The sequence below is a fragment of the Anarrhichthys ocellatus genome, unplaced genomic scaffold (genome assembly GCF_004355925.1).
Source record: "Anarrhichthys ocellatus isolate YVR2014 unplaced genomic scaffold, GSC_Weel_1.0 scaffold64, whole genome shotgun sequence".
Classification (NCBI taxonomy): domain Eukaryota; kingdom Metazoa; phylum Chordata; class Actinopteri; order Perciformes; family Anarhichadidae; genus Anarrhichthys; species Anarrhichthys ocellatus.
The window spans coordinates 259,225-331,313 of NW_022280094.1; positions in this window are offsets into that span (position 1 = coordinate 259,225).

The following is a 72,089-nucleotide window of genomic DNA, read 5'->3' on the forward strand; positions in this document are numbered from 1 at the left end:
CACATGTGCTGTAATGTGCTTGTGTGCTACGTAATGTATATAATAGTACAGCACAAAGATATTCATTTTAGGAAGTGCAGAAAAGTAATCTCCAGACCTCATATGGTGCGTGCCTTCTGTTCATCTCAGCAGTGAACATTACAGCCATACTCACAGGCCTCATATGTTTCCATCATGCTGGAAAGAAACCTCTCACTCAACACAAATAACACATAACCGGGCGTAATGTAGACACAGGGATGCAGGGGACGTTAACATGATGTTGAAAGACATGTCTCCACACATTCATCCAGGCTGCTTACACTAAGAAGAACTTATTTATGTACAGAAGAGTTCGCGTGTGTGAGCCTAGGGGGATGAAGGGCAGCACCATGGGACGCTTCCTGCTGCTCAGTTTAACAAGGTGGCACTGGAGCCAAAAAATGTCATGCATCCATAAAAGCATTTTCCCCACAGTTGGCCATTAGAGAAAGTGTGTAGAAGGTCCCTGCAACATCAGACAGGTCCAAAAATACCTTTCATACTTGCTACCTTGTTGTAATTGAATTTCTTTGAATAAATGTTTTACAAAAAGGTGCTCTCTATTCTCATACTTATTTAATGTTCAGTAGTAGAGAGCGGTGATTTACAAGATTCCAGGTTGTCAGCTAGCTCAGCGTGTTAGTTGTGCCCCTTCTTTCCTAAATCAAGTCAAATGGCATAATGTAATAAGGCCCCGCCACATAACGTCACATTACGTATTATAACCTACAGTATAACCTATAATAAAATCCTTAATAATGTCCTGCAATAATCTTTTTTTTTTTTTAATAAAATAAATCCATTTAACAATGATTATGACTTTAAATGACCATATCATTTGTATGAAGAGACAGAGATAAATAGAGCCGATTGGTGTGAGGAGAATAAAAAAATAAAGGTAAAGGAGATTAGACAGGAAATGAAACTGGGGAAAACAAAAAAAGGGAGAAAAGAGTGAGGACAGACAGGAAAATAGAGGAGAGACATGGACCGAAGAGAGAAAGGACGATAACAGGAGAGAGAGAAGTTAGAAAGAGGGAAGGGAAGAGGACTGGAGAGTGTTCACAGCAGAAGGAGGTTGTTCTCACATGCATTACATCTTTTTTCATTATTTTCAAAAAAGGTGTAGGGTGTGAGGAGAGGCACGGTGTAGGGTGTATGAAGTGCTGTGTATTGTTATGAGGAGGATGGATATTGCAAGGAGAGGCAATGAGGAATGAGAGCAGATGATGGATGTTTGTGTTGTTTTGAGAAGGACGAGAGGATGTGGAGTGTGTGTGAGGATGAGTTTTTGTGTGTACCAAATTCAGTTTTAAACATTTAGAGTGAGGACATTTTCGGAAAGTTGGCCAGTCCTGACTTTGGGACTTTAAAGCCCTGTTTGAGGGTTCGGACTTAGTTTGAATTACTCTAGGGTTAGAGTAGTGTTGGCGGTGCAAAACCTAAAAAAAAGAGAGAATCGAACTTGTTCAGAAAAAAAAAACGTTGCTTCATGGCTGCGTCATATTCCCAACATAATATTCTCCTTTGTTTTGTTTGAAAGTACTCGTGACCAAAATATACTAAAGGTCTTTCGGGTTGTGATGGTTAAGGTCAGTGTAGAGAGATAGGGAATGCGTTATATCAATGAGGGTCCTTACAAAGATAGAAGTATAAGCTTGTGTGTGAGAAAGTTGAACATGAGGAGAAAAGTGAGTGTGTGTGGTGTGTTCCTGGTGGGCGACACTCTTGCATGTTGATGGAGAGAGTCTGTTGTTAAATGTATGTAAATGTAACCCCACTTGTGTGTGTGTGTGTGTGTGTAGGTTTGTGTTGGTGTGTGACTCATCTCAAGTACCACAACAGCATCTTTGCAAGTTTTACCTTTCAAACTACAAATATGTATACTCCATTTTTTGCTGACCATATTTAAATGCAGTTCCAGAGTTTTTAAGTTTTTTTTTCTTTTTTTTTTACATTCCAGGCAATAATTACATTCCATTCATTGTTGGAAAGTATAAACATCAATTAACAGACTATTGAAACTACCTGGGGTTGTGTCATTGTAAATGGGCTGTACTGGTATGGTGCTTGGAAAAAGCAGCTACAAGTCTCCACGACTTCCTGCGCCCCCGCTGGACTCTCTGGTTGCAGCCACCTGGCTGCGGCGTCCCTCAGCTGCTGAGCGAACGTGAAGGGCCGGTCCTCAGGTCCCAGTCTGGCCTCACGAAACCTCCGCCGGTGGTCCTCCGGAGACAGGCCAAGGCGATCGGTGACCACTTTACGCACGTCCGCGTAGCCGTGCCGCGCTGGCGGTGTGCCTCCCCAGTGAGGAGAGGCAGAAGCCGGACCCCCCACTCTGCCGCGGGCCATCCGCACGCCTCCGCAGTCGCTTCAAATGTGTCCAGAAATGACTGCACATCGTCGGCGGCACTCATCTTGTGAAGGACCACCCCGGCCAACGGAGAGGGGGGCGTCACTGGCGGGGCTGCCGCTGCCCGGGCTGCGAGCTGCTCCAGGGTGCGGGCCTGCCGGTCCGCCTGGGCCTGGAGCGGCCCTAGGACCTGCCGGTTCGTCTCGGCCTGGTCCCGCTGCATGGCCGCGATCCCTCCCAGCATCTGGCCCAGCACCATAATCGGCTGTGTCGGTGCCTCCGGTGCTGCTGCGTCCATCTCTTTGTGCTCCGCCCCACGTTGGGCTCCACTGTAACAGGTTCCTTGCTACCCGGTGGGTCTTGTGAGCACAATGACGCCAGCACACAGTTGAGTGACGGTTTCAAATGTTCTTTATTGTCATATAATCTGACTGGGCTTGGCCATGTGCTCTCCTGCCTTGCCTCCGAGCACACGCCGCGGGAGTTTGCAGTGATCTCCCGTCCTGCTGTACCACTGTCGCTCGTCCAGAGCTGTTCCTCTCGCCTCCGTCCCTACTGGTGATTAAATACAGCCGAGAGTGAGACAATCAGGATCCGTTTCAGCTGCGCCTAATTAAGTCTCTTCCCGGCACCGTTCCCTGAACCACTCCCACAGTCAGTCCCCTCCACAGCTGAGCCCACCCACGCCCGCCACCACAAAGTCGTACTCCTTTTGCAAGTTAAATCTTTGTTTTGAAAGTTCAGGGGATGGTGTTGTTGAGTTTTGTAAATCTAGGTCCCTGATTGATTTGGTGAGTTGATCCTGTTTCTCTCTACGCAATTTTTTTTGCAACGATGAAAAGGCTATGATTTCACCCCTAATGACCGCTTTAAGGGTCTCCCACAGAAGAGAAGGGGATACGCCGTCTATTTGGTTGTTCATAATAAACTCATCAATGACTCTGTTTATCAACTCACAAAATGTCTTATCCCCAAGCAGAAGAGAGTTAAACCTCCATACAGGACGGGGTTTCTGTAAGAGATTAAATGATAGATCTAGAATTACTGGTGCATGGTCAGACTCTACTATTGCAGAGTATTCTGTATTAGCCACTAAAGGAAGGAGGGTTTTATCAATACAAAAAATAATCTATTCGAGAGTAGGACTGGTGGGTATGTGAGTAGAAAGAAAAAGTCTCATCGGTGGGGTTCCGAAACTTTTGAAGGTGGTTTTAAAGTAGGGTTTGATCTGTCCAGACTGGGATTGATTAAGCAGTTTAGATCTCCTCCAAATATTAAATTATAAAAATTTAGGGTAGGAAGACTGGAGATAATTTTATTTATGAAGTCTTCATCATCCCAGTTAGGAGCATATACATTAACAAGTATCACTGGTGTGTGGAAGAGTGAACCTGAAATTATAATATAACGGCCATTTGGGTCTGAGATGATGTCTGCTGCAGTGAATTGTACTTTTTTATGAAGAAGGATAGCCACGCCCCTTGATTTACTATTAAAGTTAGAGTGGAAGATTTGACCAACCCAGGGTTTTCGTAATCTAACTTGGTTTGCTGTTGATAAATGCGTCTCTTGTAGGAAAATTATTTCGGCCTTGAGTTTTTTCAGGTGAGCAAAGACCCTAGCTCTTTTAATGGGGCCATTTAGTCCTTTGACATTCCAGCTAACAATTCTGGTAGTACCTCCTCCTGTCATTATTACATTTGACATGGGTCTACTTTGTGCTTAAGGTTAAAGGTTAGTGTTGACATGGGGGCAGTGCGCTTGCTGTACGACTTTGAACTATATAATACACTAAAAACTACAACATATTGAACATAAAACACCATTCCTATGCTGGACTCCCTAACAGGGGCTAGCTGCAGGACTCCCTTAACTTGAACTTCCAGTAAGCCTTCCTTAATTTCTCCTAACTGGGAGATTCTCCCAACACATTAAATTAGTGTGAAAGACCAACTTTGTGACATCACAGTAAATAATAATAAAGTATAATTACCCACAACAAGTACATGATGAAACGTATCAGACCGTAAGCTTGTATTACACGGGGTGGTGTGTATTTTAGAAAGCACAAGAGAGAAGTGGCTCTCACCTTAACAATAATAGTAACGGGGATAACAATAACCATATCACCAACCGGTGAGAAACTGAAAAAAAAAAATAAAGTAAAAATAGTCTACATATCAGGAGGAGAGCCACGTACATATAACCACCCCCGTGTACCTGTTTATATGACCGTGATCATGACTTCGTTAGCCGGCTATCCGTCGGTTGTAGAAGGCTTTTGCTTCTTCTGGGGTGTCGAAGTAGACGGTTTCTCCTTCAAAGGTGACGCGCAGACGGGCTGGGTGTAGCAGTCCGAAGTGGAACCCTTTTCTATACAGTTCTTGCTTAATGTCATTGAATGCCCCTCTCTTCTTGGCAAGGGAAGCGCTCATGTCCTGGTACACTCTCAAAGTCACATTGCGGAACTTTAATTCGTGTTTCATGGCCCATCTTAACATTTTGTCCTAATCACAGTAGTTGTGAAAGCACACAACAAAAGACCTGGACTTGGTGGAGCCTCGGTCTGGTACCGGTCCGGTGCGATGTGCGCGGTCAATCAGCGGAGGTGAAGTAAACAACTCCGGTCCCGTCGTCTCCATCAGCAGGTCCGCTAGAAACTGCTTCGGTTCCCTGCCAGTTTCGCTGCCCTCTGGTACGTTCACGATGCGGAGGTTGGATCTTCGGGACCTGTTTTCCAGGTCCTCCACACGGTCGTAGAGAAGTTTATTCTGTGACTGCATGGATTTAATGGTCGCTTCGGCCGAAGTGAGCCGCTCAAAGTTTTTGCCCACTATTGTTTCCGTTTCGATGAGACGTTTGTTAAATGAAATCACATCCCCTCGCAGCGCGTCCATGGAAACATGTAGTGACTGAGATGAAGTCTGTATCAGCGCCGTCATGTCGTCTTTCATACCGGTACGGTGGTTTTCCAGCAGGGAGGACAGCTGCTGCATCGTGACGGGCTCCCCCACGTTCTCGGGGGCTGAGTGGGTTTCCTCACCTGGGGATGGGCTCGCAGCCATTTTAGCTCGCGCTAACTTTCCAGCTAGCAAAGTAGTAGCACGAGTTGCCTGGGTTTGTGAGCCTTGTTGTTTGTTATGTTTCGATGTCATTTTTCCATCCAGTTGTCTTCCTAGCAGGTTTGGAAACTTGCCGTATGGTTAAAAAGTGTAACAAAAAGAAGGTCGTAAAGGTCAAATATAAAAAGTAGTCGGGAGCTTCTCCGCACGAGACTGCTCGCTACATGCTCTAACCGGAAGTTCATTGTGGAGGCATTTCTCAGTCAAAAGTGAAACAACACAGAAATGATCTTGCCTGGTGGCCTTGCCATGCCCACCCCATTAACTCCAATTGAGCTGGCACTAATGTCTGGCACCGATTCAAAACGAGAACGCTGTCAGGATGACTTAATGACCCTTCCTACTTTTATAGGTTTTATAGGTTGTATGCAGTGTACCCAAGGGTGTACAAACATATAAGAACATCTATGATTCCTAATTTATGGATCTACTATCTTAGAAAAGTACAAGTCCCACTGAATGTAAAACATACGAGTGCTCAGATCTGTGGTATGCCTGAGAGAAGAAGTATGATTTTAGATCCAAACACTGTAATGGAGTAATACAAAGTAACTGTATATCCTCCATGAGTGTCACAACTACTGCTGCAGCTCAAATTCGCAGGACAAAAAAACTGACTTCCTGCTGTTTTTAGGACACCGGCCAGTAGCTAACAATTACACCTCTCGCAGTATCTTTGCCTCACATCTCTGCCTCTACATGACCTGGTCAACTGTCCCATACACCCCCCTGGGAATGACATATGCTAAAGCCCGCTAAATCACTAGAATATTAAGTTGAGGGTTGCTGTGGCCTTTTATGGCTTTTGTAAACTGATCATCTTTCTCCCCCTCTCTTTTGCTCTTTCTGCTCCTCTGACCATATTTGCCTTATTATTTTCTCTTTCTCTCTAATAGCCATATTTGCTTGTATTCACCACTTTTCTTGTCAGGTTCTCAGCAAAATCTGAGTTTTATAGAAGTGCTGCTTCAACAAAGCTTATTATATTTAAAGTTTATTATTGGGTTAACTCAAAGCGCTTTGCTTCAGCTTCGTCATTGTTACAAAAAAATGTATTACTTTTTAAACTACTTATTGTATGTCACTGCAGCTTATAAATCCAATTTCTGCCCTTTGAAAGTGCATTTGTCTCCCACTCTGGTGACTTGCATTTTTAAAACTCAAACATTCAAAGTGGTGCAGCTTCAAATTATTGCCTTTAAATTCTGGCCACACATGCTTGGTTTCTGTTGTAGCATGTATTTTGCCAGACTAATAATCTTTTTAACCAGAATAAAGATCCCCCCTGATCAGTCCACTTTAGCATTATTTATTTAGAAGTCTTATTAGATAAATATCTCTTTCACTAAACCTATGAGGAAATGTATAAAAGTTCAGACAGTCACACATCAAGACCCCCTGTTCACACAAACCTCCAAACCCCTAAGGACCCCTAAGGGCCTCTGGCTCAGGCCTCTGATGGAAATGACTACCAAAAACAAAAAGAGAATATCTCTGCAACTGAAAGGTCCATTTGAAAAGAATCTTGATAGTATAAGAAACGTAACACTGTGAAATTTCTGCTAATGTGAAAGCATTCGTATATATGCTATCTAATGTATCAGGCAAATGCATGTTTTGATACAAAGAAAAACATAACACATTGGTCTATGCGGACGACTCTGGACATTTTCAATCTCAATGCCTGTAGAATAAGTGTAGTAGCACGATTCATTCACCAGATGGAGACAGAGACTCTGTTTTCACACGCAAAGATGTGAATGGAGATGTGTGGAATTGACCCCAAAACAGTCCAGAGACATTGCCATAAGCAGCATTGATATGCCATTAAACACAACTTTTGATCACAAAACAGAAAAGGTAAAACGTGATTTATAGTTTTGACTGTATAAAGTGATTTTTCTTTGGTGGTTCTGTGAGTTTTGGTCGTAGATTGATATGGTTTACGCCGTCTCAGCTTTCATATTGCACATGCACTCAGCGTGTTTTTGCTGCGGGCTCATGTTGGTGTTGGAGTTGAGTTACGTTGAGGTAAAAATGGTTATCATGAGCTTTTAGCTCAATTTCTATCAGTTACTGGGTGTGTAGGATTGGAATATTTCTACATAATTAACATTTCCTTATCTATTGTTTGTTGCGATGTGCGCAACTGCCCCCAGTGTTGAGGCCCAACAAAAATAATCTACGATATTATATTAAAGATAAAAAAAACCCATGTCCTCACACCTAAATGACAGAATAAGTCATTAAAGTGGTTATGGTTGTGAAATGTACGGCTTGAGTTTTTCACTTTTGCAGTTGGTAGTTGTCGAGGGAGACAAGCAAGGGGTGGAGGGTGATGGCCTGTTAAACCTCTGTTCAATCTCCTCTAGTGTGTTAATATGGCTTAATTGACAATAAATTCATAACTGAACGAGTATGCAACGTTTTCTGGCAGAAACACAACATGACCGGCAGTCCTCTGCAAGCTGTTGAGTCGGAAATATAAATAATTTTTCTACCATGACATCAACAGACAAAATAAACCAAAATACAGGTGCAGCTATGCTGTGACATCATATACTGCGACATCATATCTACTGAGATTTAGAATGAGTTTCTAAATCTTTACTACTGCTGCATTCAGAGCACTGTGCGACACAGCCAATCAGCAGCCTGTTTGATAAAGAGATGTCTTATAGGTCTAAGTCCTGAGGACAGAAGAAGATCACCAGAGACTGTACGGGGCCATGACATTCAAATGTTATCTCCTCGGAAAGTGACCAGCCGGTGTGTCGGTGACATTATTGATTTATTTAAAGAGCCATTTCACAGAGGCAGGCGGAGGGCCAAAGTTATAGAATGATAACAGAGAGCGCCAGATAGAGAGAGATTGTTTTTCGTTTGTGTTATTGATGAACTAATCATGCTGCCTGGCCCAATCAGAGCATCATTTCAAAGCCTGTTTGTTCTTGCCTGTTGGAAATCAATAGCACACTCGGATCTTCTGTCTCTCTCTCCCTCTCTCGCTCTCTCTCTCATCTATAACAGTGATAATCTAATAATGACTGAGCTTCACCCAGTGAATTATTATCTGTGTTGAATTGTCCTTCCTTCTCTTTACTTCTGTATATGCGTGTTTTTTCACTTGTGGGTTATTTGTCATCTCGATCCCTCTTTTATTTTTTACTCTGCTGCAGATTCAGCTTTTAGCCACACTAGGGGCGGCGGTGTCTGCTTGTCTAGCACTTTGGTCCATTACCTCAATAACTATTGGATGGATTGCCGTAAAATTCTGTACAGATATTAATTTCCCCAGAGTATTAATCCCAATGACTTTGGTGAGCCCCTGACTTTTCCTCCAGTGCCACCGGCAGGTTGGATAGGAGAAACTTGAGGACGAGTGAATAAGTTGAAGTAAGATTCATTGTGTTTACCTGCACTTAAGTGATCTATTTTTGGTGAGCAGTGAATATATCTTATTCTTTGCCTGAATTAGGGTGCTGCTCATTGGGTCATTTCTTAATCCTACATCCGTTTTTAGAGCGGAAGTGCAATTACTTTGCTTAGAGTCACCAGCTTTATCATCCTTTACTTGCTGACCTTTGTCTACACGCTGCCAGCTTATTATGCTGATGCTTAAACCCCAAATGCTTAGAATTTAGCCTGAGAAGACCTTGTAAAGATCACCAATAAACGTAATGTGTGAATGACATAACCAACCTCCGGTTCTGCTGAGTGAAGCTGATGCGGAATTATCTTAAAACTTGCATTCTCTCTACTCACCAGCAGGGGGACACTGGTTGCAAAAATAAGTCTGGTTGTATAGAAGTCTATGAGAAAATGACCCTACTTCTCTCTTGATTTATTCCCTCAGTAAACATTGTAAACATGAGTTTATGGTCTCAATCTCTAGTTTCAAGTCTTCTTCAATACAGCATGATGTTCATTTAGTAAACTATGGTCCATTTAGAATCAAACAGACCAGTGGTCCCCAACCACCGGGCCGCAGACCGGTACCGGGCCATGGGTCATTTGGTACTGGGCCGCACAGAAAGAATAAATATTATATTATTTCCTTTTTATTGATTATCAGAGTCTAAAAGATGTTTTATTTTGAAAAATGACCGGATTCTCTCTCAATTTCATCCGCCTGTGGCTCTTGAAACATAAGACGCTTGACTCGGTCACGTGATACGTTACCTCAAAAATGAAGCCCACAAGTTAGTGAAAATGAGTAAATAACTTTTGGAGAGCGTCTTTGCAAAGGGAAAAGGCCACTAAGGAGACAGAAGAAGAGCTACAACTTCCAAGAAAAATAAAGCTTCATTTAGCAGACAATATCAGGAGTCTGATTAAATATCAGGAGTAATTCTGACGCGCCAAACCCGCTCTGCAGAATATGTGGCGACAGAGGAAGATCAGCTGCTGGAGATTGTAAATGACGGTGGCCTTAAAAGTATGTTTGAGACAACAACTCTGCTGGTGTTTGGATTAAAATCAAGGCTGAATATCCTGAGATCGCCACTAAAGCACTGAAAACCCTGCTTCCATTTCACACATCCTCTTTGTGAAGCAGGATGTTCTGCAGTGACAGCAATCAAAACAATATTACGGAGTAGACTGGACATAAGGAACAGACTTCGGGTGTCATTGTCTCCCATTACCCCCAGATGGGACCATCTCGTTGCAGAGAAACAAGCTCAGGGCTCCCACTGATTCAGCGTTATTGTGAGTTGTATTTATTTATGCATTTTATATTTGTTTTCATGCCGATCGTATCCTTTTATTTCGTCGTGTTTTTCCGCCACACCTTGAAGGCCGGTCCGTGAAAATATTGTCTTACATGAAACCGGTCCGTGATGCAAAAAAGGTTGGGGACCTCTGAAATAGACCATAAAGCTGAGTATGCATTAGGGCGGGCTTACTGTGATTGACAGGTCGCTGCTGCTACCAGAGCCATAAACAGTGCTCTCCGTCACTCCTCCGCATTCCAAATACTGTAACTTTTGTTCATTGGGTACAAAAACATGTCGACGGCCGTATTCCAAGATGGTGATGGTGAAATCGCTGAACTCAAGGCTTCAAACTGGCAGTCCACAGACCAATGGGTGATGTCACGGTGACTACGTCCACTTCTTATATCCATGTTTATTGATATAACGGACTATCAAAGTAAATGAACGTCCCTCAACCGACTGTGTGTGCGTGTTCAAAGGGGTGGGGGGGTCTGATGTTCATCAGCTCACAGTTGGAAGAGAAGAGGAGAAATGGCTACAGGTCCAGGTGGGAAAAAAAAAGAACCAATCTTTTTGTAAAGAAGGAAGGATAGGCTGAGAAGTGAGCCTCTGTATTATGATTTATATTATGAAGTAGGCTGCAGTTCTCATCACCATGATTGTAGTTGCAGTTTGATCTTACTTTACATAACATTTGTTAACGTTACAGTGCGACTTCAAAATGAAATGGTGAACGACTCATTTTGCTCTTGGTGAAAACTCTTCAAGAGTGCAAGAGGTTAAAGTCACAGAGGAGAGAAAGACAGATACACAGATGATGGCGAACGAAAGGAGAGAGAGAGAGAGAGAGAGAAAACACGCACACACACACACACACACTACACTATGTACTGTATCTGAAAACTGAGTGAAAGAAAACTATTTCAATACTTCAATAAACTAATGTTAACAAGGTGGAGGAATTACTCAGATCTCTACTAATATTACAGTTTAAAATACAATACATTCAAAATATTACTCCAGCAAAAGTATTATCATCTAAATATATATTTAAAGAACCAAAAGTAAAATCACTCATTATGCAGATTAATAGATATATTATTGGAATATAACTATTGATTGATAATGTGTTCATCCCTTTTCATCATCCTTTATTGCAATAGTTGATTATATGTTGTATTATGAATCTGAATCTTTAAAGATAGCTGAAGCTGTCAGATAAATATAGCGCAGTAAAAAGTACAACGTTTCCTTCTGAGATGTAGTGGGGTAGAAAGTATAAAGTAGCATCAAATAGAAATACTCAAGAACAAGTACTTCAGCATTGTACAGTTGAGTAAATGTACTTAGTTGCATTCCACCACTGCCAACTTAAAGTACATTTAATAACTTTTTATTTTCAACTACAGTCAATGTAATGTAACAATAACAACCAAATTTGATGAGCTGAGAGTGAGAACTCATGCAAACGCTGCCTTATTCATCTGCTCATGGTGTATAAGAGGTTAATTAACGTGGTTTCATTCAAAATTTGAATAATGTAACTGTAAATTGGAGATGATGCTGAGACAAATTGAAGACTGGATTATGAATTTAGCAAAGCAGGCAACTGTCCTGGGTTCCCTAGACCTCCAGTGGCCCCAAAAGCCTTCATGTTCACAGTTAGAGGCAGCATTGGGCCAACAGCACCGGTTCATCTGGCCATGACTGAGCCCTCGTTTCTCCACAGATTATGTATTCCTAATTGGTGTGAAGCATTGTAAACTCTTGTGATTGGCTAAAAATATATCCCCTAATTAGCATCAGCCTAGTCTTGTCCTCTGCTATTGACGAACACATCATCAATCACACGCACACACAGTGCTACTTTGTTTTAATTAGCCTTTCTTTATTAAATCAAATAATTCAATAAACACTAAGGGTTCTTGTTTGCTCTGGGAGAAGGAAAGCAACAAAAAAAAGAGCAAAAGCTGCTGCCTTAAAAAACAGAGCTCCATCCATCATTACGGGAGTGCCGCCTTAACATTGTGAAGCATCCATCAGCCTATCAGCAGCCGTCTAATGAGCATCAGGCCACTTCATCAGCTTCAACGCAATCTGCCCTCTCATTCATCTCAGAGCAGGAGGCCTGTCTGTTTACGTCAGCTCTGATAAACACCACACACACACACACACACTTTGACGTTGGTGGACACACTCGTACTTGCACACATTGAAACCCGAACTGACACAGAGTTAATCATGAACACGTATCTCACGTAGCCTCATCAGTTGATGGAATCGGTGAGAACGTCCTGGGGGGATGATTTATATATTCATTAAGAGAATAAAAACTAGCATTGACGGAAGCTTTGCTACAATTACTAATAGATATCACCATGAAACTTCCACAGTTGATTACTTGCATGAAGGCAATTCTCTTTTTGTCTTACAATTTTTCTGAAATATGTTTAAATATGCAAATGAGGCATTGTCTTTGTTAAATATGTACATGTAATGCATACATTTCAGGAACAGAAATCTGAGCATTGGATAAAGTCAGGTTCAAAAATCTTCTCGTTTCATCTTGTTGACATATTAGAGTGGAAGGTATTACAGAGGGAGTTTGGTATTTCTCTTTTTATCACTCCATAAATCAGAAAATGCTGTCAACAGACATACAAATACAGATCTGCCCTGTTTCTTAGGATTAAATGTTGTATAAATCATGCTATGAATGATGTATGAACAAACCCCTCTGTAAAAAACCTTCAGAATACAGAGAGGAATGATATGAATAAGAGATACTGAAGTGGAGCATTCTGGATCCGAGTCTGAGAATGTTTTGTAAAACTACATACATTTTGAAGAGACTGCAGGTGACTAGGGTAAAATACTTTAACTAATAGATATCACCATGTAATCATGCAAACGAGGCATTATCTGATGCTAACTTTGTGTGAATTTGGGAGAAATCTACAGACACAGGAAGATACAGCAAAACAAACACCTGAATGTGAAGTCTGGATGTTTTCTTTCCGCTAGTCTGAAAGAAGACATATTGTGCAAGCTAAATCTCCCAAACTCTGACCAGTGCATGAAAGAAACATGGTTTTGCTCACTGCTTGACAGTTCCGCTCTCCATTGCTTCCATGCCTGCTGCTGCCTCTCGCTGTTGCTGATCAAATCACATTCCAAAAGCCCCACCTCCACCCCGGCACCCATCTGCAGGCTCTGACTGCAGATGGGGGGGGGGGGGGGGTATTACTGTCAGTCCCAGAGCTCTGCTGCAATGAACTTGGTGTTAGCACCAATTACAGTTACGCACAGTACGTGTGTATAATCTCTGTTGCTAACATGTAGCATGTCCCGTGAGCAGTATGGGTCTGGCTCTAGTTCCGGCCCCGACGATTCAACAGCATTAGTGTGTGCTCATTATCGCTCTTGTCACGGGGGAGGTGAGATGGTAGAGCGATGAGAAGTCGTTGAAACCAACGGAAAGATTACTCCTCCCTCTGTTTCTCAACCCTTTCCACTTTCAGTCCCACACATTCTGTTATTGACTCGCTCTCTCTCACTTCCCCAATTATCCACCAGCCGTCTCTGAGGATCTTCCCCCGACGCTACAGATGAGGAATTACCCCTGTTGCCAAGTTGCCTGCTAAATGTCACCTGGCATCTATTGTGCTCGGCCGTCCATTTACACGAAGACACACACACTTAACAGGACCGTCGGGCTCCTATGGTAACTATAGGATTTGATGTTTGGTGCAGGATCATGAAGTATGAGCATGAGGTTACGGCCCCGTTTAGAAAACGGGGCACCACACTTCCTTTATGTTTCCAGAACAAAACATGTTTTCGATATGCTGCGTTTAAATTATTATTGTTACTAGGCAACCACTGAACACAAACCATGAACGGTAGGCTACCTAATAGTAAATAGAAGGCTACAGTCTGAATGGATGGATACAACAAAACCTCAAGTGGCACACTAATTTGCCTCCTGCGGTTTTCTGTTCAGATCAGAGTAACTGTGGTTGGTAAAGTCATCCAGCTCTGGGTATCAAGCTAAAGTCACCACAATGAGAAAAATAAACACGAGTAATCTTTTCTGCTCGAGTTGAATTTTTTCAACTCAAGGTGTTCAGGGCACTTAACAAATTGCGAGGCGGACAGAGCGGTGAAACGTGAGGCCCTCAGCAACGCAAAAGCTGTTACATCCCATGGAAACACAACTCAATTGCACAACCCAGACAGCAAGACAGGGTTAGAAAAGCACAGTCTTTACTAGCAGATGTTCGGTACACAGGCTAGCAGTGAGTTTAGGCAAATGAATCCGGCAGGGATTAGGCAAAAAACGAGGCCGGGAACAAACAGGCAGAGCGCACAAACACCAGGAACATGAAGCACTAGGAAATCGCTGGAACCCCTAGACATGTAGGTAGAAAGGGTTCAAATACACCTCGTAGGTGATTAGACACAGGTGGATGCAATCAGGGGCGGGGCAGACCATCACAGTGGTGGGAAAACACACACAGGCAGGAAGTGAAGTGCCCTGAAACTAGAGGAAAAGTAGTAACACAAAATAAAACAGGAAACACTGAAATGACAACAATAAAGAAACTTAACTGGGGAACAGGAGGAGACATGATGAGACAGATGCTAAAGCAAGAAGTGAAACAAACACGGGACACAGGAGGCTGGGAACTCCAGAATAAAACAGGAAAGAAACTGAAGCTAAACTAGTATCATGATAAAAGCAGAAGCAAATGCTTCACTCTCATTGAAAGCACTGCCTATTTTAGTTTTTGAATTGATTTCTAACATTGTAGACAGATATTTCGTAAAAAGCGGCATTAATCAATACTGTTGTATTAACAATCAGCTAAGTCTAGTGTAAAAGTGGTCAATGGTAGTCTGGGCCAGAAGCAGACGTGGTAAACAACCAATACCTAGGGGTAGCTTAAGGGCATCATCCCATTTATTTTCCATTTACGGCTGCTGTATGCACTATTTTTCAAGCCATTTGAGATAATGGAATGCCTCCAGATCTGTACATCCTTTGAGAAAAACACGATACTTGACAAGGAAGTAGTATATGTAGAACCTATATCCTATTGTGGATCTAATTGTTCTTCAACTGTCTTCATCATTCTGAAACCATACCTCAACAAATGTTGAGCATGACTTGAGTGGGAACTTGGCTTAAAGAAAATCGAAATATGACCTTTTGTTGTTTCACTTTTAAAACTTGTATTCAATTTGTTTGTTTAAGGTGTATTTGTATGTGACCAAGGATATAGCATGAGTCAGTGTCACAGCATTTATTAATGAATGAATACATATCAAACAACACAAAACACATGACACAATATAACCATCCACATGCAAGAAATACCACTCTTAAACGTTCATACTGGAGGAATTTCATTTTTTTTCTTTGGCCTTTGAATCACCCCCGCTCCACCGAGTTCGAGTCGACGGATTCGTCCGGCAATGTGACATAGAACAGCTACTTTTTAAGTGGTGTCACACGGCGTGTCTATTCAATGTTGCCCGACATCGTAGGCTGGTTCTGTCTAGTTTTACCTGTCTCTCTTAATTCGCTCCGCACCACTCTTAAAACACCGGAACAAAGTATGTTGCCATGGCAACACATCACCTTTTGCATTAAAATGACGTTACGTTCTGGTAGAAGCATGGACGGTAAATGGACTGTACTTGTATATCACCTTTCTAGTCTTCCCGGCCACTCAATGCTTTTACACTACATGTCATCATGCACCCATTCACACCCATACATTGATGACAGGGGCTACCATGCAAGGTGCCACCTGCCCATCAGGACTATCTCACATTCATACAGCCTATGGGAGCAATTTGGGGTTAAGTGTCTTGCCTAAGGACACATTGACATAGACGAGCGAGGTGTAGATCGAACCGCTGACGACCCGCTCTACAACTGAGCCACAGTAAAAACATTGGTCTCTAGTGGAGCTCAGTTTTACAGATCTGACAATTGAAATGGTATGAGTGTTAGTCGATTACCGCATCAGTGCTCTCTACGCCGTCTCCATGGTAGATTTGAGGTTCAAAAAGTCCAACTTCTCTACCTAGTCTCTGCCCTAGTGAACCAAAATACACCGACAGCAACCCTGCAGATGCTTTTTGACAAAGATAAATGAACAGAGTGTCTCTCCTCCCGTAAGGTAAAGAAACAAGCCGACAGACCTAAATACAGTCTGTCTGAACTGGAGTCACTTGTGTTTAATTTATCCAGCAACCCCCAGCAACACGTACTGATGCAATCAAGTCCAAGCGCAGAAGAATGATGATGTGTTTAAAGGCTGTGGGTTTTTTACAAGAGCTCCGGAGTTTCAGTACTAGCATTCGGGGAGACAAGGATGCTGGGTGAGTGCACCTAGAAGGAAGATTCAGTTTGACATCAGACCACTGACTTACTCAAATCCAGTGTGTTATTTAAAAAGCATTGCGGAGACTTGACTGGGCTTCAGCAGCTTACTGAGACAAAAATCAAGGGATAATAATGTGGGGGTCATTTTAAATCGTCTTTAAAGCGAGACAGGTTGGCATGTTGTGGATTTAGTCCGACTGGTTTCTGGACTGCTTCGTGCTGGTAATGCTGGGGGATTAGTTGTGGACTCAAAATCCACAATTGTAGCTGGTGTGAGGCTTTGACGTAGTCCTTGTGATGATGACCCCCATACGAGCATTTGTCCGATCCGAACACCCAGATGAAGACACAAATTGTACTTCCCCCAACAGTCTGGACTTGGAAGTGAAATGAGTCAGTATTGACCTTGGACTATAGAAGGCTTGTTAAACAGCGGCAGTGTCCCACCTGCGCTGTTTGTGTTTTGGTAAAATGATAGGCAGCACCTCACGCTCCTAATTCACTGTGACTGGACCAGCGAGTCATTTACAGAAAACACTTTGAGTAAATTGAGATTTTTTTTGTTGTTGTTTGTTATTAAATAGAATCACCTCAAACAAACCAATTTTGTCTGCTTAAAAACATAATGTAATGTTGCTTTCTTCCTGTCCCTGTTGTGACTAATAGTGTTTCGCCTTCAAACAACCAATTAATGTGAAGAAAAGCTGATAACGCGGGAGACCGAGGAGGCTGAGAGGCTCGTGGTGTTACCGCTACTAATGAGCCACGACACAGTGCAGTTACATCTGTGTGTGTGTTGCAACAGTTGACCTATCCCGTTTAAAGCCAAAGCAAAGGGACTCCAGGCCACACACACATACACACACACACACACACACACACAATTGGCACAGGTTGGCAGCAGTACACAGAGGGTTGAGGATCAGTGTTTGATCCACACTGACCTTTAGTTTGGATCCAAGTCGCCTGCTAATCCCTCCATATCCCTCTCCTCCTCTCCTCCATCCATCAGCACCCTGCTTCTTTTCTCTCTCATTTGAATCTTAATTTATGGTTTGAGTAAAGAAAACAGTCTTCATTTCTGAGCTCAGGGTAAACTTTAGAGACGACTCCGATAATGAGTCGACCCCGTTTTCCAACACCTGTTTTGGAAAAAGAAAATTTGCAATTTGCATTTGCAATAAAACACACTTTTCAGACTAGACCAGGTGGAAAAGTTTCCTTGAGATACTATTTGTCCAAGAATAAGAATGTCCTTGAAGCCAAACATGAAACATGTCCAACAAAGCATAATGTATGTCCCACATTTGTATGTTTAGAGTTGTGCTTCACACTTTGTGCTTAACACGAGGACAGCCAGCATTCTACCACCCTCTACAGCCGCTATACTCTCTGCGGTCTGCCAGACTGTCAGTGATAATGTCATTGTTCGGGTTAACAAGCACATCAACAACACATTTGTTTCATAAAGTTACTAGAAATGATGGTAAATAAACAAAATATTGCAGATCATAGATCAGGATCGGTACTTGTTTATGTTCTGTGCCAATTTACAATGTTTATATACATTTTATAATGCGTATTGATTTATTTACTGCTGCTGCACATTCCCTTTCCAAACTAACCAATTTGCTTTAAGATGATAAAATACAACTACACTATGACTTAAAGTCAACTTAATGTAGGCCTCTTCTCTCGGGCAAGACACTAATATTGCTCCAGAAGGTTGAGCCATCAGCGTATGAATGGGTGTATTAATGAATTAGAGTAGTTCTGATGGGCAGATGGCACCTTGCATGGTAGCCCCTGCCATCAGTGTGTAGAGTGGTGTGAATTGGTGAATGACATGTAGTGTTACAGCAGTTTTAAAGTGCTTTTAACCAAAGTATGTTGTATAGAACATACAAATCCATAACGATTAAGCCAACACCGGGTGGTTGTTTTTTTGCGATTAAACAAGATTAATTTCTTGTTGAAAATAGTTATAATTGTTATTAGCCACTCTCTAGCAATCCCATGATACCTTGGGTTGAGTCTGTCGACCAATCAGAGGCATGTTACTGACAACCATGACTTCAAAAGCATTGGAATAACATGAGATAAAAAAAATGACCATATATGGTTATAATGTATAACAAGGCAACTCTGGCAGTCAAATAATGAACTTACATTATCAACAGAATGTGAAGAGATTTCAGTGTTGACGTTGAGTCAAATACGTCTCTGTGTCGTGTTGCAGAGATATCTGCTGACATGAGCAGGCTAACCAGTTAGCTTCACATCGTCCTGTCTTGTAATACCATGTTGTACCTCGAGAGGCGATAGTCAGTCACTGTAGCGTCCAGTCTGTCCTCAGTACAACACGAGAGGATGAAGAAGTAGATCTTGTCAACACATCCATAGTCCATGTACATTTAAAAAGTATGTTTATGATGATAGCAGTCTTATTTTGAACGTCTCCCAGAGTTGTAGCAGCATTTTGAATATTGTAGTTCAGGGGTCTTCAACGTTTTTCAGGCCAAGGACCCCCAAACTGATAGAGAGATGGAGCAGGGACCCCTGACTATATATATTGTATAAAATTGTGTTTTATATTAAACTGGGCCTAGTACAATATATAAACATACCTCTTTATTGTGCATTCAATACTAAGCTATTCAAATAATACACAGGTTCATATTCATGTTTTTATTTTAAACATGTGCAAGGTACAGAGAGTAGGGAGGCCGTGCCACTGCCATTTATAAACATACCTTGTCAGCTGATACCAATGCCAATATCAACATTGTCTGTCAATTGCATGATAATCATGCATACAAGCTATTCAAACTGATGTTTTAAACATAAATGTGGAAACGAAAATGAGTGATGGCCTATTAGTGCCACTGCCATGCATAAACATACCTGTTATCTTTCATACAATACTGAACTATTAAAATAATGGACAGATTCATGTTTGGGGAAAATTTTTTTTTTTTTTAAATTGTCTAATCAACCAAAAAGGTCGCGGGCCCCCTGTTGAAGACCTCTGTTCTAGTTTATAGTTATAGGCTTTTTTTAAATAGCTGATAACAAGGCTTGTGCCGATCATTGTGAATACATGAACGTCTACCCCTTGAGTATAATACAATCCCCACTCTGCACCCGTCTCTCAGAGGGCTCAGTCTAAACCCAGGGATCAGCTATCAGCTGTCTGTCTCACGGCCCCCGGCTCCATCTAATCACTGGAACTCCACTGAGTCAGTTTAGCCCCAAGCGAGACTATTGCTGCTCCACTGTCACACACCTGCTCTAGGTATGAAATGAAACGTTTTATAAGCAAGTGTTTTTCTTGTGTTTGTGTGTTTATGTGCGTGCACTGTGCACTTGAAAGCATTTCAATTAATTAATGCAACTGCTTTTGAGTAAAATTCACGTGGGAGATTGTGCTCTGTGTGCGCGTAACAATACTGTTAATCGGAGCGTAGGTGAATAGATGAGGCATTTATTGATTCAGGCATTGAATCATCACAGGCTCCGTGTAGTGTGCTAATAAATACATGTTTCTCTCACAGTTGCTGCTCTTTATCAGCCACGCAGGAACAGCAGGAAGCTGAGCAAAAAAACAGAAACATGATTGTTGGAACTAAACTGATCTCGTCTGTCAGTTTAATTCAATTTCACTCTATTCAAGTACGGTTGTGTGGTTACATTGGAAGCGATCCTACATTGCTTATGAATCCTAACACCAAGAATAAACCTTAGAAACCCATCAAAGAGATTTTCTGGCTAAATTGTTTCTGTCCTTCTTGGATTGGAATGCGGGGGAAGGGTTTGTGTATTTTGTAATACTCTTGAATCTGTCACTGTGATCGTGTATCATCCTACCGGCTTTACTGTCTGCTGGAAGTGGGAAATATCTGAGCAGGAAATTAAATAAAAGATAATCTCAAAGCAGCAGAGTGGTGAGTGTGTATTATTCTGTTGCTGTACTGTGAGTTGTTCCCCCTATGGTAAATTCAAGTTTTCTAACACTGATATGTTCCTTAACATAGAAAATCTCCAGTCTCCAGACTAATGTCAGAATGCTACAAGTTTATGTTATGGCCATTAGTGTTCATTATTTCAACTTTGTTTTTCTGTTTGGCACTGCAGACGGCTCCAATTAACACAATGCCCATGAGCCCTTGCTGCCGTTGCTATGGAGAAGAAGCCAATCAGAGGTGTATCAAATTCAGATTGCTTTGTTGCAGTCGGGAAAAAAAGAACACCATGCTGTTTTTGAATTCATCAAAAAAATTGACCCAAAATCTGAAAAGGAATTAAATTAAAGGTCTTCCCATCCCGCTTGGTTGTTTCATTAAGAATATTTTACATATATTATCCCTTTATTTATTACTGATTGTACCATAGACTATATGTCTGCATATAAGGAGTGGATGTAGTCACCGTGACGTTATACATTGACGTCTCGAGTTTGACATTTTGACTGTCGCCATCTTGATTTTTGGCTATCGCCGCATCTTGTTTTTTGCAACCAGAAGGGACATGAGAGGGTGCAGCTAAGTACAACCGAACGCTGAATAAGACATTGGCAACCAAAATGTTACTATAAACTTTCATGAACTGAAAAAACACTGTGAAAGGGTTGAAGTTGCAAGAGGAAAACACTAAAGAAGACTTAAAACTAGAGATTGAGACCATACACTCCTGTTCACAATGTTTACTGAGGTAATAAATCAAGTGAGAAGTCATTTTCTCATAGACTTCTACACAATCTGACTTCTTTTTGCAACCAAAGGAGTCGCCCCCTGATGACCATTAGAAGGAATGCAAGTGTAAGACACTTCGGCATTGGCTTTACTTTTCAGATGCTAAGTTTCCGCCTGGACGGTACAACGATGACAGGAAATGAGGGGAAGAGAGAGAGAGAGATGGGGATGACATGCAGCTAAAGTCCTGAGCTGCACATGAGCCATGGTCATTGCGGGTCATGGTTAAGATTGCATTTAAAGCATCAACACTAAATTACACTCACAACTGGAGCAGATCAGAAAGCAGTAAGGCTTCTTCATAAAATAATATAATAAATTTGAAATAATGGTATGTCTCTCAACACATTTCTTGTGTCTTGTACTCAGGTGGGAGCCATTCACGCATTCACTTCAACAACAAGAACAGCTAATGAATCATTATCTTGATGGAACTACCTGTACAAGTTGTCAACAGTAACTCTGACGTGCGGCTCTGAATTATTTTTTAAGCCTTGTACTCGAGGAGACTAATGAGTCACATTCTAACGTTCTAACTATCTGACAGTGCAGTACATTCCGGTGCATGTTCACATTGCTCTATTCATTTTTGGAGCTGCAAGTCATTGCAGTCTCCTGCAGATATTTCAGAATAAAAGCCTTGTGTCAAGAAATTAAGGGATTTATTTTGAAACAGAAACAGAAAGTGTTGAGTTAAAAATAAATATCTACTTTTTGTTTCATGTCTGTGACTTGTTATATAGATGTAGACATGAAAAACTGTAGTTATTTTGCTGGTATGAAATTAATACACTGTCAAAATCTTTTGCTGTGGACACCGCACGGCATGTACAAAAATTAAGTGAGACCTCGAACTACATGTTTTGCAACACATTTATCGCAGATTCGTCACTTTGTGATGCGAGAGAGCACACCTGAGATGTTGCAGTGAGTGATTCAAGATGTTGTAATCACCAAGTGGTGGTTGCTCTGGAAAATAGACAAATTGAAAACAATTAATAAAAGTACATTTTGAAATACAAGTTTCCAGCTGTCATTGTATTTATGTAAATATCAATGTACACATTTGTAAATATATTTTCTGTGACTTGTCTACGAGTGAAAATTTCAACATAAAAGGTCAAATTGTTTTCTGCAAATGGACTTGATCAGCACCACCGCTGACACCAGCTAATCCCTTTAGCTCAGCCTCGAGGAGGCCAGAGAAGAATGCACATACGCCCGACCTTTGTGTCTGCCTCTCTGTCGCACTTTTTCCACAACATGCATAAAAGGAATTCACACACACACAGATGCACAAACATGCGTTCAGAAATGCAGAGCTGACCCCAAACACCCCTGTTAGTGCTCAGGGCCTCTCCTTTGTCAGTCTTCTCCATCTTTTGAGTCATTGTAAATGTGTCAAGGAATCTGCACCAAAAAGAACGATACCAAAAGTAAGTCTTTATGAACTAGTTTTGTGTAGAAGAGCCCTGTGACTAAATCCAAAACCTGAGGTCTTTCCTGCAGAGGAGAAGAGGTGGGTCTTTGGGTGTGTGGACAAACAATGAGACCGTTATACTCGGCTGACTGTTGTGTGCACTGGGCTAATGAGAACTAATGGGAATGTAAGAGCAGCAGTTGTGTTCAGGGAGTCAGTGGGCGAACAACAACAAATTGTTGCCCAGGGCCCCAGGAAATAATCAGACCCTGACTCCTGGCACAATCTGCTGTGAGCCTGGAGGGCCTAACATCTCTGTCGTTATGTCAGTGGAACATGTTAGGGCGCTTTCACACCTGTTTTTTGTTTGATTTGGTCCGGTTCATTCATACAGAGTTAGCGTTAATTGGTGATGTCATCCTGCATCATCAACCATCATCAGTACCCACGTGAGGGAATTCAGAAACCAGTGACAGACAGCAGGTCACACTACACTTTAATGCTTTTGATGTGTCCGTTTATGTTCTTTGGAGTCTAAAACTATCATCAGACTGCAAATCAAGTGTGTGTTACAAACAAGTAGAACAGGTAAAGACGGGATTAAAAAGAGGCACCTTGTACAGCAATATTCCGTGAGGTGTACACCTTTTTATGAGACTAGTCGCAGGGTAGGACGCAAGTACAGAGGGCTTCATTACCATTGTTACCAAATCATTTACATGCATATAAATCCATCTGCTGTTTGTAACGGTTCAGGAAGCAATTTATAATCTAGATGAATAGGCACTGTATAAGCTTTTGAAATCATGCTAAATCCCATGTACCAATGTTTTTTTTTACTTTATTCAAATTACTATTTTTGAAAGTACAAGTCACTAATTCTATTTAAACTGATTCCATGAGCATGCTATTCATGCACATGACTGATGTGGTGAACCCCAGGGCTGAATCCTGGGCCTCATAAAAAAAGAAACCCTTCTTCTCACTGCTGATTGTCCTATCCACCAAACCGCAGCACAGTTTTGTTATTAGAAGATCGGGAGATCGGAAACGCTCAGTCCCTCTTCAGCACATCTGAACCTTTAAGTTCACCAGTGTCAATGGAAATATATTTAAGGCAAACTGTTGACAACCATAAGATGATATGCTATGTTAAATAACTTTTATTTTGCTTAATGTCAGGCAGGACATCTTGGAGAAATACTTGATTCAATTCAATTCAATTCAATTTATTTTTGTATAGCCCAAAATCACAAATTTGCCTCAGAGGGCTTTACAATATGTACATATTTGACATCCTTTTGTCCCGGGACCCTCACACAGGAAAAACTCCCCCCAAAAACCCCTTTAACGGGGAGAAAACAGGAAGAAAACTTAGGGAGAGCAACAGAGGAGGGATCCCTCTCCCAGGATGGACAGAAGTGCAATAGATGTCATGTGTAGAACAGGATAAGTGAATTACAACACATTCAATGTAATTACAGGACATTCAATGTATGACAGAACCACGGCAGGAGGCAAGACCTGGTCCAGGTATAACCCGGATACACAGGAACCTGTGAGGCGAGAAAGCACAGAGACTCTGGTGAAGAAGCAGGTCAATAATGTGCATTAATGGTATCGGTAATATGAAATAGTAATGTGAGTAATAATAAAAGTGATATTAGCAGTTGGAGTCAGCAGGGCCATGGTAGGAGGAAGGACCAGGGTCCAGATGAAACCTGCTCCATGGAAACCTGTGAGGAGAGAAAGCACAAGGACTCCGGGGAAGAGACAAAGTCAGTACTGTGCATTAATGGTATCGGTAATAGGGTTAATAATGTTAATAATGAAGATCGTAGTAGGTGTCAGCAGGGCCATGGATGGTTGAAGGACCAGTGTCCAGATAAAACTGCGGTCATGGGAACCTGTGAGGCGAGAAAGCACAAATACTCCGGGGAAGAAGTAAAGTTAGTAATGAGCATTAATGGGACATCAATTCATACAGACAGAGGTGAAGAAGAGGAGGAGAGAGGTGCTCAGTGTGCCTTAGGAAGTCCCCCTGTAGTTTTTGCCTATACCAGTTTGTCTAAGGGCCGGTCCAAGGCAAACCAGAGCCAGCCCTAACTATAAGCACTATCAAAAAGGAAAGTCTTAAGCCTACTCTTAAATGTGGTGAGTGTGTCTGCCCCCCGGACTGAAATGGGAAGCTGGTTCCACAAAAGAGGAGCTTGATAACTGAAGGCTCTGGCTCCCATCCTACTTTTTAAGACTGTAGGAACCACAAGTAACCCTGAATTAATGGAGCGCAGCTCTCTAGTAGGGCAGTATGGTATTATAAGCTCTTTAAGATATGATGGTGCCTGACCAATTTGGGCTTTGTAGGTAAGTAAAAGGATTTTAAATTCTATTCTAGATTTTACGGGGAGCCAGGGCAGAGAAGCTAATACAGGAGTAATATGATCTCTTTTCTTAGTTCTTGTTAGTACACGACCTGCAGCATTCTGGATCAACTGGAGAGATTTCAGAGACTTATTAGAGCAGCCTGAAAATAAGGAATTGCAGTAATCTAGTCTAGAGGTAACAAATGCATGAACTAATTTCTCTGCATCGCTTTGAGACAGGATGTGCCTGATTTTTGAAATATTACGTAGGTGAAAAAAGGCAGTCCTAGAAATTAGTTTTATCTGAGAGTTAAAAGACAAATCCTGATCAAAGGTAACTCCAAGATTCTTTACAGTGCTGCTGGATGCCAGCGCAATGCCATCTAGAGAAACTATATCATTAGATAACTGATGTCGGAGGTGTTCTGGGCCTAGTAGAATAACTTCAGTTTTGTCTGAGTTTAACATCAGGAAGTTGCAGGTCATCCAGGTTTTTATGTCCTCAAGACATGCTTGCAGTTTAGCAAGCTGATTGGTTTCATCTGGTTTGATCGATATATATAATTGAGTATCATCTGCATAACATTGAAAGTTTATCGGGTGTTTTCTGATAATATTGCCTAAAGGAAGCATATATAAGGTGAACAAGATTGGTCCAAGCACAGAACCTTGTGGAACTCCATAACTGACGTTGGTCTTCATCGAGGCTTCATCGTTTACATAAACAAACTGAGATCGATCTAATAAATAGGATCCAAACCAGTTCAGTGCAGTTCCTTTGAGGCCAATATAATGTTCTAGTCTCTGCAACAGGATGTAGTGGTCTATAGTGTCGAACGCAGCACTAAGGTCTAACAGGACAAGAACAGAGACAAGTCCTTTGTCTGATGTGATTAGAAGGTCATTAGTTATTTTTACCAGTGCTGTCTCTGTGCTATGATGCTTTGTAAATCCTGACTGAAAATCCTCAAATAAACTATTGTTACGTAGAAAGTCACACAACTGATTCACAACTGCTTTCTCAATGACCTTGAGACCTTAAATAAATAGTTCCACAAAATCTACATGTCTATCACTAGCCAACATTGGACTTTTGAAAAAGAACAACATTGAAGCTTTGGTTCAAATGATATAGACTACCTGTCCTTGATAAATCAGTGTGGAACATGACTTATGTTTTCAAATGCTATGTTGACGACCAAGGTGAGAAAACACAGTTATGTATCAATTAAGGACTGATGTAGCAAGGGCAGTGACAGCAGAGAAAAAAAATTGATACAAAGGAGAGATGGCAAACACAAGGGCTGCCTCGCTGTCTCGTTCACCTCTTCAACAGCTCCAGTCTGAGGACTCTGCTCTCTGGCTATGGGAGAAAGAGTTCTTCCCGCTTATTGATTGGTCTCTTTTCAACAAACATCCTTGTAGAGACCGTCTGAGAACCTTTGAAAAAGAACATGTTCCAGGATAGAAATTAATGTTCGGGGCATTCATGTTTAAAGTGCATCCTCTGTACACAAACAGAAGTTTGCTGAGCCAACATTACACTGTACAGCCGATGCCTTTTAGTGAATTATCATTATTAACCTATGCCAGGGGTATTCAATTAAAACTCCAAAAGGTCCAGATTGAGAAAATCTCCTCCTGCAAAGGTCCGGAACATTACAATAATATCTAACTTGCGCTATTTAATGCCATATATATATATATTCAAGAAGCCTAGTAGTAGTAACAACGTCTGTGTAGTCAACAACTGTCAATAGGTCCGCCTATTAGTGACCCCTGACCGATGCCATCCAAGTCCATGTCAAGGAAAGCAGGAAGATTGAGATCCGATAAGCCATTGACAAGGAGTTAATTGAGATTATAACACACAATGATATTCTTACAGCCTTGGGCGACTCAAACCATACTGAGCACGAACAATTTTCTCTTTTCTTCTTGACTCACTGCATGAAAACATGGAGATATATTTTCTGATATCACATGCTAAGTTTCTACAGGGATGTTTTGTTAATATCAGTTTGTATTACGCTTGCTTATAGTGAGTGGAACCAAGTAATGCAACCCTTGTTGGAATCACCAAAGACTGAGCCCAGGCAAAAAAGCTTCAAAACATATACATGCATATACTCTATAACAGGCATCACTAAATGGTGGACCGCAGTTCGGATCAAGTGACAGTTGTACCCCGACCCCTGAGCAATTTCTGATAAATTAATTAGAATAAGTAATAATCTTTACGGAGCATAATGGCAATGGCTCCACTCAATTAAACAAATTAAATTGGTCGTTAACCGACAGTTTGATGAAGACAACGGCACAAAGAGAGGTCAAATAAAATAAATAACACACTTTATTCATATAGAACTTTTCAAAACAAGGGTTACAAAGTGGTTACAAAGTGCTAAAGTGACATAGAACAAGATTGAAATGAGGAGGTCAAGGAGCTAGCCTGTCTGATCTCCTCAGGGAGGTTATTCCAGAGAGTGGGGGCCCTAACAGAAAAGATCCCGTCACCCTTGGACCTTAGCTTAGATTGTGGAATGACTATCAGAGCCTTGGCTGAGAACTTCAGGTTGCGTCCGGGCATGTACAATGTGTGAACATCTGAGATGTACTTAGGTGAGAGTCCAGGTAACAGCGTGGAGCATGAAGCAACTGACCCTGCTACTTTCTGGCTACAGACTGTATCTGAGTTTTTTGCCAGTGCAACCAACGTAACATTAAACACCTTGACCATGTTTGGAGAGACTCACATCAGTGAGTTAGCTTTCTCCTCTGTTGAAACCAAGAAGAGTTCCAGGCTCACCAATCTGCACCTACACGTGCATGAGAATGGCAGTAACTCCATTCAAGCTAAGATTCAAACTACTAGCAGGGCAATCATAGGCCCATTTCTCGCAAAACAGAAGTAGAAAAACATGTAAAAACTAAAATAATAAGAAATGAAAATGAAGAGAAAATGGGCTGCTCAAAGCTCTGTTTACACTTTTTTCTAAAAGCGGCATATTTTAATTATTTCATCCAGAAGATTCTGTCTGGTTTTCTCTTGAAGTGCAGGGATTGAGTACACAGTGCTACAACTCATTTTAATAATGGTAACAATAGATTTTTTTTAACAAGTTCAATTTGTCTGGATGTTGAAAGCCTACTTTGAAAATTGCAATAAATATTGATGAAATGATATGGAAACGCATGTTGATTGTAGACGTAAGGGAAGGCTATTAACCTCTTTTCAGACAATCTGAGAAGCAGTCATTGGAAACCGTTTAGAAAAGGTCAGGCACTTTCAAATAATATTTGGCAGGCTGTGATAAGAGTTTTATTGGCAGATGGTTCATCTAGTTGAGAGAAGGGCAAAAAGATATTTTCCGTGAAGAAAAGCCTTCAGAGCCATTCTTTGCCCTTCTTTCAATGAAGAAATATTCGGTTGTGATGTAACTGATTCTATTGCAGCATATATGCTAACATCTTAAGGAATCGCCACTGAGCTGACTCTCCATCCCGTCATGTCAGGGACGCCTAATCCATGACTCACAGGACGCTGATTGGTCCAGACACAAATGTATTACTTGAAAACCGACAAGATGGATTTTCGTGTGATATTGCGAGATTATGGCTGGACATTTAAGAGGTTTGGACCTTTGCTGGGAGGATATTTTAATAACTGGAATAAGGAACTTTTTTCCTATCTTTATTCAAGAGCGTGGTCGTTTAATTTGAGTGCATGACTCATTGATTTCATGTTCAGATTGGGCAGTCCTTTCCCTCAGAACCCTTACCTCACAATCAAAGATTGCATGCGCTTAGATTTGCACAGCTTCTGCCTCAACTGTATGCTTGCACTTAGATATATTGTTGCTTGCGCAGATTTCCTGCGCTCCAGATTCAACACTTGTCTGTGTGCTTTTGGATTGTCTGCTCTCAGATTTCTCCCCTGCTTTTGTTCAAAAATCCTGCAATCAACCCAATAAAATATCTAAGTTCTGTGGTAACGACATAGTTTGAATTGGATCAAGTCAGTTTTTCCGGGTGAGGCAAATGCGGAAGTGTCTTAAAAGTTGCATTCTCTCTAATGTCCATCAGGAGGCGACTCCTCTGGTTGTATAGAAGTCTATGAGAAAATGACTCTACTTCTCTCTTGATTTATTACATCAGTTTATGGTCTCAATCTGTAGTTTAAAATCTTCAATACAGTGTGATATTCATTTAGTAAATTATGGTCCATTTTGAGTCAAATAGTCCATAAAGCAGAGTATGCTTTAGGGCGGGCTTACTGGGATTGACAGGTCACTGCTGCTACCAGAGATGTATATTGCATCTCTACGTGACTTCTCCACATTACAAATATGGTAACATCCATTTACCGGTTGCAAAAAAAACAACATGGCGACGGCCATAATCGAAGATGACGACGGCCGAATCGCCAAACTCAAGGTTTAAAACATCAGTCCACAAACCAATGCCTGACGTCACGATGACTACGTCTACTATATACAGTATATGGGTGCAATGCAGGAAGAGAAGGAAAAAAAAGATCTCACAGCCTCAAACAGCTACACAACTCAGAGTAAGTTGTGACTGAGCAAACTTTACACAGGAGTCAGTGCACTATGTGCGTGTAGGGTCATGCCTGTTTCTGCATAACCAAAAACCTAGGTTTAACCAAGATGCATCTTCAAGGGCTGACACATAACATGCAGTGGTTGGGAACACCTGGGGACAGCAGAGGGATGAAGACAGATAAAGAGTCTAAATCAGTGAGACGGATACAAAGAAAGAGGTTAGATTAAATGAACTTTTAATCAGTGTTGAGGGAAAGCTTCTAACAGTGAACATCTACAACATAGGGTAGCCTGTGGCGAAGGCAGATAGATGCAGCGAAACAGAGGGAGCAAGTGAGACGGAGAGGAAGAATAACCTCTGCCTCTTCTGTCTCATCCACTTTACCATCCTTCATTAATCAGGCCTGGTTGGGGGTGTTTGTGTGTGTGTGTGTGGGGGGGGGGGGGAGAGGTTAAGAAGCAGGCTTGTGATTGGAAGGTCAACACACGGAAAGCCCAGCTATGGCAGGGGAAATCTGCCGAAGCTGCTCTGCCTTAGTAAATAGTTTTGAGGTGCCAGTGGATCTGCTCGGGGAGGAGCTGGAAACTGGGCTTGTATGGCAGTGTTACCTTTACCCCCCTCCCCCTGCTGCTACATTACACCCATCAGGCATTTAGCGAACATTCTTATCCTGGCTGATTTACGCTGAGTGCCTGGTAGAAAACACCTGCATTTATAAAAGTGTAATGTTAGAAAACCAAAGGGCTTCTTTTACTCTGACAGCCTGACAGACATGAATACGACAGGTGCAAGCTAGTTGCTGGTTCAATGTTGTCATTTTGTTTGTAGAAGAGGCATCATTACCATTCCTCAGGTCTTTGGAGACCGTTTTTTCACCCCTTCTAATTCATTCATTGTATTTAAAATAAAGCATTTATGAGGTTTACTTTTGTTAACCTGCTAACTTCTGGCTCTATCCCCCGGGGGCAAAAAAACTAAAATAACACCCAAAATGAAGGAGTAATATTTCCTCACCCATACGGTTTATATGCATATGTGGTCTCATTTGAAAGTTAAGAAGCAAAGGAAAATGAACTTATTGTAAGTACATGGTGCACATTCCTAAATAACTTTAGTATTACAGAATGAGCACTATTTATTACAGTGATACCATTATACTTAACATTAACAAACTTCCTTTAATAAAGTAAAATTATAATCCTTAAGATTTGTATTATTTTATATACCAAGACATCAAACATCCAACAATTAATAGTCAGCATTTTGTTTAGCAAAAGCCAAACAATTCATTTATAATCCATAATTAACTCTTTATAGTAGGTGACATTGTTAATGACGTGAGTGTGTCCATATTCCCTCAGCTCTATGTTTCCTCAGCCCAATGTTCACTCTGCCCTATGCTCACTCAGCCTTCTTTTCCCTTTGTCTTATGTTTACTCAGCCCTATGTTGGCTCAGCCCTATGTTGACTCAGCACTATGTTGACTCAGCCCTATGTTGACTCAGCCCTATGTTGACTCAGCACTATGTTGACTCAGCACTATGTTGACTCAGCCCTATGTTGACTCAGCCCTATGTTGACTCAGCCCTATGATGACTCAGCACTATGTTGACTCAGCCCTATGTTGACTCAGCCCTATGTTGACTCAGCACTATGTTGACTCAGCACTATGTTTGCTCAGCCCTATGTTGGCTCAGCCCTATGTTGACTCAGCCCTATGTTGACTCAGCACTATGTTGACTCAGCCCTATGTTGACTCAGCACTATGTTGACTCAGCACTATGTTGACTCAGCCCTATGTTGGCTCAGCCCTATGTTGGCTCAGCCCTATGTTGACTCAGCCCTATGTTGGCTCAGCCCTATGTTGGCTCAGCACTATGTTGACTCAGCCCTATGTTGACTCAGCCCTATGTTCGCTCCGCTCTATGTTCCGTCAGTCTTATGTTCCCTCAACACTATGTACATTCAGCCCCATGTTCCTTGTGTTAACCTCAGATCAGTATGTCTGCCGGTGCCACGGCATTGTTCCGATGCTCCATTATTCAGAAATCCCAATATTATGAAAAATCTCCCATTTGTCCGAAATCCCATTTGAACGACACCCTGTTGTTCCGAAGGTCCATTGCTCAGAAAATAAAACGAACACACATGCAGAGAACATCTATAATTACTGCGGAATGACGTCAACAGACCTTCAGTGTCGCAATCTTTTTTTTCCTACAATGGCAAAGGCATGACCCTCCCTAGTCTGCTGTAACATGATTATCACAGCTGTAACATGTCCTGCTTCTGCTGCTTCACATTAAAAGCCTTCGACTGGCAAACAACCTGATTGCTTTATTATGAATCAGCAGCGGGAAATGCAATGTATTTGTCTCTGAGATCATTGATCACTAAAAAATGAATCAACAAAACATGAAAATTGTCATTTTTTTGCATTTTTTTCCCAGCCAAACGATTAAATATGGCGGGAGCAATGGGACAGGGGAGAGCAGCTGCAGCGAGGTGTTAGATGAAGGGCTGCAGGCAGCAGTTTGTAATAACCTGCACACTTCCAACTCGTCACCATGATAAACTACTCCCTTAACTGTGACATTCTGTTGTGTGGGAAATTACTGGGGCCGTGTGCACAGCTTGAGATCAGATCACAGTTGCTCCCAGCATGACAGAAACATTTTATTGATTGACTCTCTTCTTCATTAGAACAACTTGACGCAACAAATCCTCTCAGCCCACAGTTTGCTTGGCTGCAAATCTATCCATTGAAAGCCATGCTCCTTTGCATCTAGAGTTTGTGCCATTGAATTACATCCAAATCTTTTTTTTTACTGCTTATTGTACACATTTTAAGCAATCGTAAACAAATGTGGCACAGAACATCTCTTGGCCAAGCCTAAAAGGAACTTCTTTTTATTTTTATTTTTGATGTTCCATACAATTTTTCTGTAGTTGTCCCTTAAAGTTTGCTCAAATAATGGGCGCAGGTCTTATAGTAGAACAAAATATACTTCCTTAAGGCTTTGTGCTATTACAACCACATTTGGTGAACAAGTGGGAATTTGATGTCGTAGTGAGCATGGGAAAACTTATAGGTGGTGCTTTAGCAGCATCATATCACTATAAATAAAGGAATCTTTGGCTGTCCTTGTGTGTGAGTGTGTGTGTGTGTGTCCTTTGCATATCTCGAGAACCGCTCAGCTGACCAAATTCACACAAAGCATGTATATTGCTGGGGCCCCAAGGACGTACAGTGAGGACGTTGGTGAAATATGGATAAGCGACATATTCGATATTAATAAACTTAAAATCCTTTGATATACCGTATGTGTAAGTTCACGGATCCTATTTATTCTTTATGGAAAGCAAAGGAGCTGGTCGCGTGTTGGATGAAGGATATGATGCGGCGAGTTGCCTCACTATTCGCCGTATCAAAATTTACATAATCATGACTCAACTTCAACTTTATGCAAATAAAGCCAGTCCATCATAAGGCAGCAGGTTTGCGATACTACATTAAACAAACATTAAAACTGGGCAGTGCTGATCAGAAGTTTGTGACCTGGCCAACATGTTTATCTCAGTAGAGCCAAAAAAAAGCACCACTCACCAGCCAGAGCAGACACTCACCATGGTTCGCGAAACTCAAACAATCAATCTAGGCAGTGCTGATCAATTATGGTGTCTCCACCATAATTTGAGCATGTCTTCTGCAGCACATATTGACGGAAATTCCCTTTTTCTGCTGGATATACTAACGTTACAAACAATCCCTTCTTCACTTCCCTGGAGTCAACAAGCGATTAGCGCCTTCGACAATGCTGCAGGCAGCACTTCTGGGAGCCAAGGGATAAACTCGCACCGAGCAGGCCCGCGGTCCTAATGGGCACTGCAATACTGTAGTAGTAAAACACACTTGTCGTTGCCATTAGGAAGTGCTCCCAAATCAATCAGGACTGCAATTTTAAGCACAATATGCATATTTAAATGTACTTACACATTAGAAGGAAGCTAACAGAACATGTGCTGGGGACCAATGATTTGGTCCTTCGGCCACCTTATAGGCTAAACAAACTACAGCATTAAATAAAAAAAACCTCATGAATAATTCAGGTCAGCTCTTCATGTTATCTTCATAAAAGTAGCTTACAAAGATATTGGGACAAGGTTGAGTCATAATTTCATCATCCCTGTTTAAAATTCAAAGAGCTTTGTGATGAGAAGAACACTGTCTTGTAAATTATTTTCAGCTGTCTATGTGACATCGTGCTCTATTGAATTAGTTAAGCTCTGTGCCCAACATCAACCTCACAGCTCTGGCTTCCTTTTCATATGATTTTGAAAGAAAATGCAGAGATGTTATGCTTGGCCCATGGGGGAAAGATGTCCATTGTCCTGAAAAATCCTGACTGAGGAGTTCAAGAATAGATAAAGTGAGCACTTCAAAAAAATATTTTGACTGTATACCGTCTTTCATCTTGCATCATAGAGGCAGCAGAATGTGTCTCTGATAAAGTGTAGGGTCATAGCACTTTCCACAGGCAGACTTGATAAAACATCTCACAGTGTTTGTGTTATGGACATATCTACATTTGTGGCTAAAACATCCTGTTTGTATGCGTGGCAAGACACAAAAGCACCATGGTGAACATAGTGAGACTATAAACTAAGCAGTATTTGGGGACTGTGCTCAGATTGATGCAATGCGGCAAGAACAATGATGACAGGTGCTTCAATGTGACAGGGCCTGCAGATGTGTTGCTAGCACCCAGGTCTCCAAGGCACACTCTGGGGCCGAGCACAGGGGCAGTAGACCAACTAGAAAGGCACTAGAGAGGTTGTTTTGGCTGACCAGAGTGTTACTTGTGCCAATAAATATACATCTTTGTTGAAACGTCCATTATTTTATTGCGCTAATGGTTTTAAATTGTGTCTCTTTGCGTAGAGGTATTACAATTACAAGATAGATACAGCATCTGTGTGTCATCAACATAATAATGCATCAAAGTCAGAAGTGATGTAACCAAGATGCAGCATGTACTCAGCAAACAGAACGGGACCAAGAATTGGGCCTTGTGGCACACCGTATATCGTTGCTGTTGGGCACTGTTTTTTTGTTTGTTTTAATTACTTAACACTGCATCGTCAGAGTTGGTATTGTGTCCGTATATATACGTCCATGTGTCATTATATTATTAATATTGGATCAAAATCAAGCTTAAATGGAGTTACGTTTTTGACCGGAGAATGTCGATGTACATGCTTTTTCTCATTGCTTACAATGGCAGTAAGTGCATCGCATTACATTAGCTAGCTTGCGATGGCTAGTCCCCTCAACAAAGTATTCTAACTATATTCACAATGCTAACATCAGAGCTGAGCCCTCCCTCCCTGAACTAAGTCCACCAGCTGCCGAGGGCTGATGTAAAGCTCACAGTCAGAGCCGTGCTCCACCTACATCCCAGGCCTTCAGCGGAGCCTCATTGGGGAAATGTTATTTTCATTATGTGTCATTATTAAAACAAGAGAGAAGGAGTGTGAATTAACAATTAACAAGCTATTGTTCTACTTTTTATTGGTTATATATTGGTAAAACCCACCACATCTTTCGGTTTTAAACACACAAACTGTCGCATTAGTTGGTTGGTCGATAGGTTCAACTTCCCTTCCACCTTCCTACCCTTGTCTGCAAAAAATTTCAAATTGCCATTAGCACACACCATACACACAAAAACTTCCCCACCTTATCCATTAACCACCATCCTTACCTATTCACCTGTTACATCCACACATCCATCACAGACATGGTGTACACACACGCACACTCCTGGCCCATCTCTTCCAGTCACACCTACACCCACCCCTCCACTCTCCTCCCCTAATGTTCTCCCCCCCACTGATAGCATCTCTGTCTCTTGCAGAGGAAAATGTCTCCCTCCGCCGCTTCCTTATCACAGGAACAATGTGGCGGAGTGGAATGACACGGCCGCCTTATCAGCAGCACAATACACAAAAGCCGACACAATGCCACACATCGGCGCACAGACTCGTAATACGGCTCATTCAGCTCTGGTGATTCAAACTACTTGCACAATGCTGCCTCACAGGGATGCATTGATGATCGTGTCCCTACTTGGGGTTTTATTAGTCTGCTGCCTGTCGATGTGCCAAAGGACGAGGCACTTAACCCTCAGCGCTGAGCTATAAAATCAATCAAATCTTTACACAGGAGACTTTTGGATTCAGCGTGCAGCCCTTTGCTTATTCAAACTGTTGTGTGGAATGTTGGCATTGGTTTTTACATCACTCTCTGTCAATGTGCCTTGTCAGTGAAGTGCTTTGATTCACTGTAGAATCAAAGAGCAGAGTCGATTTTCTGAGTGTGAGGTGTGAAGCAATGTTCAACAGCTGTAAAGGCAGAAATCCATCGCACAACACTTTTAGTAGATTAGTAGACAGCAGTGTACAGACAAACGAGCAGATATATGACAACCACAGGAAAGGTCACATTTTGATTAAAGCAGATGTCTGTAAAAGATTATAGGACAGGACACCTTAAACATAGTTACTAGTGAATCAGTGCCCCGGGTAAACCATGGAGTACTTTTGTAAGGCCCAGACCATTTGAACCATGCGGGTAGAGCATGAATGGCTTTTCACAAGACATCACGGCAAGGTAAAGGGAGATCCTTACGTTGATAACATGTTGGGGTTGTACTGGCTGCAACAAACTGCAGAGATATTTGTAGTGTCTTCAGGGTCAACAATGACCAGCTAGTGTCATGATGACTTTTCCTTAAGTGACTCTAACATTGGAACAATTGAAACATTGCATTTATTTATATCATTGAAAGCTATACACCCTTAAAGTACAATGATTGTCTTTGGGTCATGTTTTGGGCCCAATAGCTTAAAAAAAACATTTACACACCACAACATTTTCTTTTTTAAAAAAAACTCAAGTTTACAGACAAAATGATAAAAAAAGAATATTCTGACAACTTAAACATTTCTTCCAAACATTGATTACTAGTCATCAGCTATAAAGTTGCTGCAGATCACAGAGCCCCTGAGTTGTCTCTTTGCTGAAGCCATGAGTACACGTCTCAGTGCCCAAAATGTTGTGGACCAGATTGTCTGTAAAGGACTGTTGAGCCAACACTGTATGCTGCACACGTGAGAAATACATTTTAAAAGTCCACAAACTGCCATACTGTCATATATCTGCTTATTAGAGTTGATTGATTTATGTGTTTCCACGAGATCTAGCGTGAATATATTTGCTGATTATAAAGATTGCTTGTAAGATTGCATCCTTGACAGTTTCTGTGATCAGCAGATGGATTTATTAATACTAGCTTATAAATTCATGCTGATATTACATATTTACTCTCATGAAATCTGGCAGTTGCTCTGACACAAGTCTTCCTGAAGCTATCCAGGGTTTTTAATGATAGATGTATCTGCTTTACCTTGCACGCCAGCTGGATTCTCACAATATCAGGAAATCACACAGGGTCAAGAGATCACAGGAAATTCCATCTTGTCAGGCTTTAAGTAATGCTTTTGTGTCAGGACCAATCGGCGTCAAGTTAGTGTTTCCTACTAAACTGCAAAACTGGAGGTTTAATTGGACTATTACCTTTGATTAACTTTATACATGAACTTTAATCCATTTCTTATTGTTTGAATGTAGGCTTTTTTAAGGCCTTGAATGTTTTTTAATTCAGACATCCACACACACTAAATAAAACCAGTTGGTTTGTATTCTAACCGTTGTCGGTGTGAAAAGAGAACCACCTGTTTCCTGTTGATACCAAGGTTAGGCAGCTTATTCATCCCAGCATTACACCCGGTACACCTCTGGAATCTCTCCATTTTGGCAGAACCCGTGTGTGTGTGTGTGTGTGTGTGTGTGTTTCAGTCTGTGCGAATGTCTTGGGAGGAAGCTCACTAAAAAGACCAATCTCCTCTATTCTGTAAGGGGCATATAAGGTTGAGTCTTGCTCTCCCCCGGTGCTCGCCGCTCTCGCTTTCCCCCCCGGAGGAAGTAGTTAGAGATGAGCCGCTCAAATCCCAGTCGATACCCCCTCGCTCCTAAACCGCGGTGGAAAAACTTCAGGGAGAAGATGAGACAGCGTGAATAACTGCTTTGGGAAAGTGTAAACCGACACACACACACACACACACACACACACGCGGACGCCCGTACAACAGCACGACGGCAGGGCAAAGCGGTGCGTCCAATCCGTGGCTCCGCGCACACAGAGAGAGATCCTGTGGGAGGCTGGAGTCCATTTATGAAGTAATAAAAACAAGGCTGCCCGGCGGTCAATTTATGCAGACAGCATGGTATCGACAGAAATAAACACAAGCCCGTGAAACTGCTGAGCACTATCCAAACACTTGAAATGTGTGTGTGAGTGTGTGAATGTGAGTGTGTGTTTTGACCCTGGCCTGCTGTTGCAGCAGTTTCGATGCGCAATTACCCGCTAAGAATGCGTCTTTGGACCGGTCTGCAAAAGCCTTTCTGATGGTAAAACTCTCTCCAACCATGTGAGGGTGCAGCCCATCAGAGTGTGCATTGTCTGTCTGAGAGTGTGTGTGTGGGTGGGGGGGCAAAATTGATGTTTCTCGAGGGAATAGCAATTTCTCTCTCCTCTGCCGAGTTGGGAGAAGGCCAGTTGTGATTGGTTTTTCCTCTGCATCCCTTCATCATAATAACAACTTGATTCGGGCGCCTCGAACACACACTTCCTCTCTTCCGCCGGCCGGCTCTGCATCACCAGCTCCTGTTTTTATCACTCTTTAAATACACACAGTCTGCGACACACTGCTTCATCATTCATCCAGTCTTACTTTTACTTACTTTTTTTTTTCTTTCCCCTCTTTTTGTCATTTTAGTTCTCTCGCCACATCTTCTTCTTTATCCGTCCTCCTCTTCATCGCCGCTCGGCTTTGGCATAATTTACCTTGTCTCTTCTCCCCACCCTTTAGATCATCTATCAATCTTTTCACCCACACTGGTTGCACTGTTTAGCTTCTTCTCTTCATTCATCCACATCTTCCTGTCTCTCCTCTTGTTTCCTTTCCTTTTCTTTCCTCTTTTCCTCCTTTCTCTCCTTGTTTCCTCTCGTTTCCTCTCGTTTCCTCTCCTCATTCCTCTCCTTTTCTCTTCTCATTTCCTCCTTTTCCTGTCATTATATCCTTCTCTCCTTGTTTCCTCTTCTACTTTCCTGTTCTTCTCATTTATTCATGATGTCCTTATTTCCTCTGCCCCTTCTCCCCTCCTCTTTTCCATTTTTCGCATTGTTTCCTCTCATTCCTTTCCCTTTCTTCTCTCATTTCCTCCTATTTTCTCCTCCTCTACATGTTTCCTCTCCTCCTTTCCTCTCCTTGTCATTTATCCACTATGTCCTCATTTCCTTTCAGTTCCTCATCTCTCCTCATCTTTTCCTTTCTTCCCCTTGTTTCCTCTCATTCCTCTCTCCCCTCCTTGTTTCCTCTTGTTTCCTTTGTCTCATACCTGAGGCATTCAACCTCCTGCTGAGTCATTAAATAAAAATGAAAGTTATTAACATATTGGTTCATTTGAAGTGTTTGGGTTGTTTCCGCTTACTAAAAACATTTGTCTAATGACTCTCCTTTTCCTTTTCATCTTCTTCATTACTCTGCTGCTTTCCTCTGCCTCCATTTGACTCCATTTCCCCACTCCTTTTAACCTTCTCTTTATCTCACACCCTTTCCCTTTTTCATGCATTTAACCAGTCACCTCTTTCTCTCCCTTGATTCCTTTCTGAATATTATTTCAAACATCCTTCTTTGTCTCCTCTCTTTTTTAGTCCTTTCATCTCCGTATCTTCCATTCTCTCAGCTGTTTAATCCTCCTCTCTTTAGTTATCCTCCTCTTACCTTATATGCATCGCTACCTGCTGGCCAAGCCTCCTGCTGGATCTCAAAGCGTCGATTCATTGCAAAGTTATTTATTAAAGAGCTGATTGTGGGATTAAAGATTGATTGCGCTATTAAAGTATTGTTTAGCGGTCCAGACAGCCCCCGAGGGCGTTCCCCTCCGTCTGGCTCTTTATTCATTCATCCACAACAGGAGCACGTCTGGGAAATAAATAGGGTGTCTCTGTTTTTATTCGTATAAACTTATTTATTTCTTTTTGCTTTGGTCATCAGCTTCACTGATCAAAGCTCCTGGTTTTGACTAACGCTGTTATACATGAATATGCAATAAGTAAGTAATTATGCTTTTACTGTCTTGATTCAAGGACAATCTGACAGGACACGTAATGGTGGGTTCATGCTAATGGTGATGAAGTGTGTAAGAAATGTAGATGATAATTACAGTGCAGTCCATAAGTATTTGGACAGAGACTCATTATTTTGCTGTGATGGCCCTTTGACAAAAAACAAACAAACAGGAAAGTCTTGGACTGCACTGTACTCTGATCTACATTCTACTTCCAGCTGCCTTATACTCAAAGTGATTAAAGTATGCAACCTGGCATGGATGGAGAAAAAGAGACCAAATACCAAAGTAATTGGATCACAGTGATACACCATATCAGTTTGGGTACATACTTACAGATGTAAGGTTCCGCTGCTTTAATATAGTTCGGCGCTTTGGCCGTCACCATCTTGGATTACGGCATTGTCATCTGGAATTTTAGTAACCAGAGAACAGATGTGACCATATTTGGACTGCAGATAAATGGGGTACAGACGCCGTATACGGCTCTGGTAGCAGCAGAGACCTGTCAATCACAAGGTAGCCCCGCCCTAAACATACTCTGCTTTATGGTCTATTTGACTCTACATGGACCATAATTTACTAAATCAACATCACGTTGTATTGAAGAAGACTTGAAATTAGAGATAGACCATAAACTCATGTTTACAATGTTTACTGAGGGAATAAATCAAGTGAGTCATTTTCTCATAGATGTCTATACAATCAGACTTCTTTTTGCAATCGGAGAGGTCGCCCCCTGATGGCCAGTAGAGAGATTGCATGTTTGACACACTTCTGCATTGGCTTCATTCTTCAGAGCCGGAGGTTGCCGCATGCTTTCTACTGAAGATGCAGTTCTGCTGGCTTCATTAACTTGTGGCATGAGAGTCAAGACCTTCAAGTCTGAGCCCATGATACACTGCTGTAGAACTCAGCTGTGAGTGGATTATCCCATTGCAGTTTGGGACTGAGTTGCTGTTACAAGTGAGGGAGATCAGGTATCCCGGAGTCTTGATCACTATTGGGGGTAAGACGGAGCACCAGATTGACAGTTGGACTGATGCAGCATCATGAGTAATGCCGACACTGTACCCAAATGCAGTGGTGAAGAGGAAGCCTGAAGACGAGGCTCTCAATTTACCAGATAATCAACATATGTTCCAACCTGTAACTAGTCTAAACGCAAGGGTTGTAAATCTTGAGACACTAGCAAGAGTACAGTAGAGTTGCGTAAAAACCCAGACCAGTGTTGTCAACTCTTTTCCAATAAACGACAAATGTTTTTAAAGAAGATTACCAACACCAGCTTTAATGGTAAATAGATGGAATTGTTTTGTCCTCCGGCCACTCAAAGCGCTTTTACACGACACTACATTGAACTACATGTCATCCCCCCATTCACACACATTCATATACGTCAGGAGCAATTTGAGGTTAAGTGTGTTGCCCAAGGACCCATCTGCATGGCTTGGAGGACCCCGGGATCAAACAATCTATTGAGCGGGTTGCCCTTTTTTAATGCTTCCTTTATCTTTGGGTAATGACCTAAAAGATTGATATCACAGATACAAGCAGCCAAAATGAGTTTCCGAGGCCGGGCTCTCCCTTACAGACAGGGTGAAGCAAACAACTGAAGTTATACTTTATGTTGAAAAGAGCTTATTGAGATGGTTCAGGACCTGCTGTTGCCACCATGACCCAGAGCCAGACAAGCACCATAATGGATGGTACTTTATTTAACGCAGAAATTAGATGAAAGATCTGTATCGGACCGTTCACAATTAATTTAGTACAGTTTCAAGTTCAGAGAACTCTGTCAGGCTTTGTCAAGCAAACACCTACGAGCAGAGCAGACAATATGCAGTAAACACAAACACATTCATTACTCAGGTAGCTGTGATATGAATAATTAGGAAGCCAATCTACTCCCAGACGGAGCAAACAGAACAGTGCTGGACAACGGCAATGAATTGTCGACAATGAATCAATCAAGGCATAAATCATCCAAAATGCAACTATTCATCAAAGAAAGCACAACATTGAAAAGTTAAATACAGAAAATGTTGATAATGTTGTTTGTCAAAAATATTACACAAACAATAAAAGAATAAGTACAAAACAAGGAATGAATGTGTGCATAACTGATTCCTGAGAGTATGCATGAGATTAGCCATTTTGTGACAAATTCTACTTTTTTCTCCAATGAACATTGTAACTAGTCAGTAATAACTTGTTTAATGACTTTTGTGCTGAAGTCAGTGGTCTGTGAGAGAAGTTGGCAGTCTGCTCCGATGCTATTGGGTTTAGGCTGACAGCATTAACTAAAGATCAGCTCTATTGCTTTAAACTATTCATTTAACTTAAGATATTCTTAAATAGCCAATGTTATTATGAAATCCACTCATCTGCACTGTGTCATCTTTAAGTTTTTTTTGCCGTGCCCTCGATACAAATAGGACTTTCATTACTGACTCAAAGGGGTAAAACGCGTGCTACAAGCCTCTCTGTGATGGAGAAGGCCTTCTGGAGAACAGCTGAACAGTAATCTGTGTGGCAGAAGCACCAGAGAAGCATCACAAGTCAAAAAAACAAGGCATCTGCCAGAGGCCTCGAACTGTATCACTGCACTAAACTAGAAATGTATTAATAAACGGAATTTGTTTGCTAGTGCAATCTGTGCAGATGAACTCAAATGAGATAAATGAGTGGCATCTACTACTTCCTTCAATGTGCCCTTGCAGTATTATTACTTGGGGATTTGGCCGATGATGTCCTCATCCCGAGGGACTTGTAATGAATGAACAAGTAGGTGTGGGGTGTCTTGCTTAAGGACACTTTCCCCATCAGGAAATGGATGGGATCCGTAGTTTGCTCGTGTGGCTTGACCTCACAACCGAACTACAAGTTCATCATGTCAGAGCCAAAACCACCCATCTGACGGCTCCAAACATGAATCATATGATTCCTCAACATTTGATCAACAGCTGTACAGCTGCCATAACAGTGGGGCTCCTGCCATAGTACCCTGCCAGCCACTCCTGAGTGCAATCATATCGTCAACACTCATCAAATGAATGCTGATGATGCTTTGGACTCCTTCAAATATTTCAAAACAAAGGTGTTCCGTGATTTGTCCAAGATTAACAAATATATTTAGGATTATTTTTGCTGGCTAACGTCATGTTAGCCTGGCTCGGTTCAACCAATTATGAAGAGCCGGGTGCAATGCTGTCATTTTGCCGGATACAACTTGTTACTATGACAAGAGGACTGGAGCAGACCCGATCATCATTTTAACAATCATGCACCGAGCTTTAAGTCACAAACGAAAACTAACAATAACTCATCCACGAAGTGTTTTGATCACTCATTGTCCAAACCCACACACCACTCTCATACGGATCTCTACTCTCTTCTCTCGCCTCTGACTTCAGGCTGGCTTATATTATGTTAGAGCTGTAAGACAACGTTAAACAGTACAAACCCAAATCTAACAATGTGGATTTGTTGCGTTTTTGTTTTGTTTCAGCTGCAATACCTTTCCTGGAAAGGTTTAGTTGTATGGGAACATAATTCAGTAGGAGACAGGGTGTGCCAAATATCTTATGGAGGTCTTTTACTTCCATCATTAAGCAATCTATGGAGTTGATAGACATTTTAATCAGGAAAGACAAGTTAAATAAAGAAAAGATAATTGTTTATTATTAAAGGGTTGAGATGTGATGAGTCTCTGGTGCTTGGACTCTACAGGGAGATTTGTAAAGGAGGGGCATCTGCCCTGAGCAGCAGTAAGATGAATCCCCCCGTGGAGTCCAGACACTGGTGGTGGTGGTGGCTGATGAGGATGATAGAATGGTGAATTGATGAAGCTGATGGATCTGTGTAAACTGGGCGGAGATGGGGAGGTGGAGGGGTGAGTAACAGCAGCATGAAAGTACTGAAGGTAGAGAGACAATCATATTTAAACAGAGAAGATGCAAGATGATAGGCTAACAATGAAATTGTGCTGTTGGATAGAGGAGACCAACTGATCTAAACAGCTGATATCATGATTGACAGCAAGGGAATGAGTGAGAATGTGCGAGAGGAGTAAATGGCAGATGTATGAGAAATAAACTACAGGCTTAGGCATGCAAGAGCATAGTCTTCCTGACTGAACTTACGCTAGAGCTTCATTAGTTGTCACTTCTATGTAGTTATTTCTGGCAGTGAAGTGAAGTTGAGGTGTCAGTGAACATTAACACCTGGAGAATCTGGCAGATATGCATTCACCTCGGAGTGCTGTGAAGAACTTCTCTCAGTGCTCAATGGAAGTTTTCTTGTTTGTACTTTCTTCTTTACTTGGCTGTATTCCTCTATTCATTTCACCAGATTGGGGAAACACAGCATCATGTTTTCATTGTACATGATGGGACCCTTCTTTTTAATCAAAAGATTTGGGGCAATGTCCCAAACCAGATGCTTCAGCTCCAAATCGCTCAGTTATCAGGAGCTCAGCCTAGTGCTCTAGCCTCAAAATAGGGGCTGCAAGGAAACACACCAGGTGAAAATTGCTTTTGCGATTCTTGAGCTTACCACGTCTATCAGTGTTTTCAGTCCTGAAGTCCACGGGTTGATTTCGGCAGTTTTGGATGGTTATTAGAAATTGTGAATCAAGGACAAGCTTCTACCTAGCTCTGCTGCATCAGGTGACCCCTATATATTTCATTTTTGAGACTCCAGCTGATACTCCCATCTCCAGAAACGTATAATGAGTGCCTGCAGTATTAGCATCAAGGTTAAGTATGCACAGATGTGAAGAAAGTAAATCAGCAGAATTTGAAAATTATCCCCAGGAATCCAATTAGTTTTGTATTGTTTCATGTCCCTGCTTCATGCTACCTGTGGCAGACTCACTGATTACTGGTGCTGCTTTCAGAGGCAGTGGGGCAGAATCATTAGGAATAATTTACTTGTTTATGTCATCAGAAAAACACGCTATGCATGCCACAGTTCACTGTATGCGATTGTTGTGTAGGAAAGACTGTGGTAACTGCTAAATTGTGTTTATATGTGAACCTGAGTGAGTTATTTAAAATTTAACACTGATCTTCTTAGAATGATGATCGATAGGTAAACAAGCCATTTTCAGTCTCCACCTTGCAACGCAATATCCCGTTTGTTTCCTGTTTTCTCTCCACTGTTGTGATCAATCAAGGTGTAATAAAAAAATACATCATAAATAAATACATAGGCTACCTTTACATGTCCAATTTGGCCGAGGTATCTCAACCTTCTCACATGTGCACAGAAATAGGTGAAATGACCACAAACACTTCACGGTGGTGGCACAGAGTCAGTTAGAATTACGTACCGCGATCAACAACAACAAAAACAAAACTACATTAAATGAAACAGTGTAACATTAGGTTTGAACAAATTCTGTGCCACCACCACGAAATGCACTGATGGGCCTGAACGATGGAAGCAGGAGGGGCTACACCTCCCCTTACGCAATTAAACTAAATACGTCTGATGAGCCCTGATTCCTACCATTATGAGATGTATTAATGTAATAAACATTGCTGGTTCTATTGATGATGGTCATGATGGTGGTGAGTATATTGATGAAGGTAACAGTATTCCTAAAATGTAACCATTAACCATTGCTTATTGTCTTACGTTATGGTTTTTATTTTCGTCATGTCGGCACCTTTCTCCCATTTCAAAATCATCAGACCACATGCGCACTACATCTGATTGAGTTTGTTAATGTTCTGTCTGCCAAAGTAAAAAAAACAAAAAAAACATTTGAAATTCCCAACTGTCATCAAAAGCAGAACCTAGAATGGCACTCAGGATTTTTGAACAAAAGGGTATAACTTATTCACAATTAGGCAGCATTGGTGAAACAATGTTTTATTTATTTGCGTATTTGCCTGATTGCCATCAAAGCTGTAAATAATGTCACATATGGAAAAGTGCTGGTGATGATATACACTATAACATATTAACCAGTAGGGACAATCACTGGCTCCAGGTTCAAATCCAATAATCAGTGTCTTTTACCAAACAAGGAGAGTTTAATCTTGTGAACTGAAACTGTTAAAATAAACAAGACAAGCTGCCCAGGTGTTGTGGTGTCTACCAGCAGGACGTCCTGCTTATCACCGCTGCTGTACCTCAATATTATTGTTCATGTTCTGAGACAGCAGACAAGAGGTGTTGTTTCACACCATCTGGCTCTTAGTCAGCAAGCAAACTGGTTGATTAAAGGACACAATTAGCATAGAGCAGGTTTGGTTGAGTCCCCCAGCGGGGATTAGAGGATGCACCTGGTCAATAGCACACACACTCACACTGGGGAGCTGCCTCCTACAGTCTCTGACAGGAGTGACAGGTGAAAGATTTCATTTCCTGTAAGCCGGAGGACTGACCGAGCCAGACAATGCACTTCACTGGTTCATTGGTGTCGTGACTGAATTACAGTTGTTTTTCACCAATGCAGAAACTGTGCAGGAGATTCTGCAGGTGTCAGTATGAAACGATGCGGGACTTTTGGTTTACAAATTAGAAATGATTTAATTGTGTTTTAAAAGTGTCACATGATGTTTATTTGATAGTAATGATAAATAAAGATTTTTGAATAAATAGCTTTCATTATTCCTCTACATGTAGCTTATAGTTCAGGATGTGTTGGGGCGTGATTTGGTAAATGATTTAGAACTGTCCTGTCTTGATTTAGGACTTGATACGGGACTTGTTGGGCCTTGACATGGGAGCTTTCTGTCTTGACTCTGGACATGAGTTGTTGGTCTTGATTTGGGACAAGACCCGGGACTTCAAAGCCAAGACTTGTTTCTTACAAAACAATGACTCCTTTAATGAATTTAAATGAACAGAGTAAAGATGGAGAGATGACCAATTTGACATCAATATTTTGTCTCAGTTTGCACCCGTTACATCCATAATGTCGTAATAACGTGAACTTTATTTTAGAGTTTACTTGGTTAGGCTTATGCTACACAACTACTTAGCCTTAGGAAAAGGTGGTTTAAAAGAAGTATGTTGGTACATAACTTACGAATATGGCATTAGTTAAGAGCATAAATTACTTAAAGTTACTACAAGGAAATTTAATTGGTGTCAATGTTGTCCCTGTGGACAAAAGCCGTAGTGTTTCCGAGCACTAGAGTCCCTTTACTGCAGCAGGTGTCTGACAGTCTGCTCCAGTCAGCCCTAGTTTGGATTGTCCATGCCTTGCTTCCATCCAGCGGGCCCAGCAAAGGGCCCGGGTGTCCAGCTGCATGGTGACGGTGTTGGTTCCCAGCAAGGACTGGCGGAGCTGGAGGGGGGGGGACCATGCTGCAGGGAGTTGAGCTCTCATCCCTCCGCCGGAGTTTTCAACTGCAGGTCGAGGGGCTGCAGCGAAGCCAGGTCTGGGTCAGTCCGCCTGGTAGGCCTGGTCCCTGAGACACCGCTGGGGTCTGAGCTGAAGGAGTTTCTGGTAAAAATGCATGATATTTCATCTGATTTTGCGCAGAATCCGATGACAATAACTATGTAGAAATAGCCAATGTTCCTGCTGATGGTCTCGTTAACTTGTGTAGGTCATATGGAGGCACAGTATTAATTTGAGACTGTTTCACAATTCATTAAAGGTTCATCACAAAAGTTACTGTGAGGAACTTTGAATTGGTGGTGAAAACTAATAAGTCAACGTTGACTTGGTTTCACACAAGACAAAAACAGCAGAGCACCCATCCCCCTGACCTCCTCCCTCGCGTGGACTTTCTCACTTTTTATTCTCTGTCAGTTGTTCTGACCTTCTAGCAATGACAGTGTGCATTGACGTTACTGAAGTTAAAAGCTTCGTGCGTCTCATACAGACATTTAAAGGGTGCGTTGGTGCGTCGGCTTCAGACACTGAGGGGCACTGACTAAACGTCGTTATTCGACGAGTTGGGAGTGAAAACGTGCGTTTGGAGCATTCGCCTGCCAATATATGCTTCTCTCTGCCTTTTAATTAAAACACCAGCAGCACATCACAGGAACATTATCCTCACATTAAACCGGTCATTCTCTCGGGACAGATTCAGTTTCAGACTCGTTGGTCGTCAGCAGACTGATTACTGACGGTCAAATTGATTTCCTGTCTGTTTGGTTTCTTCATCCAATCCACAGCTGGTCTTTCTTTACCTGCCATCTCCAGGTTTTCTAGATACAAACAGTTTCACTTTGCTCTCCTGAAGAGCAGCAGAAGAAAACACACTCTCTCTCTCTGCTGTGCTTGTCTCCAGCATTACAACTTCATACTTGATGGTAAATTGCTCCCATAATTACCATTTTCACCATCTGTCTTTGTTGGTGAGAGGTTTGTGGAGAGAAACAGAGGGTACCCTGTAGGGGTGAGTGTGTGTGTGTGTGTGTGTGGTCTCAAAGCAAGCATAGAAGGTCTTTACTAGAGAAAAAACCATGACAACACGGTTGTTACCTCCCCATTCATCACTCTCAGCCGCTGGTGTGTGTGTTTGGTTTATAACTTTGTCCTCTCCTGTTTCTAGTAGCAGGAGGTGTGTGTCGTCGGTTTGTGTGTGTGCGCGTGTGTCAGTGATAAACTAAACAAAGCCTGTCTCTGTCTTTGTCCTTCGCCTTTTCACCTCTCGGTTCCTCCGAGGGCCAGCAGAGACAACCTGGCCCTCAGTGATACCGACTCTGTCTCTCTCTCTCTCTGTTGTCCTCCGCTACTCCCGGGGATACACTTTGAGATTGACGTCCTCATTTTTATTCTGCGTTACATGTTTTATAACCCCATCCTTGATGAAGCAAGGATTCTTTTTTTCTCGTTTTTTTACATCATCTTTTTGAATCCATCTGTGATGCGGGAAAAGGATTTCTACAGTTTGCCTTGTGCTAATATCAACCTGAAATAGAGGTACATAATGAAGATAAGATGGTGGGCTGGGCAAACAGTAATAGAAAGCCACAAAGTATCTGGTACCACATTGATCGTAAGCTTGTCTTTCAGACACAGGATACAGTGTTGTGAATGTGTCTGCTGAAGGAACTCACTTTGTTGAAGATGCTCTGCTAACAGTCTCTGTGATGGGGATGTCCTCCAGGATGCAGCCTCTAAATTTATGTCCTTTGCGTTCTACTGCCAATTTGCATCCACTCAACTTATCCTTACAATGGGTAGAATTTGAAGCCAGACAATCACGTTGCAGAAAGCAAATGTAATATCTAATGTTTTATTTATCTTTATAATTCTTGTACCTGTTTTTAATTCCTGTTTATTGTGGTTTGTTTTGCTGATTGTGATCTTGTGAATGTTTCTTGTGCAAACATGCGGGACTTTTGGTTTAGAAATTACAAATGATTTTCATTGAGTCACATGAGGTTTATTTGAAAATAATAATTCAAAATAAATAGCTTTCATTATTCCTCTACATGTAGCTAATAGTTCAAGATGTGTTGGGCGTGATTTGGAAGGTTCCTGTCTTGATTGAGGTGTTGATAAGGGACTCGTTCGGCCCTGACATTGGAGCTTTCTATCTCGACTCTGGACATGACTCCAACACTTGAGACTATTTTTAAATTGCTGCGATTTTGCGGAAGTGTATTGACGACAACAGATGTGAGAGAGGTGAAAATGAATTCGGAGCACTTCTCAGTACTGCAAGTAAACATTTGAGAGAGCACAGGCACGGATTCAATCGTTTTGGCTTCTGAGGAGTTGAGAACATTTTTGGACTAGTAAAAGCTGCCACAGGTGACATGCGTCTTCTCCAATCTAGATCATTTACCAACAAATTGAATGCGATTCTATTCATTTAGTGTCAACACTTAAGACAGATAGCAAATACTGGTGTTTATCTCTATTCAATGGCTTTACATTTATAGTAGAAGGAAGCGTCTGACAGGATAACTCTACACTTCCAGGTCACATTGCACAGGTGACAGTCTGGTGACAGTTTGGGTTTGTGCTGCCAGAAGTGAGCGCGAGCAGCTTTGATCATCGGCTGTGAGTATCCGTATCGCCGGCTCAAACGCAGTCACACGTTTCCTCTTGCTGCTCCAATTGTCTGCTTTAGGCTTACGATTCTGTCCCCTCTACTCAAATCTGATTCTGCTCTCGAATGTTGACTTCTAGACTGAATAGAGCATTTGTGCTCTCTCAAATCTTTTGTCTCCAAAATTCATACATCTTCTTTTCTTTCTTCAGAAGGTATTGTTTTCAAATCAAGTCAGATTTCAGACACACGTGAGTTTCCTCCTCTTCACTCCCACCCGCTCCTCTTCTTTGCTGCGTCGCAATTCAATTTAGATTCCATTTGTACAACCTGTGAGCGCTTCTCATTGCAAGCGGCAAAGTGCTTTAACAATCTGAGGCAGTGTGTGTTTATGTGTGTAACGTTGTGGGAACATAAAGATAATGATTTATTCCATCACATATCAGTGATTCAATTCCAATGAGCTTTCAGTGTATACTGCTCTCAGGCTTAATTTTCACTGTGTGTGTGTGTGTATGTGTGAGAGAGAGAGAGCCGTAGCATGGACGATTATATGTGCATCAATGAGCAATAGCTGTTGCATACTGCATTGGGACCTATACAGTGTGTCGGCAATGAACCGATATAGGTTCACATTCATATTCATAAACTCGGCTGAACAATATCTATGCGCACAGCGTCGCTCTGTGACAGGAACTCTAGGAAGTAGAAGGAGAAATTGGTCGGCGGACCAGTAATGAATTTCTGTGGGGCTTTTTAGTTGAAAAGTGATGGTGACGTTGGTTCCATAAATGGACTGCGGCGAGACTCTTCCGGTTGGTGCTGGTGCCTTGATGCAAACAGCTACATAGACTTATTCTGTCTCTGCCACGGCTGCCGTCTCACGTGGACTGTCCACTGTGAGACACATGTCCATTTGGACTCATGAAGCTCTGGCACAAGTTCAGTGAGAAATAGAGATTCATTAGAACTGACGCTTCTGTATCATATTGATGCAAGAATTCAAAAAACGTTACAGTATTACATTTTCCACAGGACCCAGGGAAGAAGGTACGGGGCTCGGGGCTCGAAACCAACAGCGTCCCGTCATCCCGCAAATAGAAACTTTCACTGCTAATGCTACAGCGTAAGCAACAACACCGGGTTGAAACCTGCAAGAGAAAAACGAGTTAAAGTAAGCTGTGAGCAGCCATTGGGCAGCACAGTCCTGCTTGGCTAAATAACAGAGCTAACAGCTAACGTACTTAGGTTGCATTGAGTTACATTATGATCCGTTCAATCCATCCATTATCCATTATGTTATCTTGTCAAATTTTGCTTTTTGAGAGAAACTTGAAGCAGTTCAGTGATCAGGGATCAAGAATACATTGATAAAAACCAGTATGCTAACAGTAACACAGCAGTGTATGTTAAAGTACATGTGATTTATTGTTTCTTTCGTTTTTTTACCGTGGTATTGAATTGGCTATCGTGGATTGTGGAATTTCACCATTATTGGTATTGACTTCTAAATATCCTTTCCCTGCCAGGAAGACTACACGTGTGCATGCGTAGGCCTGCAGTTTATTTCTCATATATCTTGCCATTCAGTCCTCTCATGCATTCTCACTCATTCTTTCCTTTGCTGTCATTGTCTGGGGCCGTCAGTCCTGATATCAGCTGTTCTCATCAGCTGGTCACCTACATAATTAGCCTATCACCTTGCTGCTGTCTCTTTTTAGACATGATTCCCCCTCTGCTTTTAGTATGTTCATGCTGCTGTTACGTGTGGCCTTCCATTTCCCAATCAACGCCCAACTTTCGCAGATTCATCAGCTTCAATCATTTATATTGGTGCTGCTTAGGGCAGACGCCCCTTGATTACGAATCTCCTTTCCTCCAGCTCTCCAGTGCTGTCGGCTCTACACTTTGCAGTGCCATTCAAGTTAGAGGTTGATGCGAGTGGTGCTGGAGCTCGTGCTGTACTGCTACAGTAAGGTTCCTTTGGCATCAGTCACCTGGTCCGTTACTTCTCTAAGAAGTTCTCTGCAGCCGAGCACAAGAATCCGCAGCCGGTGACAGTTTTTACAGATCACAACCTTCTCCTGCTCCTTAATCTGATATATAACAGTTATCAACATCTTATGCATTGGGCCCTTATGACCCAAAACGTAATTGTAGAAATACGTTCCAAAAAAGGGCGTGACAATGTGCTGGCCGATGCACTCTCACCCGTACCTTGGGATGACACTAGCATGGCGGTCATCAACGCATTCCCACTTCCAACACATCAACACATCAGTATAGATTATTTTCAAAATGATCTTCTGTCTTCACAAGAAGTCGGGTTTTGGCAACAAAACCTTTGAGTTATGTTTAGTAAAAGAGTTTGTGCGACATTAACTTGGCGGACTAAGGACGAGTCACGTGACTAGTAACTCATGTGAGTCTCGTGACTAACGACATTAACGACTCGCGTGACAAACAGATGTCAGGGTTTTCTTTTAGTTTTGCAAGGGACATGAACAGCAGTCTCCTGGGTGAAAGTCCTGTGTTTGTTTGCTTGTTTGTTTGTTGACCCATCCACCTCCAATCCCAACCATTCTGTGTGGACTATCTCACTCTTCATACCACATCAGTTGCTCCGACTGTCTCATAAGACGTCCACTATGATGGTGACAGAACCATCTCGGTTTAATGTTGCTTAGCATCTTGTCATGTCCTGCCATTCTAAAGTCAGTGCACCTGTCCCTCATTTCCCTAATGAGTCACTCAGCATGCAGACCTGCCCAGACAGCTTTTTTCCCTCTGCAGATAATCCATTGTGCCACTCAGCCGTGGCATTGCAGCACCTACTTCTGTTTGCTCACGATCACTGCCTGTTTTAGGTTTTTGTCTTTGCTTATGTGCCAGGTTGAAATTATGTTTATGTACTACTAATTTGTTTTGCCAGTTATGCTTTGTGAAGTGTTTAGCATTTAGCGTTCGTGCCATCAAAATCAGCTGACTGGATCATTCAATTGATCTGAAAATTAAATTTATAAACCATTTCAAAGTAAGATTGACATTTATTTATAAAAAAATGTTATGACGCTAATACATTCTCTGCCAGTCAGTGCCACTATAATAGATGCAAGAAGTGGAAATGGTAAATACTGTGCTATAAGCCTCTATACTCTCATATCTTGTCTCTCCATCTGGCACCGTCTGGCTGGAGTTCTGACTCACGCTTCGAAATTCGAGCCTGGTATTCACACGCTGCCTCCATATTGGAAGATGGTGTTTACCTCCCACATGATGAAGATGGGAGTGGAGGTGTGAAGGCTCCCGCAGGTGGGAGAGATGTCCCAGACTATCTTTAGGTAGCTCTTTTGCATTTAAGGACACCCTGTTGGCTCTCTTCTTTCTTGTGGAATACATTTAAACTGTGAGAACAGAAAGTTCCCTCTGAGATAACTGCTGCAACTTTCACTAATAAAACTGACTGACCCAGATAGAAATTGTTTGTCCTAAAAACGTTCTGAGAATGTTTTCATTCACTGCTCTAGTGAATGGTAGTTTTCAGCGGGAAGTTGTTTTTGGTTCCCAGAATGTTATTTTCAAAGTTATGGCCACGTTCTCTAAAAACATTTCAAAATGTTTTGTGATAGCTTTCTCAAAATGTTTTTGAAAACATTGTTGGAACATTATGCCCTACCATTCTTACTAATAACAGTAATAAAAATCACAGCAATATACAGAGCCACTATTGTCTGACAGGCCATGTGCCATTTACTGCCAAAATTAGACTGGCAACATGAAGAAAATCTATTTCAGTAGAGTTGGGGGGGAGTTGGTCTCAAAGAATACAAAAATTGAGCCAATCTGGCAACGTTATCGGATTTCTTTTTTTATATACTTAAATATTTTATTCAGGTTTTTTTTGTAGCAACGAAAAACAAATCCCAAACAAGTAAAGGAATAACACTAGTAAATCATGCACCTGGCAAAGAAAGACCAGGAAGAAAAATTAAATTTAACAAATAGATAAATAAGAGAAAAGCAAAGACAAAATACATCACAACAACCATGCAACACGCCAACAACATTGTCCGTCAGTCGTGTCAACCATCATTTCAGGATCAGATATCAAAAATATATATTGGAAGGGTTCTATACACAGCATTATTTATGTTAGGATCTAGATTTGCACAGGTGAAGTAGCATCCTGTTTGAAGAGAGTACCTGTCTTCTTAAAAGATGAGCATCAACAATGAACAGAGTCAAAAAACCTGTGTGAGGTTAGGGAGGGCAAGTCACCAGCCAAGTTTCTTGTTCTGACAAATAAATATTTGGTCCATTTTGTCCATCTTGCTATATATGTGTCTTTTCTTAATCTCAGAAGGAAAGTCAGTCTTTCCATACCGTGAATTTCTTTAATGATTTCAATCCAACTTTCGACTGAAGGTGGGTCGGTTTGTAACCACTTACAAGTAATTTGCTTTTTTTGCTGCTACCGTTAATATTTTCAGGAGGTATCTGTCATCACCCAAATAAAGTGACTTGCATGTGAATAAGATCTGCTGGCCAAGAATATGCTGCATAATTCTCCAAACGGTTTGCCAGAATGTTTGTATCTTGGGGCAGCACCAGAAGATGTGGTGGTGGTTTGCACAACCCTCCTCACAATTTCTCCAGCATGTATGGTTTATTGTGGCAAAGTATGTCTTCATTTTAGGGTTAATAAAGAAACAAACAAGGTTCTTCCTGCCAAATTCTCACCAATATATAGAACAGGAAGTAGAGAACACGGTTTCACACATATTCTCCCATTGCTGACTGGGTATTTTATCTTCTAGTTCTTTCTCCCATCTCTCCTTGATCTATGTCGTGGTAGTTCATCTGTCCTTTGTAATTCCCTGGTAAAGTTTTGAAATTACTGATTTGTATTATTTGATTAGGTTCCATAGTTACCTCATGTCTCTTAATTTCTTATGAAAAGTACTGCCGTAACTGTAGATATCTGAAGAAATCATACTTTCCTAAATTGTATTTTTCCTTCAATATCTGGAAACTTTGTATTGTGTTTTTCTCTGTTATTGTGCAGAAAGCAGTAATACCTTGTTTGGTCCAGTACCTGAATCTAGAATCTATACTGTTTGGTTTAAATTCTGTGTCATATGCAAGCCGTCTAAGTTTTCTTAACTGGGTCCACAAATGTAGTTGCTTTACAACATCAAACCAGGTGTGCAGGGTGAATGAGACAATGGGGTTCAGATGGGCACGATAAGTTAACGTTCATGTGTGGTCTGCGATCATTGCTAGTACTGGGATACCTTTGCATTCATTTTCCATCTCCTTCCACTTGGCCTTGTAACCATTATCACACCAAAGAACTATTATTTTGAATTGGGCGGAATGGAAATACTCTCTAAGTTTAGGGAGAGACATACCACCTCCCTCCTTACTGATGGTTAACGTGCTATGTTTAACCCTTAGTTTCCTTCCATTCCAAATAAATCTGGAGAAACGTTATTGGATTTGAAGCGGAAAAACATCGAGGCACCGTGTAAGCACAAAGGGAGTAACCGGTTACGTTTCAGCAGAGTTAGTTAGACCTAAAAGCAGATTCACAGTAACATGATCAAGGGAATTTATTTTCAACTAAGGGGAAGAGGGGAGGGGGAATGAGGACGGATGTGGGGAACGGCGGAGAGCATAGCTGAAAGAAAGATGGTGGAGAGTAGTGGACGGCGTGTCTGGCAAGACGGCTGAAAAGAAGATGACATGGCCGGCAGGTGTGGCTGATGAGAGAGCACAGCGGTGGTCAAGTAAAATAGATATTGAATAAGGAGAGGGTGCGGCATAAGCACGAAAAATGCAGTAGGCTATATCGGAGACGTAAAACTTTTTTTTCTGATTGTATCGCCAGTTACATTCTAAAGCACAGATAAACTCACATGTCCTCACCACCTTGTGGGAAGGTTCCTCATTTCTGGATTTTGAATGAATGCATCTGAAGCACACGCGTGCACCACCCACAACCTGTCTGCTGTGGTGGGTCTGCTCTGTGTTTGTGTGTGTGGCTCCGGTTTTACACAGTTTCTGCAGTTTTGAAGCCTTGAATTTGCTGACGCTATCTTGTTTTTTTAAAACCAGAGTACAGAAGTGACCATATTTGGACTGTGGAAGACGCTGTATACGTATTTTCTAGTGGGTCAAATGTAATTTTTTGTCAATACATTGTTGTCTTTTTTATCTATTAAAGGTTTAATGCTGCATAATATACATTTAATAGATACAAACTACCCAGTGGCGGGCCGTGCATTTTATACCTGGGCCTTCACTGCTGTCCTGCAGCTGAAACACAGCTACGGTTATTATTTGTTTTGTGTAAAAATGAAGCCAACACCTGTAGATACACTATCTGCCGAGAGTGCGTCTCCTCTCTGCTCTGACTGCTGCGCCAGGCTTCTGTGGGTGGCTGCGGAGGGGCTCACAGCAGCACCCCCTGCTCATTCACGACAGTGCAGAACGTATGTGCTTTAACGTCAAAACACCAGAAAATTCTCCAAGAACACCAGAACAAGTCGCTAGATTTGTCACTAGTAGCTTTTGACAAAAAAAGTCTCCATGAGGGTTTTGAAAGTCACCAGATTTAATGAGAAAGTCGCCAAGTTGCCAACACTGGCAGCAGCTAAATATGTCCCCAGAGCAACATTGGACGTAACAATGGTTCCTATCACATATAAAACCAAACAAAAATCTTCATTAAAAACAAGTTGTACAAATAATAATATATAAACATGCATAATAAAGCTACTGCAGATGTAAAAACAAACGCATTTAACTTACCAGAGCTGCTGTTCACTGTTTAAAGACAAAGTGCATCCTCCTTTCTTTGTTAATAAAGAATTTAATCCCACGGTTGTACAGAACATCTGTGCGTTTTAGTTCCAGTAAGAAGTCCTTCTCGATTCATGGACGCCAGTGAAGACAGTCGAGCCTCCCCAGTTGTATTTCTTGAATACGTTTTAATGCGTTTCAGGGCTGAAAATGTCCACTCGGCAGAGGCAGCAGATATTGGCATTGTCACCGCCCAACACGTCAGGCTAGCCCACTGACCAATCACGTACTTGTAGGCCAGCTAGCAGGCTCTGGCACGTAAAAGAATACGCCCCAACATGTCAAACTAAAGATCTGATTGGTTGAACACTATGACAATCAACAGTATCGTCCCCGTTCACTTAAACTGCACATGGATGCACATGAGAGTCTGCAGGCCTGGGGTCTCTCTTCTTACCTAGAGACACAGAGGAGAAATCTGATTGGATAAAAGCTCTACTTAAAACAAGCTGCACTGGAAGCAGAGCAACTGAGGAAGACAGTAGCTGTGCAATGAGAAAATAAGATAATGGGAAAATATTTTTATGAATTACAATACATGTAGTGTATTTAAGAACAAATATTAAATTATAAAATAGCTATAATTTTGTGATTCTGTTTAGGCCAGCAGAGAAGGCCTTGCAGGCCCTGACGGCCCGCCACTGAAACTACCCAACGGTTTGTTTCACAGTTAAACATTAGCTCCAGTTTGACCACCAACAACACGATAGTTGTTATGTGTACTGTATTTATACCTTAAATATGTATATTCTTGTTCCACTGTTACTTGGAGTAACAAGACTTGATCATTGAACAACAATAACTTTTTTTTTTCTTCATGGCTCCTGATGGCATCAAAACAAAACTAAAACTAATAGTAGCATCCACGTGATAGTAACATGTCTTTATATGTCGTGAACAAAACTTGAAGGAGTCGACCCTGTTCCCGGCCTTATTCCACTTGTTATTCCTAACCCACTGCAAACAGCATAAGCTTTTTATCAAAGCCCGGAGGACATCCTGGGCTTTGATTGTGCTGCTGATGATTTCCAGCTGCTCCTCATACTTTCTGTTACTGTGATTATGGGCAGGACTGTTCCCATTAGCACAGTAAAAATGGCCCTTCTCTCACTGCGCATGTTAATCTCTGTGTTGTTTGCATACGTTTCATTTCTGGCGGAGGATGGAGGATGTTTATTTCCTTGTGTTTAAATTGTGAATAATAATAAGTGAATTAAGACAAAATGTACTAACCTCCTGCTTCTTATCGTTCCGTACTCCTCAGTGGTGGAATGAGATCTTCTACGTGACTCAAAACAGCAGCCACTCCTCGCCTTCTGTTTGTAAGTGAATCAATCTCTTTGAGGCACCGGCCCTTTGCTCGTCATAGATGGAAGAAAGTGAGAAAATAAATGTAATCATAAAACCAGCTCCTCTGTTGTATCTGAACAAATAAAATAATCTAGCTGCCTCTCTGTTGAAAATCTAGGTATTACATAAGATTAACTAAATAATTAAATACAAATTCAGTACAACTATACAACCCGTTGTCACTCCCAGCTCCTCAAATGTCGTTGCTTGGTCAGTGTAAACTCACCCGCATCATTATTAGATGCTCAGAGCAACTGACATAGTGTAAAGGAGGGATTGTTGTTGATACTTGGCGGCTGGGTCAAACTTACAAAGGACCTTCACCCAGGAGAGCGCTGTTCGTGTCCCGTGTATAAACAAGTCAACGCTGTCTTAGTTTGTCACGTCAATATTTCGTCACATTAGTCTAAAAACTAGAAGTTCTAAGCTGTATACTGATGTAAAGGTTGTCTGCCTTCTGACTCGGTGGGGGCGACTAAAGAATGCAGTGATGCCTTTTCAATGATGTTTAGTAAATGAAGCGACTAGTTAGTGTAATCAAAGTCCTTTGTTGCATCGAGTATAGGCATTTTTCTTCATCTTGTGGCCACAATTATATGTTTCAGTTTGAAGAAACTTAACTCACGCACAGACATGGTGTTTTCGTGTCCATCCCTATTCACATTTCAAAGAGGATTCCACGAGTGATGAAGCTAGTTAGTTCCTCTTTTTTAAAAGTCCTTTTTACCCATCTTTTTGCAACGATCCTAAATCTAACATTTATCTTTAAGGCTGAGATGAGACCAACATTTGTTTCATTCCAGATCTCTTCCTGGAGATGAGCTACCATGGAACACTCTGAAAATGCTAACTGATGTTTTCCAGTGTGCAGTATTTTGAAGAAAGGTACACATGGCTCAATGGACCAACCCGATCTCACTCCCAGAAGTCTGGTGTTACATTACGAAGAAAACAAACATGGTCAAATGGCTGGACTGTGGGGAAGTTAGGAGGACTGAGAACTTTAAGGGCAATGCGTCGCCCAAAATCTCTTATATGTTGATATATTGGTCGATATTGGGTTATAACACAAATGGACATTAGTGGCTGACATGTTGGCAGCCATGCAAATACAGATTTCAGCACATAAATGTTTATTAGCTACATTTTAATTTGTTGTTGTGATTTATGACAATAGAAATTGTTATCTTTTAAATATTTTTGTCTTTATTTGTCTAAGATTAACAGTCGAACCTGTCTGCAGATACGTATTACAAGCCTTATAACGCATTGTTACTTTTTGCGCTGACAAAACTGCTTATCATCTTTTCTGCCTTTCTGAAACTCATTTTCTTTTATCTTTATCTAATCCAGTCTTTGATTGAGGAATACTAGCCTCTGGAACTTGTACTTGTACATGTTACCTTCTATTAGGAAACTTTATCCAAATATTTGTTTTGCTTCAGATAATATTCATATTTCATGATCTTTTTTATTTCCTTTACTTAAAATATGCATCACACAATCAGTCGCCAAGATCCCACATGGGTCAGACTAATGGGAAATTTAAAACCAACCATATGCATCCTATACTATCCATTACATGTATGTGTTTCCATTATAAACATCCCTGACAGCAGAGGCGGCTTTAATAAACTGGTGCAGACGTGCAGAAAATCAGCTCTCTTCATGAGCAGAGCAGCTAGTGGAGCAGCAGCAGGTCTGCGGTCGGCTGGTTGGACTGTGGCAGCTCTGAGGTGTGATTGTGTGGAGCCGTGTGAATACAAAGCGAGAGGCTCCTCAGATGAATAATGAAACACAAGAGAGCTGGGATAGCAGCTCCAACGTTTTTGTTTTTATTTGTCGTGTGTACCAGCTGCTGTGGCAAAGTGACCAGAGCGAGAATCTGGGTTTGGCGTCTGGGGAGAGAACGCACAATTTAATACAGTCAGCATTTTAAGTGCTGCAGCTCATTTTAAGTGCTGCAGCTCACACACGCACACACACACACCTACACACAAATACAGATACATACTGGGTATACACACTTACTCACACACACAGTGACACACACGCAAGTAAAACTACTCACACATTTGCTGAGATGCACACACTCATAGTATTTCATACATGCACATATATTTGCGCAGTTACCACTTACACACTATTGTGTATTAATTGTGAGGACTCCTTATTGATCCTTATCCCATCAACATAATTCGGACTTTAACCAAAACCTCAGTTCCACTTAAGCCCGAGTGCCCCCTTTTCTGGGGGGCTGTGGAGAAAGTTTAGCATTTACCGTCGGAAAAAATGCACTTATCACAAAAAAATATAATGATGTTGCACATTATGTTAAACAGCAGAACCTGGGCTACAAGAATATGTAAGCCGTTTTTACATGCTACAAACACAACTCAAACACTAACTAAATGAATTACCAAATCAAAATCCATATAGCGCCACCTAGTCAGCCTACTCTCCACATTTCTGGCTCTACTGCTGTGGTATTTTATGCAATACACACACACGATGTCTCAAAAGAAAGCAGACACTCCACAGATTCAGAAATCCAGCTACAACAAAGCATCAGCGAGATATGAGCCAAAGAACACCAACAACAGAAACACTTTGACAACTTGAGCATTGTACGTACTGCTCTGCAATGTCTTTCCTCGTCTCAGCCCCCTCTGTCATGGTGCATCTCACTCAGTCAGAATGCCCATATTTGATTGGCTGAGCTGCATCACGTGATGTGATTCACTACCCGACATGCCTCTGCTGTTAAGTTTCGTTTCACGATAGTCATGTGCTCGCCCACTGACCAATCACAGCGCACTCTGCACCTCGCGGCAGACACTGAGCTGCACTAATGCTGACGTCATTATAGGCCGGCGAACAGGCTCTGATACGTCAAAGAATATGGCCAACATGTCAAACTAAAGATCTGATTGGTTGAAGAGTATGACAATCAACAATATCGTCTCCATTTACTTTAATCTTCACTGGATGCACGTGAGAGTCTGCAGGCCTCTGGCCTCTGTTCTTACCTAGAGACACAGAGGTGAAATAAGATAAAAGCTCTACTTAAAACAAGCTGCACTGGAAGCAGAGCAACTGAGGAAGACAGTAGCTGTGCAATGAGGAAATAAGATAATGGGAAAAATATTTTTGTAAATTATAATACATGTAGTGTATTTAAGAAAAATTATTAAATTATAAAATAGATATAGCTTTGTGATTCTGTTTAGGCCAGCAGAGAAGGCCTTGCAGGCCCTGACGGCCCACCACTGGTTAAACGTACGTCCTGTGTTACACTAAAATCATTCCAGGTGTTTCTAGGTGGCTGTGGGTCCAAGCAGGAAGTCTGAGAATCGCCTTGCGTCATAGCCAGCACGTCTCACAGGACGGCGCCCTGCTGATTCTGATTGGCTAATAGTGCTGTCAATCTCATTTTGGTTGGTATAGCTAAATTCTATTGGCTCTAACGCTTCAAATGAGTTGTCAACCACTGAAATCAACCAATGGGTTGCTGAGATAGAGCCCTGCGTACTCACAGGGGGCTGACATCGAGAAAAACTCCAGTACGCAGAGAGACACAGAGAGGATTCTGGCCTTCAAAATAAAGCCCAAACTGCTGTATTTGGATGCATTGAACACCATTAGTGATATACAAGTGAAATATATAGTTTGGTACATGAGAAAATTCAAATGGCACAGATGGTGCCAAAATGACCATTTTGGAGACCTCGCCTGAACCCTCTGTACTAAAACCTCTCTAATTGTGTTCTGCTTCACTTTATCAAAGTCATACTTTGCAGAGAGACTGTTCACATATTGTGCTATGATTTGGGAGAAGTTTAGACCTGCAGCTATATCATTACAAAGAGATAATCATCCTGAAAGTGCTTTGTTTTTTCGGCGAACCTGAAATTTTTTCATTGTGCTGTGTGCCATCTTCATTTACTCTTAACCAGTAACATATATACTGATATTTACACATCTGAGCAAATCTCACAAGTGTTATCTTTATTATAACACCACAAATTATTCAAACAGACCTTGTAGTTGCAGAGATATACTCTTTTTAGTATGGGTATGCAATTTTCGAGCAGAGGCCTAAAATATAGGTCTGTTTTTAACAGTAATTTTAACTCTCAACAGTGGTCTCCTGGCTGATTGATCGCTGGTTGTTGGACCCATCCACCCTGTGTGTGCTTTTGTGCTCTTTCTACTTCCTGCTTCATGTTTACATGGATAACATACACAATTATTTTGTGGGATTTCAACAAACTACGGCTCATTTCTTTTAAATAGGTATAGCTACGAATGCTGGATGAGACCACCCTTTAAACCGCGGTGGGTTACTTGAGCCGTCAGTCTTCTGCTCAATGCCTGCTGCCGAACCGCTCCCCTGAAAGTTATGCCGTTCCTTGTTGCTACTGCTGCTGCTGAGGCTGTTATTCTTCTAGCTTTAAAAAAGCCCATCCTGTATCCACCTGTAGGCTATGAGTCTGCCTTTCCTTTTGGGGGTAAGTTTGTATCATTCCTCGTCACTCCCCGCTGTGCTGAGCTTGATCTCTCCTTGTTGTTAGCAACAGATTTAGAGCCTACTTTAAGTCTGTCCACATTCTACATTCACACACTATCTATTCCTTGTGAGCTGGCTGAATTGTTCCTTTCAGCAAACCATGGATATGCTAAATTTGGACCTTTTTTTTCTTTTCTTAAAATGGATGATTTCCCATTTGGTCAGAACAAGAGATGAAGTGGAGCCATTTTTGGAAGCCCTTTATTGAAAGCTATGTGGTATAATAACAAGAAAGTCCCCTAAGATCAAGTGGGAGTGGTGGTGGGAGTTTACGCTTGTTACCTTTGACGGCCTCAGAGGCCTGTTGCCTTGGTCCTACTGTCCTGGTACTGTGTGTATGTGCTTGGGTGTGTGTAGGTCCTTGGCTGGGTGGAGCTGAGGTGCCATCACCCTAATTGGAAACACCTGGCCAACCAGCCCGAGCACAGCCGAGCGGCTAAACAACACAGCTAGTCGTGTGTGTTTTCTTTATTTTCCCTTTTGTCACCATTTGTTAGATACTTAGTTTTCCGATTCTGGAGTTACTACACAACAGTACAGTTCTTTTGTTTCCACTATTTAACCCCGCCTGCCCGTCCATCTACACCAACCTGTTGTTGCGTTGTTCCTTTGACTTGTTTTAAACGAACTTGAGATTGTTATTCTGGTTATTTCTGGTGACTATTGGCCAGAAAGAAAAAAAACCCCGTCACTTTGCATAGCCACCCTGAGAAATGAATGACGAAACTGTAAGTTCTCCAAAAAGGTACAGCCAGTGCATGCTAACTTTCCAAAAATGTATATTGTTAAGACTGGATGAAGTGTATGTAGGTCCTAAAGTCACATAAGTCCTCACGAAGATACAAATAAATTAGAAACCTCCCCCTTTCTGTCTATCTGACACACACCCACACACACACACCAGAACCCGAAGCTCTGCAATCTCATGTGTCAAATCTCACTTAGAAACTGAGTGAGCATTCGTTCACACAGAATCGTGTCACTTCCCTGCCCAGCCGTCCCCTGTCATTATGATATAGGCGAGAGAAACAGACGGACAGACGGACGGACGGTCGGACGGACAGACAGAGGAGCGGAGTTAAGAGCTCTCCCAGTGGGACCAATTCTCCTCATCCATCAGCAGAGTGGTGAAACAGCAAAATAACTGGGATGGGATGATGGATGGAGGAGGTACTGACACTGGGGAAACAGAGACTTAAGGCGCTGACCCCTGAAAATATGAGATGTGCAGGATTTTGTAAAAGGCTGGCGTATGGTACGGAGGAGAGAAAGACCGGGACCTGCTTTTCTTTTCTTTACTCCATTCGGTCAATAACCTGCAGATTATCATTATATCTGGATGTTCAATTACTACATTACTACTTCTTTATAACATCATTACAATTGTATATAATTATACTACGATTGAACCATAATTGAACAATATTTCACAATGGGGTAAAAAAAAAAAATGGAATGGAAATGGACACCAAAGCAGCACAAATAACTGCTTTTTCTCTCTGTCTTCTTTTCAATTATTATTATGATCATGTTTTGTTTATGTATCCTGTCCTCTGTCCCCCCCCCCCCCTCCACACACACACACACACAAGACCAAGTAAAAATCGACAGTGCCTGGATTCCAGCAAAAATGAATAAAACAACACAGCCAGTGTTTTTCAACCACTGCACATATCACGTCCTATAGTGTGAGAGAGAGAGAGAGAGAGAGAGAGAGAGACATGAGGAATGAAGAGAGAGGACGCTGCAGATAATGAGAAGCTATGAGACTTAAGTCAGAGAAACTTAGACACGAAGAATGAGCAATGAAGAGGGAAGGAGAGGCCAGATTAGCGAAGCGTATCTCCAGACCAGCGTAATTACCCATCATCCTTCGCTGTAATGCTTCTCTTATCGTCCGGCTCTTTGGAGAGAGGGAAACTTTGGAAAGTGATCCGCTCTTCTTATTCGTCTCCTCTCTGCTCTCCGGCTCTCTTTGCAGCAGGTCAGGAGAAGGGGGAGAGGACATTTACGACAGAAAAGGAGAAGGAGAGTGGTGGGGGGGGAGAGTGACATAAAAGGTCAAGAGGAGGACAAAGGGGAGAGGTTGTGGCCAAATATGATCACAACGTGGTAGGATGAAGACACGGAGAGGAGACAGAGAAATGAATAGAGATAGAGATTCATATTGAGTGGATAAGAGCACTGTGAAGGGACAGAGGGGTGTTTGGATAAAGAAGTAGAGAGGAAGAAACATTTAGCGGCTTACAGTGTCTTCATGCAGGTCAAAATTGCAGAAAAAATGAAGGAGGCGTGTCACTCACAACCGCCTGCTGGCCTCACTTTAATTAGTGGAGGCAGGTCAACAGAAACCTTCCCAAAATCACAAACATAAAATTAACATGATATGTTTTCAATGTCCTGTACATATGCTGTACGCATCGGTGTTTTGTTTTAGCTGTATAAAACATATAAGAAATATCAACATTTTACACACATTTGTTTAGGTTGTTTTGGATGATATTGAGCTCACTATAACATGCAATTTTATAATCTTCAAAAAGCTTTAGGGCCCTAACCTAACATAACCAAAACTGTAGTAGTGCGAGAACCACTGATAGATCACACGACGTGGGGGTGGAGCAAACACTTGCACAGCAGCCTTCTAAACCATTTCTCTTTCTGCTCTCTCTCAACTGAAAATGACTTCTATGCAAAGGTTTTCTGTCAATGAGGTGTTGTCTCATCTCTTTGACCATGAAAGGGACATAGAGGAGAATGTGTCTGAGACGGAGCATGATGTTGAGGAGGACCCTGATTATGAGGCATCCTCCTCTGATGAGAATGAGACCCTCAGTGTTGACCCTCCTGTTGTCTCTCAACCACCAGCAAACACACTACCTTCCAAAAATGGAAAGTTATTATGGTCCGTCTCCCCACTTGAACAGCAGGGTAGACTTAGTGCTGCTAATGTCATCACAATGGTTCCAGGCCCCACCAGATACGCTGTCAGCCATGTCCAAGACATACAATCAGCATTTGAGCTCTTCATAACACCATCAATCGAAAAGGATATACTTGAGATGACAAATTTAGAGGGGAGGCGCGTGTATGGGGACAGTTGGAAAGACTTGGATGTGACCCACTTGCAAGCCTACATTGGGTTGCTCATTTTGGCAGGAGTGTACAAGTCAAAAGGCGAAGCAACAGCAAGCCTTTGGGTTGCTGACACTGGAAGGGCAATATTTCCAGCCACCATGTCTCCAAACACATTCCATGTTTTCTCCCGTGTCATACGCTTTGATGACAGAGAAACAAGGCAGGGCCGACGAGAGCGTGACAAACTCGCAGCAATACGGGATGTATGAGACAAGTGGGTTCAGCGATTACCCTTTCTTTACTATCCAGGCCCTCACGTGACTGTGGATGAATGTCTGGTTGCATTTCGTGGGTGCTGTCCCTTCAGACAATACGGAAATTGTGTTTGTTTTTCCTGGGGTCAAATTGACCCCGAACATAATACATGTTACTGTTCTTGATAACAGAAATTGTTTTTCATTCCAAATATTAGAGATAACAAAAATATGTACTTAGAAATAATATAAAGCCACTAAAACACCAAAACGATATCTGTTTCCAATTTTAGGTCAATCAGTGAGATTTTATGGTGATCTGCATATTTCTCCATAGTCGAGTAACAGGTATTCTGGATGTATAAGGGGGGGGGGGGTTGTTTTATTTAAAGGGATATTTAGGTAGTCAACAAACAAACAAAGTACCTGACAAATAAACTTGGGTAACAATTTGAATTATAATCGTTTTCTGGAGGTTTAAATTGCTGGGGTCAAATTGACCCGAAGGATAAACGATGTTAGTCCATTTGAAGGTAACAGGAGGGTTAAGATAAATGACAGAAGAGGCAAAGTCCATATTAATGTCTAGACGTTATGGAACGCCCTCTCAGTGAATTTATTTATTTCACGGCCACCTGAAGTTGGCACTTATGTGTTCTATCCATTGCTAGTTTGTGTGACTCACATCATTAAAGCACAAATTTACATGCCGGATCAATCACATCCCCAGAGAAGAGCATGTTAAACTTGTTCCACAGATTATGTACAATTACAGCATTTTTGTTCGTGCAGTATGTTTAATGTTAGGCAAAGACTGCGGTTTCAAAAATGTTAAGCATAGCTGCATAATGGTAACACTACTTCCTGCATTGGAACTAATCATTTGGATCAGACATGAATATTGGGGTGCGGATATGTCCAATATAAATTCCATGGGATGTTCCGCTAGCCAGATCCACTGTTAGCATGTTAGCTAGCTCCATGGCTGCATTAATTTACACTGCCTACACAGTCCTTTTTAATACCACCAGTTGCACTCACAGTTAAGACAATTCAAACGTCTGTCTCTAGTTTGTGTCAATGAACTTTCACCAAGCAATAGTGCACTAGTGGGCGCTATGGCCCAGGAGATACAGTGGGTTGTCAAATAATTGCAGCTGGTTGGGCTCCTCATGTCAACATATCTCAGTGTTTTTTTTGAGCAAGACAATAAACCTCATGTTGCTCCTGATGGGAAGGTGAGTGCCTTAATTTCATCTGTATGTGTGACTGTGTGTGCGGATGGGTGAATAACAGACACATTGTTATGTGCTTTGGTAAAAAGAAAACCCTCACATAAATGCAGTACACTTATCTTCCTTCTTTCTGGCACAAGCAGCACCGAAAGCATTTTTAACATCACATCATGTCCATTTAGCTCACGCTTTTATCCAAAGTGACTTACCATTAGCACATTCAGCCATGCGGGTACAAATCCAAAAAGTGCAAGAACATTTGATTTACTTAGAGTGCTACATTTAGAGACAAGAGGTAGAGAAAGTGTTTTGGGCCAAGGTGCAACTCTGACTGATGAGATTTCAGTTTGGGACGCAACAAATGTGGAGCCTCTGCTGTCCTGATGTCAATGGGAAACTCATTCCACCATAGGCCTTTCTCATGGAAGACATTTTGACTTGTCATGGTAGGAAAAGTGCAGGTGTAAATAATTAAATGCAGGGGGGTTAGAAATCCATTTAGCTGCTATCAGTGCATGGCTCACTGAGGGTGTTTCTCAAGCATTCAGAGAGTACACATTGGAACACTCGAACCAGTGGTAGAACTTTATTTATGTAGAGCAATTTAGTTGCTGCACGCTGATTTAGTGGCTAGCCCTGTTGCCTCACAGCAAGAGGGGCCGGGATTCAAATCCCGGGCTGGACGGTCAACCGATTAGACCAATAACAAAGCACACAGTGTCCCAAGGACACTTTGACATGGACTGGAGGAGCCGGGGACCGGACCTCCGATCTTCCGATTGGTAGCTTTGGCTGAGCCATAGCCATAGAGGGAGTAGCAGAGGGTCGGGAGTGGACGGCCCGAGGTGAATGGCTGGGAATAGAACAGTTATTTGGCAGAAGAAGGTGCAGAAAGAGGGAATAGATTTAGGCAATGAAGAAGTTAATGGCTGGGAAAGTGCATGGAGGGAAGGTTTCTGGTGAGAATGAAAGACTAGACGGAGAGAAAGGGTTAAAAATGGAGGGAGCAGAGAGGAACAAGACGAAAGAGGTGGCAAGGAACAAATGGAGGGAAACAAAAAAAGAGAGGGGGGGATGGAGCAATGCATGTGATACAAAATGGATGAGGTTACAGTGTTACAGCTGTAGCAGTTAGCGTGTTCCATTATTCATGAGGTGGTTGGGTTAGATTGAGGTTTTCATGAGCACTGATTCCAGTCAAGTGGTTTTAAAAGTGTTCCCCTGGGTGCCTACGTCACTGAAATGGAAAACTTTTATCCCAAAATACTGTAAATTCATCTGCTATTTTTGCAGGCTGAGAGATGTTTTATTACACGGGGACTCCAAATGCAGATGCTTTAAAACAGCCTCCTCCAATCAAATGAATAGAGAGTGTGTCCACTGAGCTGTACTTTTTTCGTGCCAGAGATCAATTGAATGTGTCAAAGTAGGTGGATGTCCCAAATGATGTAGACTGAAATTCCAGTGGTTTCCCTTCTCTTCCGTTATTTATTGTCAGCAGCTGTTCCGTCCTGTGCGCCAAACTAACAGGGACACCAGAGGAACCACGCGTTGAAGCCTGTATCCTGACATCATCTCACTGCTTGTTTATACATCTTGGCCCAGCTCTCTAGTTGACAGCCTCATCTCCACTGCCCGCCTGCATGGTTTTGACTTTTGCTCACTTTTGACTCCAAGTACACTTGAACTTTCTATTTTAGCTGACTGGTCTGAGTGGCGTGTTTTTGGGGCTCAAACCACTTTGTGCTGACAGTGTGTGTGTTCACCACCTTCTCTTGCAGGACATTCTGCTGCAGCTGCCAGGTGCTCATCAAAAAACATTCACTGCAAACCTTTCCACCCACGTTACAATGCTGTATGTTTACAGTCATTGACACAGACTTCATTTGTAGAGGAATTCAAAGAGCTGTACACTTAATCTAAATAGGAAACCATTGGTGTTTTTTTTAATCATTTGATAATTGTCTCATGGTAATTCACTAGCAGTAATATAGTTAGTTATTATAGCTTTATTTAATCAGGAAGTCTCATTGAGATTAGGCGGCAACCTCCGGTCTGAAAAGTAAAGCCAATGAGGGAGTGTCCTATTCTTTCTAATGGTCATCAGGGTGCCAGTCCTCCAGTTGCAAAAAGAAGTCTGATTGCATAGAAGTCTATGAGAAAATGACTCTACTTCTCTCTTGATTTATTACCTCAGTAAACATTGTAAACATGAGTTTATGGTCTCAATCTCTAGTTTCAAGTCTTCTTCAATACAGCATGATGTTCATTTAGTAAATGATGGTCCATTTAGAGTCAAACAGACCATAAAGCAGGGTATGCTTGAGGCGGGCCGGGGCTATCTTGTGACTGAGAGGTTGCTACCAGAGCTGTATAAGGGCGTCTCTACAATGGCGTCACGCCTCCGCATTCCACATATTGTCACTTCCTTTCACTTGTTGGAAGAAACAAAGATGGCGATGGCCAAAATGCCAAACTCAAGGTAAAACCCCGAACTCCAGGCTTCAAAACTGCAGTACACAAACCAACTACGTCCACTTCTTATACATTATATGATTGAGACAGCTTTATTTTGTCAGATTGTCATGAACTTGAGTGATTGCATTCCTGACGCCCAGGGGATGAACCTTTTTTTTACATTTTGATGACCACATGACCTTTCCTGTAGTGCCAAGCTGATGACTTATCTGTCTGTATATTGCATCTGGTGCACGTTGGCATCAAACTATGCATGAGGAATCACACATCACTGCACAACACGACCAACGTTTTTGATTTGTGCTTGTTCACTGTAAATGGCTGCCCACAGCTTTGTGAGAGAGAGCCACTTGGGGAAATCATCAGTATTTCTACTGACTGAAAAACTAAATCAGTGTTACTGCTGACTGTCTCTGTGTTCTGCAGTGCAAGCATCTCTTTCCCACTGCAGAAAGTCATTTCATACAGTGTTAATATGAACATCACTTGGTTAAAGCTCATAAGTACTGATAAGCAATTATGGTGCAGTCAAAGTGTGTTCGACTTTGCTTACGGGAACGTATAATGCTCACTGATGAAATATACAACTTAAACTGAATTATAAGTACAAGCATCTAATGAATGTAAATGACTTGTTATCTCTAAAATATTGTATATTAGAGTTGATGCTATCTAAGGTGAAATGCATAATCATGGCACATTAATAAATCATGTGTCATGTTGCTGCTTTATGTCAAATGTTTGATATGTATGCAAAATAAACAATGTTTCAAGGTCTAATGAAGATAAGATATAGATTGATGTTTCATTAAAAAAAACTAATATATGTATTATTAATATATAATTATTGAGATTCAAAACACCAATACTTCTTTTAGATACATTTATTTTGTATTTTCAACACATGAGGTTTTATTCATTTGTGTTTTATGCACCAGGAAGTGATTTGCATTTTCAGACCTGATGCTTATGTGTGCATGACAATGTATTCAATAAGTGTAATAATATGCTGTTCTGCCATCCTGCTCCACTGATTCAGCATTACACACCTCTAAAACTGTTGGACGCACAATGGACAGTTACAAAAATAAGTAAAAACATGATAAAAACGGTTGTCGCAGAACCAGAGATGGCGTTTGTTTTATATTTAATGCATGCTTCTTTCTTGGCAGATTCTGGCACCTACACTACCCACAATGCAATTTTACCACAAGTAATTCAGTGAGAGATTCCAGTGTGTTATGCTAGAAGCAGCTAATGTAGCCTCTAGCCTGACGCAGAAATGAGCAGTTTTTTTTTTTTTTTCCATTTTCAAACCTTTAGCCGTCGTTTTTTTGGAGTGACGTTAGTGACGTCACTTGAGACAATTATTCGGACTTTGCACAGCTCCCTCTGGAGACACAAAGTCTTTATTTTCTTGTTTCCTACATGCTGTTTACTCCCCAACAGCTGTAAACAGACTTTGTTGTGATAGAAATGGTGGAGTTCCCTTTATTGTTAACAGAGCGGGGAAACAGGACATCTGAGGGAAAAACTGGAACAATATGGGACAAAAGGGTCCCGGCCGGATTTGGACCAAGGACACCGTGGCTATTTTGTGAATGAGAGGGTAAACTATTCATTAACTCTTCCCACTCCAGCTTATCTAGGTCACACACAGATTCAATTCTCCTGTCTGCCCACATTAAATACCTGCAGGAATCGGGGACATGATGGCACCCGTAGCTGGCTTCATACAAAATTAGAATTCTCCTGTCAGAAAACATCAGCTGTTGTTACCGGCTAATTCATTTTTGTCTGGCTGTCTTTTAGGCATTTCTGCTTCATTAGATAGTTTACTGAAGAAAGACAAGAAATGGAAAGGAGATGACGGGCTACAAAGGTCACGAGTCCAATGAGACAACACACGCACTGTGCTCACCAACCTGAAATCTTGATTGAAAGATATTGTTTTTTCCCCCATATGGAAACTTCTATTTCCCATTTGTCCTTCAAGTATGCTTGTGTCAAGCAGCCTGAATGCAGGTTGATTACATTTTACATTCAGCTGGAACTCCATCCTCCCTAACCGCAACACTGGTCTGTGTTCTTTCAGTAAACACATGAGTTGCTCAAATTATATTGAGCTTTTCATGAACTCAGATTCTTGAATGAAACAGATGTTGAATCTTTCGTCCCAGGGCTCAAACTGAATAAAGTCATTCTCGCTCTGTCAGTCAGATTCAATAGAATATTGTTCCGTTGTCATGGAGGACCTCGCCTGGCCCATTGTTTGGGAGACACTGCGTTAGAGTGAATGTTCTTCAAGTTAAACATATGA